The sequence below is a fragment of the Hevea brasiliensis genome, chromosome 10 (genome assembly GCF_030052815.1).
Source record: "Hevea brasiliensis isolate MT/VB/25A 57/8 chromosome 10, ASM3005281v1, whole genome shotgun sequence".
Taxonomy (NCBI): domain Eukaryota; kingdom Viridiplantae; phylum Streptophyta; class Magnoliopsida; order Malpighiales; family Euphorbiaceae; genus Hevea; species Hevea brasiliensis.
The window spans coordinates 93,377,234-93,449,322 of NC_079502.1; the positions used below are offsets into that span (position 1 = coordinate 93,377,234).

At 29.5% G+C, this 72,089-nt stretch overlaps 6 protein-coding genes, 1 long non-coding RNA gene and 1 other non-coding gene across 9 annotated transcripts in view; 6 read left to right on the forward strand and 2 right to left on the reverse strand.

Moving 5' to 3' along the window:
* The first annotated feature begins 14,987 nt into the window (after positions 1–14,987).
* LOC110652919 (uncharacterized) lies at positions 14,988–15,817 on the forward strand. The gene has a single exon (XM_021808538.2). The coding sequence runs from the start codon at positions 15,095–15,097 to the stop codon at positions 15,587–15,589; it is 495 nt and encodes a 164-aa protein (XP_021664230.2). The 5' UTR covers positions 14,988–15,094; the 3' UTR covers positions 15,590–15,817.
* Positions 15,818–24,763: 8,946 nt separating this feature from the next.
* Positions 24,764–25,682, forward strand: LOC110650642 (uncharacterized). Its single transcript, XM_021805707.2, has 2 exons — positions 24,764–25,039; positions 25,105–25,682. Exons 1-2 carry the CDS (start codon positions 24,898–24,900, stop codon positions 25,446–25,448), a joined length of 486 nt encoding a protein of 161 aa, XP_021661399.2. The 5' UTR covers positions 24,764–24,897; the 3' UTR covers positions 25,449–25,682.
* A 1,755-nt stretch (positions 25,683–27,437) lies between these two features.
* Positions 27,438–30,954, forward strand: LOC131183804 (uncharacterized). Its single transcript, XM_058154428.1, has 2 exons — positions 27,438–28,287; positions 30,084–30,954. Exons 1-2 carry the CDS (start codon positions 27,539–27,541, stop codon positions 30,736–30,738), a joined length of 1,404 nt encoding a protein of 467 aa, XP_058010411.1. The 5' UTR covers positions 27,438–27,538; the 3' UTR covers positions 30,739–30,954.
* A 2,445-nt stretch (positions 30,955–33,399) lies between these two features.
* LOC131183805 (putative glycosyltransferase 7) lies at positions 33,400–35,184 on the reverse strand. The gene is made up of 2 exons (XM_058154429.1): positions 33,560–35,184; positions 33,400–33,487 (listed from the first exon to the last, which is right to left on the reverse strand). The coding sequence occupies exon 1, from the start codon at positions 34,967–34,969 to the stop codon at positions 33,587–33,589; it is 1,383 nt and encodes a 460-aa protein (XP_058010412.1). The 5' UTR covers positions 34,970–35,184; the 3' UTR covers positions 33,400–33,487; positions 33,560–33,586.
* Positions 35,185–35,489: 305 nt separating this feature from the next.
* TRNAT-AGU (transfer RNA threonine (anticodon AGU)) lies at positions 35,490–35,563 on the forward strand. The gene has a single exon. It is a non-coding gene; the product is annotated as a tRNA-Thr (tRNA).
* A 149-nt stretch (positions 35,564–35,712) lies between these two features.
* Positions 35,713–40,849, reverse strand: LOC110650637 (heptahelical transmembrane protein 4). 2 transcript variants are annotated; one of them, XM_058154431.1, is made up of 5 exons: positions 40,551–40,849; positions 40,353–40,428; positions 39,685–39,947; positions 38,304–38,610; positions 35,713–36,636 (listed from the first exon to the last, which is right to left on the reverse strand). In XM_058154431.1, exons 1-5 carry the CDS (start codon positions 40,817–40,819, stop codon positions 35,983–35,985), a joined length of 1,569 nt encoding a protein of 522 aa, XP_058010414.1. In that variant the 5' UTR covers positions 40,820–40,849; the 3' UTR covers positions 35,713–35,982. The 2 variants fall into 2 exon arrangements, with proteins under 2 accessions (XP_058010414.1, XP_058010413.1); XM_058154430.1 differs by having other exon boundaries at positions 40,353–40,449.
* Positions 40,850–65,482: 24,633 nt separating this feature from the next.
* On the forward strand, positions 65,483–68,274 carry LOC110650639 (uncharacterized). Its single transcript, XM_021805704.2, has 3 exons — positions 65,483–66,280; positions 66,398–66,579; positions 67,843–68,274. Exons 1-3 carry the CDS (start codon positions 66,031–66,033, stop codon positions 67,981–67,983), a joined length of 573 nt encoding a protein of 190 aa, XP_021661396.2. The 5' UTR covers positions 65,483–66,030; the 3' UTR covers positions 67,984–68,274.
* Positions 68,275–72,023: 3,749 nt separating this feature from the next.
* Positions 72,024–72,089, forward strand: part of LOC110652678 (uncharacterized) — a 2,489-nt gene continuing 2,423 nt past the window's right edge. Inside the window, exon 1 of the long non-coding RNA XR_009151814.1 lies at positions 72,024–72,089. This exon is cut by the window's right edge and continues 303 nt beyond it. This is a non-coding gene — a long non-coding RNA (uncharacterized LOC110652678).

Here is a 72,089-nt window from a genome sequence, read left to right on the forward strand (position 1 = left end):
ACATAAAAAAAAAATTATAGTACACAAAATACATAATATAACTGATGTAAGCCATATCTACATACATTGCTGAGGAGGTGATAAGTTTAAATACTTCTGACACTTTTGCAGATCTGAACTCTAAAATCCCAATCAAATATCTACTGAATTTTATCTTCAGTACCTGCAAACAGAACTTGAAATGATAGAAGTTCTCCACCTCGCTCTAAATTTCCAATCCTACCTCGTTTCGTCCCGATTAATTTTTTATAGTTCCACTCTAATTCTAATATTATGCAAAATAAAAATACATTCTCTCTACCTCGAATCCCCATAATTCACCTTGAAAATTATATGTTATTATTTTTTATTAAAAAATTATTTTTATATATTTAAATATTATAATTTTAATAAAAAATAATGAAAAATATTAAAATCATGCTTCTAATTTATTTTTTAATGAATAATTTTATATTTTATATTGATCTATTCAAATAAAATAATAATAAAAAATCCCATAAGGAAGTTCTCACCTTGACTTCGACCTCAATCTCGATCTTTTGTGGTGTAGAGACAAAAAAGTTGTCCCATTGCCATTCCTATCAATATGAGTATTTTTTTTATTAAAATAAAATAGTACCTTTCTCTCATGAATTCGATTGAATTAATATTTTTGTAAAAGAAAAGGATTGTATTAATATTTAAATACATTTTGGTTGCTATAATACATAATTATATACTTATAATATTGACCATCAAAATAATTCTAAATCATTGCATAAGCAGCCGAGTTTTCAATGAAAATAAATTAGAAAAAAAAAATTATTCAGAAGGTGGCCCTGTAAACATCATGATCTCATCTTCTAAATCAGGTGGATAAAGCATTTCATTTACCCTTATGCAAAATGAATACTATCAATTTAATGATACAATAAAGAGATGGTAGAATGATTTAATTTTTATGCGGATATTATTAAAATCTGCTTTGAAACATTCCTTGTTGATGATTTGATGGATATATTAAATAAAATTACATATGATTTTTTATATATTTAATTAAATTTATATATTTATGAATTGGGTTTTTATTTAATTGATCTTGGTATATTAGTCATCAATCATCATCTTAAGAGACTAATTCATTGTTCAGAATGGGTTGACTATGTAGTATAGATTTAATATTCACCGACTATTTTTGGTTTGATTGAGATTGGTAAATGGTAAATGATGCCTAGCTACATGGGGTCCAAATTTCATCCTTGAAATAATCAATAGTAAGCAAATTTGTATTAATATTTGGTCATTTTCTTCAAATTAAGGAAATTTGTTACAAATTAATAGGATATTATATTTAGTAAATTTAAGGTCTATTCAGCAATATTAACTATTTTAATAGTTATTAAATGTTAAATATTAACTGTTAATGATTGATTATTTATATAATAATTTAAAATAAAAGCATTTGATAAAAATAGTTTTTTTCTTAGTTATTAAATATAAAAATATTGATATTATCTTTTTAATCTGTTAAAATACTCTCTCAATCTCACTAAAAAGAATAATTTTTTATAAATTATTTTTTAATTTTTAAATATTAATATAAATAATATGTCACTAAATAATATAAATAAGCGATAATATTTTCATACCCCTTAAAAGCTGTTAAGGAATAAATTCTTAAAATATCATGGGATGTCTTTCAATTTTACAAGACCCTTTAGGTGGATTAATTATCTTACCATTTCAAGGAAGAATTGAACAGAAAAGATATATAATAATGGTAATAAACTAATTGGCTTTTTGCAGTCAATGATAGGTAGCCAAGAATTGCGTTTCTTTTTTAAGATAACGGAGACTTGTTTGGTTTAGGTATTCCGCATAGAAATAATACAAAAATGAAAAAGTTGTTAGTAGTATGCCCTAGAACATATCATTTAGTATGTATTTTGTACATATTTTATTAATAAAAGGCATTTCCACTTTTTCGTTTACATAATATATTTATGTGTAATAGAAAAGGTCCATTGATATTTTGTTAGAAATATTATTCTTAAGTTGTTAAGAATATGAGTGACAATATTTCTAGCACGAAGTATCATAAATAGGTTCACAATCGAGGATACTTCATAATAAGGACATGACTTATCCAGAAAGATTGTATTCATGTTTGTTCCCAAGTTATTTATATGAGATATAAATAAGATGGAATGGTGAGTCTCATGCCATATAACAAACATGATAGGCACTTATAAATGATAAGTAGGCCGAACCAGTGACACTTATGACAAGCACATGGAGTTTACTCTTGTCAATGTTTTGTCATAAATCATATCAGTGCATATAATCTTTAGACCTGAGATAGCACAGTTATCTTGTATATAGGTAGTTTGAGTTTGATACTGCTTTCATACTTGTACTGTGTATGGGTATATGGGCATGTGTTGGCTCCTACTAGTTATATATGGAGGTAGGTGTTGATCAAGATGGAATCTGTTCCTCTAAGTAAATAGAGATAAAATCCTATGTTCATTTAATTGTTCTTGATGTTTTAAGTTCTCGGCTAGGACAGATAGATTTATTCATAAAAGAGTTTCTGATGAGAAAATCTTTTTAATCAAGAACTGGAATTAAAAGAGAACATAATATTCATAGCAAATGGAGTTTGACATAAACCATGACTCTAGCTTGAGTTGGGATTTTGTAACAGAGAGATTCTAGTGCATGGTAACATATGATTATAGGTTCATTTAAGGTAAACTTTATTACTAATTGGGTGGCCATGGCATGCTATGCTAGGTGTTAACCATGGTCTATGAGGTTCATAAAATGATTTAGAGAAATCATTTATGGTAAGAAAGAGTTCTGATGATATTAAGAGTTGATATCATGTCTCATTGCCAATTAGTGATGAGCCTAGTAAGTCACACACATACACAAGTTATCACCTAATTAAATATGATTTAATTAATTAATTAAAGAGTTTAATTGATTAATTAAGTAGGTTTGGTTTGCAATTAGATTGCAAAGTCCCTAGCATGACTTGAAACCAAATCTAGATTATTGGATGTATAATATAAGTTAAATTTATTTTTAAAGTGTTTAAATATGAATTTAATTAATGAGAAATTAATTAATAGAGATTAATTAATTAATTTATATTTGATATAAATTAATTAGAAGAAGAAAATAATTATTTTGGGTTAAGAACTCAAAATTAAGACACAGGGGCATTTTGGTTATTTTGCAGTGTGACACGTGGCACCATGAGATGGTGACACATGGCATAATACATAAGCTTGCCAAATGTTTTTTAATCATGTAAGATGATTAAAATCAAGATTAAATATAGGTTTGACACTTGGCACAATGTGATTGGGTCACTTAAACCTAGAGCTAATCAAAGGGTGACATGTGGCAAGGGTTTAATGTGTTAACCTAGCTATTTAAGTGTTGTTATGAGAAAATAAAATACAACCAGCAGCCACACTCCTTTGTCACGCCATTTTGCAGCCCTCCCTCTATTCTTCTTCATCTCTCATCAATTCAAAGAGATTAGCCATCAATCTCTTGAATTAAGAACGCTAGAAATTGTTTCTAGTGTCCTGTTTACATCTCTAATCTCTTAAAAGGCAGAACTTGAATTTCTAATTAATAGAAAAAGCTTTAGAAGCTGTTCAAGGGCTGCCATAGGTGTTCTTGGTGTGGACAAGCTAGAGGGACAACATCTGGTGTCCTGAAGACGAATCTCAAAGGCGCAGACACGCTGCAATACATCAAGAGGTTAATGTAATCGTTCTTGATTTAATCTAGGGTTCTAAAATTAATCTGATTAATTTTAAAATCTTAAATGGCAAATACAGATCCAAAAACATTTTAAAAGAGTTTTAATATGTTGTTTATCATTGAAATCAAATAGATAAAAATAAATCTTGCATGATGCATGTGACCCTAGGTGAAAATTTTTGAATTCAATGGTATAAACTTGTGTTTTTCACGCTTCCTTTCCTTCAATTGGTATCAGAGCCACTATATTTGCCATTTAGATTTTTTATTATATGATTTAATTGTGTGATTTGATCATGAGATGATTGATCCATTGCTGATTGGATCAAGAGGTGTGGCGGCATGCTTGATGAACTCCAACATGGTGCGCATGGCTTTGGAAGATCATGGTGCGCATGGTTATTATTAAATTCTGCAATTGTTGCATGATGAAAGGTTCATCATATGACTAATTAAAATGTTTAATTATGATTTTTAATCACACAATTAAATTATGATTCAAATCAGAATTTTAAAAATTGTTTGAATGTGATTCAAATCTGAATTTTAAAAGTTGTTTGAATGTGATTCAAATCTGAATTTTTAAAGTTGTTTGAATCATATTTAAATCTGATTTTTTAAAATTGATTGAATAAAATTCAGATTTGATTTTTTAAAAAATGTTTGAATGTGATTCAAATCTGATTTTTTTAAAAATGTTTGAATGTGATTCAAATCTGAATTTTTAAAGTTGTTTGAATGTGATTCAAATCTGAATTTTTAAATTTGTTTGAATGAGATTCAAATCTGAATTTTTAAATTTATTTGAATCATATTCAAATCTGGATTTTTAAGTTGAATATGAGATATTCAATTTAATTTAAGTGTGTATGTTTTATTTAATTGTTAAATAGTGATATGCATGATGGATGATCATGGACTATAAAAGACCAATATGATTGGATTTATTTCTTTTATGTTTCTTTGGGATTGTAAATTAATTAATTTATTTTAATTTATTTTTGGCATGTATTATTAAGTTTGTAATAATTTTGGGGTTGTAATTTCATTTATTTAAGTTCTTGTAAATTCGCCTTGGTATGCCAAGGATTACTATGTAATATTGGATTGCAAGAAGTTCAAGGAGGTCAAGAGCATTGGTGGGACCAAAGGGGAGGAATTCAAGATCAAGTGTTGATTATGTACTCCTTCAGCAATTCTTGTAAAATGAATGAATGAAATGCACCTAGGAATGCCCTGATTCAATTCTTGGTGGCTCAGAATTGAATCCCTTAGAAAGTCCATGATCATACCATATTTACTGCTTATCCATGAATGCATGAGATGTATGGGAATGTATGTAATTATATGATATATGCATGCTAAATGGATAATGTGCAAAGTGAGACCTTAATAGTAATTAGAATGACCATAAAATCTTCCAAACAAATGATTAAGTTGGAAATGCTATAATTAAAGTAATTATAACATAGGCCCTCCTTTGAGGCAATTATTTTAAGAAATTTTAAATAGTTGCATGAGATGCAATTAATTTAAGAGATTTTCTTAAGAATAATTGTTAAGCATGAGATGTTGTAAATATGTAAATGGTTTGGTGGCCAATATTGGATGTACCTGAGGACATTAAAATTATTTGCATAATTACTGGCTCAATGGGATCAACTTAACTAATGTAAGATAAGTCAATAATGGATGTACCTGAGATTTTGAGCATTAGGGGCTAGGTAAAGGATTGAACCTCACATGAGATGTGATGGGCAAGGATTTGCTCACTTATAGTTTATTGTAATTCCAATAATGGATGTACTTGAGGATGATCAATAGAATTATAAGAATTCAATCACCCACTAGAAATCCATCCAACTAGGATTTCCGTTTCCTACTTTGGAAGTGTAGGATTCGCTAAGTTAGTGGGAGGACCAATTTGATTAAAAGACCATAATCATTTGGTTAATTACATGATACATTTACTAATTAATCTGGTTATTTTCTGCAGTTAATTTTTTGATAAAAATGAGCACAAAACAACCACCACCATCCAATATCCTTTCAAGCATACTTGATCACAATAGGTTGACAGGACCTAATCTGTCTGATTGGCTAAGAAATTTGAAACTTGTCCTGAACCTTGAACATATAGGATATGTTCTAGATTCAAATGTTCCTGGTCCCTTACCTCCAGAGGCCACACATGAGGAACATGATACTTTGGACAAGTGGAAGGAGCATGATATGAGAGCTAAGTGTTACATGCTTGCTTCCATGAGTAATGAGTTACAGAAGCAACATGAGAACATGCAGAGTGCGAGTGAGATCGTCCTTCACCTGCAAGAGTTGTATGGTGAGCACAGCAGGAATGCTAGGTATGAGATATCTAGACAGCTATTCCGTATGAGGGTGTCTGAGGGATAGAATGTTGGGGATCATGTCCACAAGATGATTCGGCTAATTGAGCAGTTGGACCATCTTGACTTCAACATAGATTTCCAACTACAGACGGATTTGATCCTTCAGTCCCTTCCTGAGTCTTTTGGGAATTTTGTGAAAAATTTCCATATGACTAAACAGGAATGCACCTTAGCTGGTTTACTCAACATGCTGGTTATTGCCCAAAAGAATATGCCAGGCAATAAAGGAAAAGAGGTAGCTTTGGTTGCATCTTCTTCTGCTGGAAAGTCCAACAAGAAGAAGGGTAATAGGAAAAAGAAACCTCAGATTCCTGGTCCTTCCAAGAAAATAGCTAAACAGAAAAGGAAGACTAAAGCTGATGGAGGCAAAGGAAAGTGTTTCCACTGCCAAAAGGATGGGCACTGGAAAAGGAACTGCCCAGAGTATCTTGCTTCTCTGAAGGACAAGAAGGATACACCTTCGAAAGGTATGTCCATATCTTGTTATTTAGATTCTGATGATACTCATAGTTCATCTACAGCAGCTTGTGTTCTCAAGATATTAGAGTCCGAATTGGCAATAGCTCAACTATTGAAGCTTTAGCCATAGGATCTAAATCTTTTTACATGTTTGGACATATTTTGTGTTTGGATAATATTTTATATGTACCTGATGCTTTTAAGAACATCATTTCTATATCTAGTTTGACTAGAAATGGCTATGAATTTCAACATCGATGATGTTTGCAATATTTATTTTGGAAATAAATATGTTGGTTCGGGTTATATGAATGATGGTCTTTATTATTTGGATAATAATGACAAACACAAATTGAATGCAAGTGATCTAAAAGAATGCAATGCCATGGTGAAAACCAACTCAAGTTCAAAATATATTTGGCACTTAAGGTTATGTCATATTGCAGAAGATAGGATTGCAAAATTGGAGAAAATGGGGATTCTCTCCTCATTGGGCTCGAGCCTACTCCAACTTGTGAATCTTGCCTTCGTGGTAAAATGACTAGATCTCCCTTTGTTGGACAAGGGCTAAGATCTGAAAATATTTTGTAGCTAATACATAGTGATGTATGTGGTCCATTTAAAGAAATGGCTAGAGGGGGTTTTCATTATTTTATTACCTTTACTGATGATAAATCAAGGTTTAGGTATTTGTATTTGATGAAATACAAACATGAATCTTTTGAAAAGTTCAAAGAATTTAAATCTGAAGTAGAAAATCAAACAGGAAAGAATATTAAAGCTCTTCGATCAGATCGTGGAGGTGAATATTTGAGTAATCGAATTTGATGAATACTTGAGAGAGCATGGCATTGTTTCTCAGCTGACTCCTTCAGGAACGCCACAGTTGAATGGTGTATCTGAAAGGAGAAATCGTACCCTTTGGATATGGTACGTAGTATGATGAGCTATACTGATATGCCAATCTTCTTTTGGGAATTTGCATTAGAATCACTTTGTATATTCGAATAGTATTCCATCAAAATCGCTTCTTCCACACCTTATGAGATATGGCATGGAAGAAAACCAAGTCTTAAGCATGTTAAGATTTGGGGTTGTCCAAATTTATATCAAAAGTCAACACCGATAAATTGGAGACCAGATCGTAAAAGGTCGATTTGTTGGATATCCAAAAGATAATTTTGGATATTATTTTTATTTGCCTACTTCAAAAAGGTTGTGATAAGTAGAGATGCCACATTTCTTGAACAACGGTTTGTTCAAGAAGGAGGCAAAGGAAGGCAAATAGAGTTAGAATTGGAGAATTTCGACCAACCAATGCATCGATGGATATAGATCCATCTAGTCAACCAATACCCGCTGATGAAACATCTACACTGTTCCTCGTAGAACAACCAGGGTATCTCACCCACAAGTGAGATATGGTTTTCTTCATGAAGAAGAACAAGAGTTGTCTACTCATGAAGAAGTAGATCATGGAGATGATCCACTTACCTATGAAGTAGCTATATCAGATATAGACTCTTCAAAATGGATTGAAGCTATGAAATCCGAGATTGATTCCATGTATAAGAATCAAGTTTGGGATCTTGTTGACCCACCTGAAGGTATTATACCTATAGGGAACAAATGGGTTTTCAAAAAGAAAATTGGTTCTGATGGAAAGGTAGAGACCTATAAGGCAAGGCTAGTAGCGAAAGGGTTTCGCCAAAGGCAAGGAATCGACTATGAGGAGACTTTCTAGCCTGTTGCCATACTTAAATCAATTAGGATTTTATTAGCAATAGCTGCATACTATGATTATGAGATTTGGCAGATGGATGTCAAAACAGCTTTTTTCAATGGATACATTGAAGAAAACATTTTCACGGAACAACCTAGGGGATTTGAATCCCAAGATGGTTCCAAAGTATGCAAGCTAAAGCGATCCATTTATGAGTTGAAATAAGCTTCGAGGAGTTGGAACATCCGTTTTGATGAAGCCATTAAATCCTTTGGTTTTATCAAAAATGAGGATGAGCCATGTGTATATAAGAAGGTTAGTGACAGTGCTATCACTTTCCTTGTCTTATATGTGGATGACATCGTTGATGGGTAATGACACGTATGTATGTTGACTATAAAGGTATGGTTGTCAAATACATTCTCCATGAAAGACTTAGGGGAGGCAACCTATATTCTTGGGATTCGCATCTATAGAGATAGAGCGAAAAGAATAATTGGTTTATCCCAAAGTCTATACTTGGAAAAGGTGTTAAAGAGGTTTAACATGCTTGATTCCAAGAGAGGATTGTTACCAGTGAGACATGGTATCCATCTTTCTAAAGAGATGTCTCCAAAGACACCAAGAAAGAGATAAGATGGCTGTGATTCCATAGCTTGGCTATTGGAAGTTTAATGTATGCAATGTTGTGTACTAGGCCTGATATCGCATATGTCGTTAGTTTGACTAGCAGGTATCAATCCAATCCAGTTTGGAACATCGATAGTCCGTCAAGAATATTCTTAAGTACTTGAGAAGAACTAAGGATTTATTCTTGATTTATGGAGGTGGAGACTTGCAATTGGATGGTTATACCGATTCGATTTCCAATCGATATCGATGATAGAAAGTCTACCTCTGGATATGTGTTCATTTGTAATGGAGGTGCAAATCTTGGAAGAGTTCTAAACAGAGCACGATCGCAGATTCCACTACAGAGGTCGAGTATATTGTCGCATCGATGTCGCAAAGGAAGTCGCTTTGAATAAAGAAGTTCATGACGTAACTTACAGAGTTCCTTCCATTGAGTCGCAGCCCACTACACCGTGACAATAATGGAGCGATCATACTGAGCTAAGGAACCAAGGTCTCACCGTAAATCCAAACACATAGAAAGGCGCTACCACATTATCAGAGAAATAGTTGGGCGAGGCGATGTAGCCATGCAGAAAATAGCATCAGCTGAAAATCCAGCTGATCCATTCACTAAGCCTATGTCACAGACTCAGTTAGATCGACATCTTGAGAAGATAGGTCTAAGATATTGTAATGAATGGCTCTAGTGCTAGTGGGAGATTGTTAGTAGTATGCCCTAGAGCATATCATTTAGTATGTATCTTGTACATATTTTATTAATAAAAGGCATTTCCACTTTTCATTTACATAATATATTTATGTGTAATAGAAAAGGTCCATTGATATTTTGTTAGAAATATTATTCTTAAGTTGTTAAGAATATGAGTGACAATATTTCTAGCATGAAGTATCATAAATAAGTTCACAATCGAGGATACTTCATAATAAGGACATTACTTATCCAGAAAGATTGTATTCATGTTTGTTCCCAAGTTATTTATATGAGATATAAATAAGATGGAATGGTGAGTCTCATGCCATATAACAAACATGATAGGCACTTATAAATGATAAGTAGACCGAACCAGTGACACTTATGACAAGCACATGGAGTTTACTCTTGTCAATGTTTTGTCATAAATCATATCAGTGCATATAATCTTTAGACCTGAGATAGCACAGTTATCTTGTATATAGGTAGTTTGAGTTTGATACTGCTTTCATACTTGTACTGTGTATGGGTATATGGGCATGTGTTGGCTCCTACTAGTTATATATGGAGGTAGGTGTTGATCAAGATGGAATCTGTTCCTCTAAGTAAATAGAGATAAAATCCTATGTTCATTTAATTGTTCTTGATGTTTCAAGTTCCTGGCCAGGACAGATAGATTTATTCATAAAAGAGTTTCTGATGAGAAAATCTTTTTAATCAAGAACTGGAATTAAAAGAGAACATAATATTCATAGCAAATGGAGTTTGACATAAACCATGACTCCAGCTTGAGTTGGGATTTTGTAACAGAGAGATTCTAGTGCATGGTAACATATGATTATAGGTTCATTTAAGGTAAACCTTATTACTAATTGGGTGACCATGGCATGCTATGCTAGGTGTTAACCATGGTCTATGAGGTTCATAAAATGATTTAGAGAAATCATTTATGGTAAGAAAGAGTTCTGATGATATTAAGAGTTGATATCATGTCTCATTGCCAATTAGTGATGAGCCTAGTAAGTTATACACATACACAAGTTATCACCTAATTAAATATGATTTAATTAATTAATTAAAGAGTTTAATTGATTAATTAAATAGGTTTGGTTTGCAATTAGATTGCAAAGTCCCTAGCATGACTTGAAACCAAATCTAGATTATTGGACGTATAATATAAGTTAAATTTATTTTTAAAGTGTTTAAATATGAATTTAATTAATGAGAAATTAATTAATAGAGATTAATTAATTAATTTATATTTGATATAAATTAATTAGAAGAAGAAAATAATTATTTTGGATTAAGAACTCAAAATTAAGACACAGGGGCATTTTGGTTATTTTGCAGTGTGACACGTGGCACCATGAGATGGTGACACATGGCATAACACATAAGCTTGCCAAATGTTTTTTAATCATGTAAGATGATTAAAATCAAGATTAAATATAGATTTGACACTTGGCACAATGTGATTGGGTCACTTAAACCTAGAGCTAATCAAAGGGTGACATGTGGCAAGGGTTTAATGTGTTAACCTAGCTATTTAAGTGTTGTTATGAGAAAATAAAATACAATCAGCAGCCACACTCCTTTATCACGCCATTTTGCAGCCCTCCCTCTATTCTTCTTCATCTCTCATCAATTCAAAGAGATTAGCCATCAATCTCTTGAATTAAGAACGCTAGAAATTGTTTCTAGTGTCCTGTTTACATCTCTAATCTCTTAAAAGGCAGAACTTGAATTTCTAATTAATAGAAAAAGCTTTAGAAGCTGTTCAAGGGCTGCCATAGGTGTTCTTGGTGTGAACAAGCTAGAGGGACAACATCTGGTGTCCTGAAGACGAATCTCAAAGGCGCAGACACGCAAAGACATCAAGAGGTTAGTGTAATCGTTCTTGATTTAATCTAGGGTTCTAAAATTAATCTGATTAATTTTAAAATCTTAAATGGCAAATACAGATCCAAAAACATATTAAAAGAGTTTTAATATGTTGTTTATCATTGAAATCAAATAGATAAAAATAAATCTTGCATGATGCATGTGACCCTAGGTGAAAATTTTTTAATTCAATGGTATAAACTTGTGTTTTTCACGCTTCCGTTCCTTCAAAAGTAATATAAATGATTGAATTGTAATATTAAAAATTAATTATTTTATTGTATAAAGTAATTTAATTAATTAATAAATTTATATTAAAATAAATTAAAATATAATTTATTTAGCACTCTAAATTTAATATAATATTAGTTTTTTTATCAAAAATAAATTAAAATTTGATTTGCTTAGTAATCTGAATTCAACATAGTACCAGAATTTGGATAGGCTATATAATTGGACCCTTGGATTGAATTTTGTATTTAATTACCCATAAGAATGTATAAATGGATTCAAGATTGGACAAGTTGTATAATTGAGCCCTTGAATTGGGTTATAGGTTTCGACTTGCCATAAAGCTAGTTGTAGATTTTAGCAGACTGTATAATTAAGTTTGTATTAAATTAATAATGATTAATTTTTTAACTATAAACATGTAATTTTACTCGAGATTGAGCCCTTAAATTGAGTTTTGTTATGGTTTTAGTTACCTCAAAGGCTTATAAATAAGCACATATTGAATTAGTACTAACTAATTATCTAGTGATAACTATATAATCACACTTAAGGGGAGTGTTGAGATTACGCATACCATATAAAAAATGAAACAATATTGATCTCCTTAATAAATGTATATGTATGCATATATATTTTGAAACAATATTGGCAAGTGTGGATAAAAGCCATTGAAATAATAAGCTAATATATAATTATCACGAATTTAGTAAAGATTTTAAATATCTTAAATCAGAAAACTTTCAAAATTATTGAATTCATACAAGGGATATAATAATGTTAAATGTTGGCAAAGAATGATGGAGGATTGATTTGATGTTGCGGTGTTAATTATTTTAAAGAGACATTAGTACAATTCAAGGAAGGGTTAATTGATGTGATGAATCATTTAAAAAATTTACCATATTAGTGAAATTACATGGTATGATTGAATAAGTTAAATTTCAGTCACTTTCTTGTTTAAAATTCATATGATTTATACTTCATTTGTCATTTTCTTACCTACATTGTGTAAGATGATTATTGATCCAAATTTTAATTATAACATAATATTTAACTTATTTTAATTAAAATATTTTTACTTAATTGCAAGTTTAAAATATTATTTATGAAGGTCAAAATAATAATCTTATTTCAAAAAAAAAATCAAAACAAAACAACTTCAATGAATTACCAACTTAAGGTCTATTTAACATTGTCATTGAAATTATTATTGAGAAAAATATATTTTTTAAATATACTAAATAGAACGCATTAAAAAATAATTTAAAATTATATTTGATAAGTTTTAATTATAAAAACACTAAAATAATAAAATAATTTTTTTGAATAGCATTTAAAACAATATTTTTTTGCTGAAAAGCAGTTTTGGTTCTTCAACTTCAATGCTAAATAGGCACTTATAATAAATATAAGTAATGTTATTCTCCTCTCTAGTGGGTTATGACTGTTGGATATAGGGATTGGATTTGCAAGGAAGACGAGCTGATGGGTTAAATGATCACCGCTCCAATGCTTAAGTTAAAAATGAGAACTAAATAATAGAATGAATGAAAAACTATATATTATACATACCCAATGACCCTTATATAAGCCTTTCAAATGACCTCCAATTAAGATTAGGAATTATGTGGTTGAGTGGAGTTAAAAGTCTTTAATTGAGTCCTTAAACGAATGTGATTTTGATCATAGTGGATATCTCGAGATTCTTATCATTGAAAGTAATCCAATATCGCTAATATAATTAGACGAATAACTTTGTTCTCTGAGTGTTCGAGTATTAGGATTGCCACCGTTACTTGGTTATCCATTACTCGACTCTTATTATTATTATTTTAATTATTGTAGTATCAGTAAGTAAGTAATCTTGGAAGCAGAAAAGTACTATTTGTTACTCTTTAATCACTTTCTATCAATTTTTTATTTTAATATTTTTTATATATAGTTATTTTTCAATTAATTTATACATTTTAAAAAATAATTTTAATCCTCAAACTTTAATCTGAAAAAGGCATTTATAATAAATATAAATAATCTCTAAAGGAGATAAGTATTATTTATTACCCTTTAATCACTTTCCATGAGCTTTTATCTTTTAATATTTTTGATATATAGTTATTTATATCGGAAAATATTGCATTATTATATAATTTGCCCAACCATACTGCTTTAGAAATAGAAATTCAAATGTTTGCTTGTAGCAACCCAGTTGATGTCATTCATTTCAAATACAATGGATGATAACACAGACAGATTTCTATTGTCAAATCAGTTCTAAGGGCTAGCTGATTAACTAATTAAAAAAAATAAAAAATAAAATTAAAATATTATTATTAGAATTCGGCAATGCTCTGTCACTTGCATAGATATATAATTTACTCTTCATAATTCATAACATCACTTATATAAATACAAAAAATATTAAAATTTAATATTTAAAATAATTGAAAAGTGGGAGAAAGCATTGAAAACTTATTTGGGTCTTATTATAATCGATAGTTTTGGAGTATAAAGAAGAGGCTGGTTCAAAATCGAGCCGACTAGACTGTTATTTGAGTAATTTTTTTTAAAATTAAATTAATGAAAATATATTTTATTCTTGGTAATCTTATAATTAAGAAAAATAAATTGGATTTTCTTCTGTCTTCTTCTTAATTTAATGTCCGGCCTTTACTTTGAAAAAGTCACCCACGCGGCCACGCCCATCCAATAACTCAGTCTCTATATGGTCCATTAGCCTCAATACAAAAGCAAATCTCATAGTCTCTTTTTATCTTTGCCTATCACTATCAAAAATACAATACCAAACCTTCCAAAAGCATACCAATCAACTTAAACATTTTATATATATATATATATATATATATATATATATATATATATATATATATATATATATATATATATATATATAATGAAATTGTTAATTGTGATGGTTCTTGCATAAATTTTATTATAATTAATAATTATAATAAAATCATTATATATACATCAATTTTACTTAATAAAAATTCATTTTATAGAGGTACTTGAGAGAGTGCGAATTCGAAATTGACATATATCTGATGAGTATTATATTTTAGACGAAACTGGGTATTTAATTTTATCTCAATTTTTTTAAAATTTTTTAAGTATTGTTAAATATGCCCACCTATTCCTATCATGATTATATGATATCCATATTACTCACAAGTTTCATTATCTAAATTTCTTCTAAAGCATCTTCTCCAATCTTCTGAGTCATTTTCCTGGTTTGACATTAGTATATCAAATAGGCAAAGTAAGAAAACTATAGAATTTCTTATGGCCACCAAGAAGCCTAGCAAGCAAAGCAAACTACGCAAGTTCATTAAGGCTCCCATTAGGATATTGATCAAGGCCAGGGACATTTACATCAAGAGCATGACTGAATGCTCCGATCGCCTTGGCTATGGTACTGTCATGGGTTGTCCTACAGGCCAAGTAGTGAATCACCTGCCAAAGAGTTTTAGTGTCAATTCAACAAAATCAAGCAACCATGATGATGACTATAGACAGCTTTTAAGGGCTGCTTCCACCAGGGGTTTAAGCAATAGGGTTCAGTTGGATGTTCTTCAAAGACAGCAATCTCAATCTCCAAAATCTCCAAATACTTGCAGAGAAGCAAACCATATGCCTAGGAGTCATAGTGTTGGTATTGGAAGAATCGACGAAGAAAAGCCTTGTGATTTTGATGAAGATGATATCAAGGTCATAACTGATGTCTTTCCAAGAAGCAGAAGCTACGCTGTTTCTAAAACAAGGGCTGGAGTCTTCTGATTAAGCCAAGAAAAGATTTACAAGGGCAAGTAATTAATTTCCTCTGTTTTCTTCATCCATTTCTCTTCTTCTCTTGTTTTCTGTGTATCATTCTTCAAGGTTTTGTTCAATCTTTTTGACAAGTTGTGTTCTTGTTGATATCATGTATGCTACTTGGTTTCTTTGGCATATGATGAAGAACATGTAGAACAAAGAATTCAGAGTATGATTTCTTGTTTTAATCAAGAATTTCTTGAGTTCTAATTGCATTGAATACTTCTGTTAAAACATTTATTTTATAATAAATAAGATTAAAAATTTTGTTTAGAGGCTCTAAAATTTGAAAGAACTGGTGAATTTGATTCAAATTTTTCTGATTTGAATCCATTCATAATTTATTTTAATTTATATAAAATTTAAAGTAATTTAACTTCAAATGATTAATCAAACGATTCATATCATTATGCTTTAGAATGCAATAATTTAAAAAAAAAAAGTGTTATCTTAAAATTTAAAATTATTCATTAATAATTATTATGTTTATAATATCATATATTTGATAAATATAAAGTTAATGGCAAAAAAATATTTTCAATGAATATAATAAATATATATTACATATATAAATTATTTAAATTTTTAAATAAATAATTTAAATATTCTTAATAAAAAAATATTTTTTTATATTTTTATGCGAGTTCTTGGGTCTGGGGACCGCCAATAACTCAAAGCAAAAGGCTCACTGATAACATTTTTTTTGGTAATTTTTATAACTCAGTCCCCCAACTTTGCTCCGTATTTCTCTTATATCCCTTAATTTTAATTTATTGTTAAAAAATTTTTAAATTTTAATTTTATTTCATAAAAATTCTTCTAACATATTATAACAAGATTTTAGATTAAAAAAAAATTACCTTTATACCTTATTTACTCTTACACTAAAAAAATAGACATTCCAACTACCATATAAATCTATCACAAAAATACTGATGCCATTATAATAATTTACTTTTTAAAAAGAGTAAAATTTACCCTTTATCAAAAATATTAAAGCTATATTTATAGATGTCACAGTAATTTAAAGGAAGTTTTTAATTTAAAAACATGTTATTGTAGCTTAAAGAGATTTTTTTGCAAGTAAAATTAAAGTTTAGAAATTTTTTTTGTAATAAATGAAAGTTGAGGGATTGAAGTGAAACACGTAGCAAAATTTAGAGATGAGTTATAAAAATTGCATTTTTACAGTAAAAGAATATAATTTAAAAATTGAGTTAATTATTACTATTAATTATATGAAATTTTAATTTTATTAAAAAAATAATCTTATTATAAATATCATATAAGCGATCATTTAAAAGCTTTTTAAAAAATATTAGAGTGCTTTCAGTATAATTGAATCTGATCCACAAGAAAGAAGAACTCCTATCATAATCAAAGGAATTAACTTTGTTCATTAAAATTTTAATTAGCAAAAAAGGTTTTAATTATAAGCACATAATCAATGTTTATCTTCTAATAAATAAAAGGTAAATGCATAAAAGGGACCATAGGAAAAAAAAGGAAGGAAAAAAATATACTTTAGCTTTTTTTAAATAATTTTTAATTACATGATATAATATATAAAATTATTAATAAATATTAATTTTATGGGTTAATGACAAATTAAAAAAATATTAAAGTTGAGACAAAAGCCATTTCTTTGTTTAATATTAGCTGAATGATAATCTGTTCCATCAAGTATCAAATTATGATGATAGATTAGATCATTAGAATAATCTTATAAATTAAGTTGTAATCATCAAAATGGGGATTCAGAGGATTGCTTTCCAGTTATGTAATATCTTTTAATAATTATTTGAAAATCAAAATGGCATAAAATAGATGGTAAACATCTAATTATGGGTACTTGAGTGCTGGTGGTTAATTGGCAAAATATAATTGTGGGGTGGGGGGATAAGCATTATTGAGTTTAAATTAAATAAATTGAATTAAATTTTTTTAATCTTATTTAATTTTTAAAATAATTTATTTTGATTTAATTTAATTTTATATTATAAAAATTTTGATTATTTTTGTTCAGTTTGGTTTTGAAGAAAAAAAATTAATTAAATGAATCGAATTGAATAGTTTTATTGATTTTTGAATTGATTTATTTTCATGAAAAATTTATGGGGGTTGAACATTATTGAGTTTAAATCAAATAAATCGAATCAAATTTTTTTAATTTTATTTGATTTTTAAAATAATTTATTTCGATTTAGTTTGATTTTATATTATAAAAATTTTGATTTTTTTTCGATTTGATTTTGAAAAAAAAAATCAATTAAACGAACCGAATTGAATAATTATATTAATTTTTCAATTAATTTATTTTTACGGAGAATTTATGAATTATATGTACTTTTATATATATAAATTATTTAATTTTATTAATTAATGGTTATTAAATTCAAATCAAAATTAAAATTAAATCAAATAATTTGAAAATAAAATTTAAATTAAAAAATAATTAAAAATTAAAATCAATTTATTTAAACCGAATCAAATCGAAATAAAATGATTCAGTTCAATTTTTAAAATATATAATTAAATTTTTATGATTTAATTCGATTCGATTCGATTTTAATTGAATACTCATTCTCAATTAGCATAAATCTAAATTTTAATGTGAATGAAATTAATATCTTTTAAATTAAATATTTATATTTAAATTTATATTTTTATATAAATTTAAATATAAATATTTAATTTAATAATTATAAATATTATTTTTATATTATTAAATATATTTAAAAAAAAAGAAAGAATTTAAACATATCTATCCTGATTAGGTGGTGTAATCCTCCAATTGGGTGATGTTAATGGTGATGTGATTGGGGGAATAGGCAATAGCAACTAATGATTCTCTTAGTCACATCAATGAATAATTACGCGATATAGGAGCGATTCCATTCTAAATGAAATGAGAAATAAATAAAAAATAAATATATATAGATAAATAGGCTCTTTAAAATAATAATTATTAAATAGTTTTTTAAAATTTAATAACTAAATTTATATATATATATTGAAAACTTATCATTTCACATAAGCCCACATAAAATAACAGTTTTATACAGGGCAGTTATTACTCATTTTATTTTTCAAGAGCTTTAGAAAAATTTGTTGATATTAGAGGTGAGCATTAGGTTCGAATCGAATTGAATTAAATTATAAAAATTAAATCATAAATTTTAAAAATCGAATCGAACTAAAATAGATGAAAAATCAAATCGAATCGAATCGCTCTATTTTGATTTGATTCAGTTTAAACCCATTGGTTTGATTTTTGATTGATTTTTTAATTTAAACTTGATTTTAAGTTATTTGATCTAATTTTAACATTGGTTTGAACCTAATAACCATTAATCAATGAAATTAAACAATTAATATATATAAAATTAAATATAATTCATAAATTTTTTATAAAAATAAATCAATTCAAAAATCGATTCGGTTTGATTTAGTTCGATTTGACTATATAAATTACTATTCGGTTCGGTTCAGTTTAATCGATTTTTTTCTCTTCAAAACCGAACTGAACCGAAATAATCGAAATTTTTATAATGTAAAACTGAACCGAACCGAACCGATTAAATTTTAAAATCGAATCGATTGAACCAAATTGACTTGATTCGATTCTATTTTTCGGTTTGAACCAAATTCTGCTCAGCCCTAGTTGTGATGAAAGTTAGCAACATCAAAAAAAGATTTTGAAAATTAAGTATTACTTGATTAAGTGATTATGGTCAATTATGGGTTATCATGTATCGTTATTTTTTAAAATAATTGATTATGGACTTAAATTTAAGACTTATAATTTTGAAAATAATTTTAAAATTATAAAATTAAAATTATTGATTAATTATGTACCATTATTAAATATTTAAAAAATATTCAAAATATTGAGTTGGCCTTATAAATATGAGTTGATAATTATTAGATGAATTGTATTCTGCTTGATCGGATTGAAAAATTCATACACATGTACACATTAAGCGTTTGTTTAATTGAGTAGTTAAAATTTTATTTTTAGCTTTAAAACTTTTAATTAAATCACCTTATTCGAATTTAATTAATATTATTAAAATTTAAATTTATTTCAAATTTAATTAAAAATTATTCTTAACTATCCGAATTCATTTTAAATCCGATTATTATTAAAAAAAACTCATTTAATTTTATATATTTTAATTAATAATTTATATAAAAAATTATTTATTAATAATCTATATTTTAAATTTAATAATTTCATAAAATATTTAAATTCATTTTATTTAAATAAAATATAAAAAATTTATAAATATTATATAAAAAATATATATTTTTTATATAATATTTATAATTTTTTTATATAAACGGTTAGGATAATGAATACCTAACTTGTAAAATCTGAACCCGATATAGGTATTATTCTTCAAATCTGAACCCATCCCAAACTTGATTATATACTACCTAAACTCGTCATATTAAGATTCAATTAGATCGAACACTCATAAAAATTCAACCCATTGTCATCCCTATTAATCACAAATACGGGATGTTTAGTAAATAGTCTATTGAATTAAATATTTTAAAAATTACCAATAAATGATTTAAATTATAATTGTGGGGAATTTATAATTTAGTTTATGAGTTTTATCTTACATTATATTTTAATCTTTAAATTTTAAAAAATTAATTATTTAATTCTTAAATTTTATACTATATTATATTTTATTCAATAATAAAAGTATTTAATTCTTAAATTTTATACTATATCATACTTTATTCAATAATAAAAGTATTAAAGTATTTAATATATTAAAATTATAAGGATTAAAGTATGATATAGTATAAAATTTAGAGACTATATAATTAATTTTTTAAAATTTAAGAATTAATATATAATATAGTGTAAAATTAAAAAAAATAAATAATTATTAAATTTAAAAAATTAAAATATAATATAAGATAAAATTTAAAGATAATAAATTTTTATCGTTGTGTTTATAAAAGTTAAAATTTATTTATTTATTTATTTTTTCATTATGATCGTCATCTCAACGTTAAGCATTGATTGCCAAATGCCAATAGCTAATCACAAAGCCAAAAGCATTTAGGTACAGAAGAAGGACAAAATAATACTTTATATTCATTATCATAATTAGTCTATCGTAAATAAAACTCAACTCAACTCAACTCAATTAAGTCTTTATCCCAAAAATTTGGGGTCGGCTATATGGATTCGCTTTTTTCACTCTGAATGATTTTGGGTTAAATTCTCAGAAATGTGTAATACTTTTAAGTCATGTTGTACTACTCTCCTCCAAGTCAATTTAGGTCTACCTCTTTTTTTCTTTCTATCTTCTAACCTAATGTGCTCTACTTGTCTAACTGGAGCCTCTGTATGTCTACGCTTCACATGACCAAACCACCTTAATCTCCCTTCTCTCAACTTATCTTCAATTGGCACCACTCCTACCTTTTCTCTAATACTTTCATTACGGACTTTATCTAGTCTAGTATGGCCACTCATCCACCTTAACATTCTCATCTCTGCAACTCTTAACTTAGATGCATACGACTCTTTCAGTGCCCAACACTCACTATCATATAACATAGCCGGTCGTATGGCTGTACGGTAAAATTTGCCTTTTAATTTGTTGGGAATCTTACGATCACATAAAACTCCCATGGCACGTCTCCACTTCAACCATCCGGCTTTAATCCTATGACTAACATCCTCCTCACATCCCCCATCTGCTTGAAGGACTAAGCCTAGATATTTAAAGTGATTACTTTGGAACAGTACCACTCCATTCAAACTAACTCCTTCCCTATCACCAGTTTGGCCTTCACTGAACTTGCAATGCATGTATTCTGTCTTCGTTCTACTTAACTTAAAACCCTTTGACTCTAGAGTACTTCTCCAAAGTTCTAGCTTCCTATTGACTCCTTCTCGTGTCTCATCTATCAGAACAATATCATCCGCAAACATCATGCACCAAGGAATACTCTCTTGTATATGTTTCGTCAGTTCATCTAAAACTAATGTAAAAAGGTAAGGGCTTATGGCTGATCCTTGGTGTAATCCAATTGAGATCGGAAAATCTCTTGTGTCCCCTTTCACTGTGCGCACAATAGTAGTTGCTCCTTCATACATATCTTTCAATACTTGTATGTATCTAATAGATACCCTCTTTTGTTCTAACACATTCCATAAGACCTCTCTTGGAACACTATCATAAGCCTTCTCCAAATCAATAAAAACCATGTGTAGATCTTTTTTCACATCTCTATATTTCTCCATCAAGCTTCTAATAAGAAAGATCGCTTCCATAGTTGAACGACCGGGCATGAAACCAAATTGATTGAGAGAGATAGAAGTATCATGACGTAGTCGATGCTCCACAACTCTCTCCCACAACTTCATAGTATGGCTCATGAGTTTAATTCCCCTATAGTTTGAGCAACTCTGTATGTCTCCCTTATTTTTAAAAATAGGTACTAAAATACTCTTCCTCCATTCATCAGGCATTTTCTTTGAGTTTAGAATCTTATTAAATAATTTAGTTAACCATGCCACTCCCATATCTCCCAAATACTTCCACACTTCAATTGGTATTTCATCGGGTCCACAGGCTTTACCAACTTTCATTCTCTTAAGTGCTTCCTTTACTTCTAAAGATCTAATCCTTCTAGTATAATTTACATTCTTTTCTATTGTTCTAAAATCTATATTCACGCTATTTTCATTTTGACTATTATTAAAGAGATCATTAAAATAATTTCTCCATCTTTCTTTAATGTCATCATCTTTCACCAACACTTTTCCTTCTTTATCCTTAATGCAACTAACTTGATTGAGATCTTGACATTTCCTTTCTCTACTCCTTGCTAATCTATAAATATATTTCTCCCCTTCTTTAGTTCCAAGTTTCTCATATAACTTTTCAAAGGCCTGTGCTCTTGCTTGACTAACTGCCTTTTTTGCCTCTTTCTTTGCTATCTTGTACTGTTTATATGCCTCATTATTATCACATTTAGGTAATTTCTTATACCATTCCCTTTTTCTCTTCACTGCCTTTTGTACTTCCTCATTCCACCACCATCTCTCTTTTGAGGGTGGTCCATGTCCTTTAGACCTCCAAGTACTTTTCTAGCTACTTCTCTAATCTTTGATGCCATCTGTATCCACATATCATTGGCCTCTATATCTAGCTTCCATACTTCGGACTCGAGAAGCTCATTTTTAAACTTCACTTGCTTTACTCCTTTGAACTCCCACCACTTTGTTCGAGCTACACTATTTCTTCTGACCTTACTTGAATTATTCCTAAACTTGACATCCAAGACCACCAATCGATGTTGACTTGTTAAAGCCTCTCCTGGAATGACCTTGCAATCCTTGCATAGAGCTCTATTTGTCTTCCTGGTTAAGAGGAAGTCGATTTGGCTTCTATGTTGCCCACTTTTGAAAGTCACTAAATGTGACTCTCTTTTTATAAAGTAGGTATTTGCTAGTATTAGGTCGTATGCCATAGCAAAATCCAGGATGCTTTTTCCCTCCTCATTTCGACTGCCAAAACCAAAACCTCCATGAATATTCTCATAACCTTGCCTATCACTTCCTACATGTCCATTGAAATCTCCACCAATGAAAACATTCTCTTCATTCAATAAGCTTTGCATTAAATCATCCATATCTTCCCAAAATATTTGTTTACTCTCACTGTCTGGTCCTATTTGTGGGGCATAAGCACTAACTATATTTATTGTTTCTCCTTCTAGTACTAGCTTTACTAGTATAATTCTATCTCCTACTCTTTTCACAGCTACTACTGCGTCTTTCAATGTTCTGTCTATGATTATACCCACTCCGTTCTTGTTTCTCTCCTTTCCGGTAAACCACAGTTTGTACCATGAATTACCCACTTCCTTACTTTTCTCTCCTACCCATTTAGTCTCCTGAATGCAAGCAATATTCACCATTCTCCTTTCCAAGGTATCCACAAGCTCCATTAATTTTCCTGTAAGTGATCCAACATTCCAAGTACCAACCCTAATCCTCCTCCTATCCTGCTCCTTCCTAATTGGTCTCTTTCTATGATATCTTCTATTGTTTTCTATATCTATCTTGTGTTCTGTTTCACTATTTGTTCTACTATCTGTCCTATGGACTAACTTCTTTACCCACACCCGTCCATGATGTGGGAACCCTTGCTCACTTAACACCACACGGGCACGACATGGCGTCGCTTCGGTGAACGCCCTACACCCTTGCATATTTATCACTACACCTGGGCTTCGATGTAGCGCGTCGTTAGTAGAGGACGCCCCAACGTTTATATCTTTTGAATCCATATCATAGGGCGCGACGAAATTTTTACGCTGGTTGTCACCTACCGCAACCCTCCTCCTTTATCCGGGCTTGGGACCGGCTAAGTGCAAACTACTTAGGCGGAGTTCTATCGTAAATAAATTAATGTGAATTATAAAATAAAATAAATTAATATAAATTTTATTAAAATTATTATAATTTTATTAGATATATTTTTATCAATGATTTGTATACTTGTGTCCTATCTGTTGAAAGAAAAAAAAAAGGGCCAATAGCTTATATTACATGTACGTGTATGATGCCCAGAGTTCTACAGGGTATCACCTGAATCTCAACTCCAGATGTTATCAAGCTCTGACATACAGGTCTTGCAACCGTAATTACCTGTGTGTGTTGTATACTTGCATAGATTGCCTGCTAAGACATCATAATTAGGCCTGGTTTTGCAGTGCGGATGGAAACTGAAAATACTTCATTTTTCAAGTGTATTTAAAGAGTAATATATATTAGCAATGGCGATCATAACGTGATTGTTCCCTGCATATCAAGAATCTGAATCTCTCCATTGTTGAACGCTGGCTGCCATGGCTGGTTGATGGTCAAGTTGCAAGGTACATGCTTATGACTAGATATATCAACTTCAGTTTGTTCTTGTGTTCAATTATGCCATTGTTCATGCAAATACTCGATGGAATTTTCCAACCAACTGACATTTGAAACAGTGAAGGCAAGAGTTCTATGTAGTTCTTTTAGTGATTTGATAAAATTTTACAGGACCAAAATTCCCTGATACATAATAATTAGAATGCTGAAACGACAAGTCGTTGCTTTTGAAGAATAGTTTTCAGTGATGGACAACAAAACCAGCAAGATGGGTTGATCTATAGAGAGCTCAAGGAGTCAAAACCATTCATCTAAGTGGCAATTATCACAATCCACAAGCCATAGTATATGCCCTTTCTCGCTAATGCGCCGCGAAGAGAAACGTCGTAAGTTCCATGAAGCCCTGCTCAACACTCTTTATCCACCAAAGCCAGAGCCCCAGGCGGAAGATGAAAAAGAGCCTTTGAGCACTCCTGGGGAAGACTTTGATGTGAATCTGATTCCAGGTATATCATTTATCAATTGATCCTACCCAATATATATTCATTTTTACTTTAGATTTTAAACGCAGATGATTATGGGCTGCGGCAATGTAGTTCCTCAACTAGTGAGGATGATGGTGAGAGTGACTGCGGGCAACAGAAGTTAACCAGGGCTCAGAGGAAGAGGCTTCGTAAGAAGAAGCTTAAGGAAGAAAATTCCCGTCGAAGAGAAATTATTGGGCCATTGTTACCTCCATCAAACAACGATAGCGGTGGGGATGGTAGTGGAGCAGTCGATGAAGACACTCCAGGTGCTCGAGAAAATGCTGATGACAGTCATGGTAACCAAAGCAGCGGAAGCAAGGTAAAGCAGAGGAGGATGGCGAAGAGGTTGGGAAGGGAAAGGTTGAAATCTCAACGTGGTGATGTGTAGAGGGATTTTAGGATCATCAAATGCTGGAGAAAGCGATTGAATCTTATGTAACTCAACTGCTGGGAGATTCATTGGGTCCATGAAAGGAAAAGCTACATTGAGAGGGTGCTTAGTTTTTGTAAGTGCAGCAGAAGGTCGGTAAACATTTGATTGTTGATTTGATTTGATTTTTTATTTTAATTAAATTATTATTTTTTAGTTAATTTAAAATTTAATATTATTAATATTTTTATATTTTTATTTATAATTTTAATATCTTTAATTAGTATATTTTAATTTTTTTAAAATAATTTTTATTAATAATATAAAGTATAAAATATTTATTTATATTTAAAAATTTAAAATTAATTATAATTTTTTTCTTTATTAATATTAATAATTATTTTATTTATATTTTTAATATTATTTAATTAATTTTAAAGAATTTAATTATATATTTATTTTAATAATATAATAAAATAACAGCTAAATATAATTTTATCAAATACTTAATGTAAATCAATTATTATCAGTCAGCAATTCAATAATTAATTTAAATAAATCCTCAACAAATTTATCTTTTGTATTTAAATATCTCATTCTAATATCTAATCATTCATTTTGCCTGCATATTAAGTTACTTATTTTTTTATTTTAATATTTATTTTTATAAAATTTTATATTTTAAAATCATACTATAAAATTTTATTTTTAATTAATTATATTTTATGCAATTAAAATTTTAAATAATTATATTTCTATTAAAATTCATAAAACTGTAACAATGCAATATTTTTACAATATAATTATATTAAAAAAAGAAATAGTTTATAAAATAAATATATTAAAAATAAAATCTTAAATACTATGATAATATTTAAATAATAATAATAAAATTATATCAAATAATTTCAGAATTTATGATTTATATATATATATATATTTTTAAGTATTAAATTTATTCTTCTAAATTTAAATTTTTTTATACTTCTAAACAATTGTAAATTTTTATTATTTTAATTTTCTTATGAAATATTTTATATATTTTTTTAAGATTACATTTATTTTTTATATAAATCACTTAAAAGTTGGATATCTCTTTATCCTAGTCATTTAATTTTTAAACTCTATAGCTTTTATAAGAATATTTATTTTTTAAAGTATAGTCTATAATCATGCACACAATAAAAAAAATTAAAAAACAATTTATTATTGTAAACACAATAAATTTAAAAAATAAAATATAATAAATAATTAAAAAATAATTATATAAATTAAAAAATATAAAATAATTAAATTATTACTATAAATAAGTAAAAGGTGAGTATTTTAATAAGTTATATACTTAATATTCTAGATAAATAAGAAATAATTTATTTTTTAATATTAATAAATAAAATATTTAACAGAAATCGATATAAATATGATTTAATTTTAAATTTTGATAAATAATTTATATTATATTTTAAATTAATTCATAAATATCAATTAAAGGATAAAAAAGTAAAAATAAAAATATTATAACTTTAAAAGAAGTAAAAAAGAAAATAAAGATTTAAATTTTAAAATTAAAGAGGATAAATTAAATTTTAGAGTAATTAATATTTATATAAAGTGAATATTCTTGATAAATTATTAAGTCTAGTAGTTATAAAATGTGACATATGATAATTTTATGAATTTATTTTTATGTTTTGACTTTAATATATATATATATATATATATATATATATATATATATATATATATATATTTTAATAATAAATTTATAATTTTTTTTACTAACTTACCGTTTCTAATATAAATTATATTATCTTCTAAAAATTTATATTAAATTATATATAATTAAATTTACAAAATAAAAAAACATCTCACAGATACAAGAGATTTTAGATGACATGCATTATAATAAATTACCAAATGGTAATTCCGAACGATGACCGAATATCCTTAATAAAAATGATACTTTTTTTCCCTTAAAAAACAATTTTTTTTGCCTTCTCACAAAAGTTTTCAATCCTTAAGCCGCGCTCTAGCTTGTAGGAACCCTGACAAAACCTTAAACCCTAATTATCTCCGACTCGAAGGTCCCCTCCCCGATAACCATTAACATGGCGGAACTCAAGCTCTCCGAAAGCCGAGACTTGACCCGAATTGAGCGTATAGGCGCCCACTCCCACATCCGTGGACTTGGTCTGGACTCCGCTCTGGAACCCCGCGCCGTCTCTGAGGGCATGGTAGGCCAGACTGCAGCCCGAAAGGCCGCCGGCGTCATCCTCCAAATGATAAAGGATGGGAAAATCGCTGGTCGAGCCGTACTTCTGGCTGGACAGCCGGGTACTGGAAAAACCGCAATTGCAATGGGCATGGCGAAATCGCTAGGACTCGAAACCCCATTTGCTATGGTCTCTGGCAGCGAAATCTTCTCGCTGGAGATGTCTAAAACCGAAGCCCTAATGCAAGCTTTTCGAAAAGCAATCGGCGTAAGAATTAAAGAAGAAACCGAGATAATCGAAGGTGAAGTCGTTGAAGTTCAAATCGATAGGCCAGCGGTAAGTGGTGCGGCCTCGAAGACAGGGAAATTGACACTAAAAACGACAGAAATGGAGACGGTTTATGATTTGGGGGCGAAGATGATAGAAGCACTGGGAAAGGAAAAAGTGCAAAGTGGGGATGTAATTGCGATAGATAAGGCGTCCGGAAAAATTACAAAGCTCGGGAGGTCATTTTCACGGTCAAGGGACTACGATGCCATGGGGCCACAGGTGAAGTTTGTTCAATGCCCCGACGGTGAGCTGCAGAAGAGGAAAGAGGTGGTGCATTGTGTGACGCTTCACGAGATTGATGTCATTAATAGCAGGTAATTTTGTGTTTGTTTGATGCTATTTTGATGATTTTGAAATGTAGTATGTAGATTATGAAGAATTAGACTTTAGAACCGTTTCAAGTTCACCAGAAAGAACAATCTGCATTTTGCACTGTTTATAGCTTTATACACATGATAATGTGATTCCTACAGCCGTATTCCATATGGTTGCTAATATTGATCGGTCATATCAAATGAAGCAACATATCACTATTCTGACCCCTTCTTAAAAGAAATTTGTATGACAGAATAATAGACCCTTTTGGTGTTTTTAAAGTAGAGATGGCAATTTTAGATACCATCCGCGAACACGACACGAACACCTACACGAAAATAAATATAGGGTTTGTGTTAGGCTTATTGGTGTTCGTTGCAAATTCTTGTTGACCCATCTATGACATTATTATAACTGTGTCATGTCATGTGTTAACCCGCTAACCCGACTTTACATGTGCCCATGAACTCACTTATATAGCATGTTAAATGGGATGTTAAAATGTTAAATATGTTATTTCGTGTTAAATTGGTTCTGTAGTGTTCGTGTTTAAATTTTTTACACGATTTGTTAATCGTATCGTGTTCGTGTAAATCTTAATTGTATTTGTGTCGCTTGTTTACACGACACGAACACGACCTGTTAACCCGAATTGTCACTTCTACGTTAAAATGCGAATATTGTTGAATTTCATCTTGATTACAATGCAATAATTAAACCAATAAAAAAAAATTCAAAGAATGAAAGCGATTCAACCTAGCAGTAGTACCAAATTGTTTATTGAGGCGTTTTCATTATGTCATAGGATTAGATTTAACTCAAGAATTTCCTCTATTGCGAGTTAATAAGATATTGACAGAAGTGCTGGCTGCTATTGAAAGTTCTGCACAAGAACAACTTATGCTTGCAATTGGTTTGGCCTTTGTCTTTTTGATATTCTTTCCTGTCAGTCTAAGCTTGTGTTGCTCAGGCTCTGCAATTTCCCCTGGAGTACTTATGTAAAACGACAACATGGGTGTGAGTATGGAATCTGGGTCTGAGACAGCAAAAGAAATTGGGTACAAGATATTTTTGGAAGACACCATTTTTCTTTCAATATGAAGGTTTGGGGTAATGGGTGGGTGAGGGACAGAGAGGTTCCAGACGGACAGAGGATTTCACTCGGCTGGATAGAGAAGCTGGTGGGAGAAGGTGTGAGAAGGGGTGAGAAGGGGCTTGCTTCTCGTCTTTTCTGCTTATAGACTCATCCATGTTTGCTGGCTCTTGTTTTGTCACCCCCAACCTTCAATTGAACTCTGCCAATGGAAATAATGTTTATATTGTTAGCATTGACTAGAGACAGAAAGCTAATGTGTTTGGTTCTCTCTTTATAATCAATCATCTTGAATGACTAGATCTTACCATTCTTCAAATTTCAAAGCTTAAGGAGATAATCATCACATTTTCATTATTTACAATTTCACACCTAACTGCAAATCAAGAATCACACATTCACACTCAGGTTATGTCTTGAAGATTTCAAAATTAATTTTCACCCTTGAGACTCTAAGGCTAAACATCTTATGCCAGTCAACTTTTGAAGTATGTATTCAGTCAGTACATTTGCTATGTTATTTAACACATCGTACACTAGTTTAATATATGATGTTTCAGTGATCCCATGTTCAATTTTTGGACATGTTTTTGTTAAGTCTCCATAGATAACGTAGCAAATAGATTTGAGCTTGTAACAGCTGTTATAACTATAATTTTTTTTTTCCTGTTTTTTGTACCAACTTTATCTTTCATTTTCTAGAACACAAGGGTTTCTGGCTCTCTTCACTGGTGATACTGGTGAAATCCGTGCAGAAGTGAGGGAACAAATTGACACCAAGGTGGCAGAATGGAGGGAGGAAGGCAAGGCAGATATTGTGCCAGGTGTTCTCTTCATTGATGAGGTGCACATGCTTGACATTGAATGCTTCTCTTTCCTGAATCGTGCTCTTGAGAATGAAATGGCTCCAATATTAGTTGTTGCAACCAACAGAGGGATCACCACAATTCGAGGCACAAATTACAAATCTCCACATGGGATTCCTATAGATCTGCTTGATCGCCTACTAATTATCACAACTCAGCCTTATACGAAGGATGAAATTCGCAAGATTGTGGACATTCGGTGTCAAGAAGAAGAGGTGGAAACGTCTGAAGAGGCAAAGGCTTTATTGACGCACATTGGGGTAGAAACATCCTTGAGATATGCCATTAATCTCATTACTGCTGCTGCATTGGCATGCCAGAGGCGCAAGGGAAAACTTGTAGAGAGCGAGGACATCACTCGAGCTTATAATCTGTTTTTGGATGTGAAGAGATCAACACAGTACTTGATCGAGTATCAGAACCAGTACATGTTTAATGAAGCACCATTAGGGGACGGTGACGAAGATGATGCCAGTGCTATGCTTTCTTGAAGGTAACTTTAGGAGATTGTGTTATTGTACTTGTTACCTTAGCGTCAACACATTGATCATGTTACCATGATTTCAGGTTTATTAAGAAGTGTGTCGATTGTTATTAGCTCTGTGATTTCATTGTGCAGTAACGAATTTTTGTATCTTTTCTTATCTGCTGTATCAATCATATATTTGTATGACAATTCTGCCAAAGTAGGAATCGTGTTATCGGCATTTTGGTTTCTAAGAACAAAGATGAACACTGACAAATCAAGTGCTCGTGCAAATGAAAGCATATCGCTCGTTTAACATGTCCATGTTTAAGTCTTCACTCCTCTAATCTTCCACTTAAAAAAAAAATGTTATCATTTCCAATCAACAAATTAACTAGGTAAACCCAAAGGAAATTTCTATGTAGGAATAGTGGAAATCACTCTTTTTAAATCCAATTAATATTACTCAAAACATACTCAAATTTATTTAATTTTATATATTATAATTAATAATTTACATAAAAATTAATTTTTATTAATATTTTATATTTTAAAATTTAATAATTTTAAAAAATATTTAAATTTTATTTTATTTAAAATAAAATATATAAAATTTATAAATATTATTATAAAAAAATAAATATTTTACATTTAATTGAGTATTTATAAAAATAAATTTAAGTAATAAATATCTAATATACAAAATTCAAATTCAATTTGTATCTATTACGACTATTATTATCTAAACCTAAATCCATCTGAATTTCAATTATATATTATTTAAATTCATCCTATTAGAATTTAGTCAGATTAGATACTCATAGAAACCTGACTCATTGCCACCTTAGGTCGTGGTATAATATAGAATAGTCATAAGCTTAGTCAAATGTGAATCACAAGTAGAAAACATAGTAATATGGAGTTGATATAAAAATATGGAATTCATCACGGAGTCATACGGTACATATAAAATGTCAAGGATACGATATGAAAATTTAATAATATAAATAAACAGTAAATTCATCAAATTATCTTCAATTGATTTTTTTATTATTATTCTTACAAAATAAATTTTAAGTCCATAGCAGTTATTAAATAGTAACATTTTTTTACCTCTTTAATTATTAATTTAACATTTTGCAATTTTTCTTATTTAGAATATGGGTTGAAGAATTTAGGAAACCATAGGTTTAAAAGAATCAATCAATAAATTAATTTTTTTTTCTTTTAAGAACTAAACAATTTCTTTTACTGCATAATAATCGGATTTTTTTTTTCATCAAAGCATTCATTAGCCTATAAAACAAAACACTATTTTTTTATTTGCTTATGAAAATTTTCTAATTTGCCATTTTAAAGAAAATTTCAATTTTCGTTTTTCATGAAAAATAAGAAAAAAATATATATATGAAAAACGCGCTTATCTATTAACAATAAACATTTTTAATGTGTTATTTATTTTATAATAATATTATTATTTTAAATAAAATTATTCATAAATAATTATTCAATTTTATTATGAAACTTTCACGGTATAATTATGATTATAAAGAAAAATAATGAAAAATAATTTTAATTTGTTTTTTAAATTTTAGTTGAATTTTAAAAATTTTAAAAATTAATATTGAAAAATTGATACATATAAATATAAAATTCGTTTTTATTTGTTTTTCAAAAATTATTTTTTTCATAAGTAAAATTATCTTTTTCAAGACTTATATTTCTATTAAGACATATTCTATATCGAGTTTTTTTTTTATTCATTTAAAAACAGTTTCCATATTATTACTTATTATAAAAATTTGAGTTGGAGACATTCTAAATAGACTATATATCTAATAATTTTTTTTTCATTTCTATTTAAACTTTGCAAAATTATGCACTAGCATTTTTCTTTCACTAGTTTTTTTGTGAACATTCGTTATACGATGTTTATATTTATTATACATATTCGTGATTTAATTTTTTTATAAATAATTTTTTATTATATATAATATAATAATATTATTGATATATTAATTTTTAATAACTAATTAAACTTATTTATTTATTGTCATAATACCAAATTATATTATCGTATTTTATTATTAATAAAATTTATTTGTATTTTAAATTTTTTTATTTATTTAGTTTATTAGTCCTAAATATATTAGACTGTATATATATTTTTAAACTATCCTCTTTAGTTCTATTATTTATATAGTTTATGATTTATTTGGATCTATTATTTATATATATTTATATAGTAATTTAGGGTTAAACATTTTTTTATACTATTATTAGCAACACACGTACTATGTTATTTTTATAAATAGCATTAATAATATATTATTCATAGCAAATTAACTATAATAAAACTCTAACAACTTTATATATTTTCATATTTAAAAAAAAAACACTAACATAATTTATTAAAGGATCAATACCAATTAATTTTTAATTTAAAAAAAAAAAAAAAAAAAAACACTAACATTAACACTAACAACTGCTAAATGGTATTGGCAGTGAAAATTTTCAAACTTAAATAATTGAAAGAGTTTAGCAATTCCAAATAAGAACAGAATTGAAATCCACTGTTTTGGATACCAACAATAATGGCAGTCTCATATCTTAATGATTTTAGTAGCTATCAAAAAGCACCCGAATTTATTCAACCAATTGCCTACAATTCCAATTCTTCGTAAGCTTTACCCACCCAAGGTCATCATTTTTCCATCATAAACAATCACTGAGATGTTGAGCATTATTCTTCAATCATGCACTTGTATGAAGCCCTAAAAGCCAAAAATATCAGGGCACTTGTTCACTATCATATACATTAAGTAAAGCATCTTTACTATCTTTACCTTGAACCACTTTATACATATTGGCTTTTACCATGGTCCGTCGTCGGGGTAATCAAACGGCGTCTCCTGCACAGTTTTGGAATCGAGCAAATCAGGGTGCACAAACCCATACTTCCTCAGCACCTGATTATCAGCGAAATTCAAGGCTCTCACCATTCCCTTCCAGCAACTGTCTCCTTCGTACATCTTATTGTGGTCTCCATTGCAGGGCTGGCACCCTGTGAAATGAGTGATAAATGGTCTCCTCCAGCTCCCTTTCCCGTTCCCTGCTTCTTTCAAGTGAACGTCCCTAAACGCACCGTATTGCTCGCTCACTTTCTCCGCATGTCTCCTCCTCAATTTCTTGTCCTCTCTCTCTATCCCTGTGTACCTCTCGGTAATGTTATCATATGTCGGCACTATCTCTAACCAATACCCTTCGAAGTAATACCCCCCTTCTAGATAAATCTTCTTCATTAAACTCTTATCTTCGTACAGCAGATAAATCAGAGCCGATTGATCGTCCGATTCTGGGAACAACTTGTCTTTGAATAAGGAACTTTGAATCTGGCCCCATCTCTCGTACTCTGGGCTCATGGGACCCATCTTGGCCCACTTATCTATGAAGTCCATGGACCACTGACAGTTTCTGATCAGGAAAACACCGGCGTTTAGCGCAGTCCAGCTCTTCTCCTCGTATATCAACTTCGGCCAGCCGTGGACAACTAGGTTGTGGTTCTTGTAATCGTAACGGCGTAATGGAAGTTTGTATTCCATGTCGGTGAACATCGCGTCTGAGTCCACCCACCAGATCCACTCCGCCTCTGGGTGAGCAAGCATCGCCGCCCTCACCATCGGCAGTTTCGCCCAGAAAGTGTGCATTTTGGGGTGGAGCAGCACGTTGTTGTAGAAGATATCGTAGCCGTGGATTCTGCAGTAGTCCACTTTATTCTTAAAGAATCTCAAGAGAAAATGGTCGCCAATTGGGTTCTTACACGGAGTCGACTGCGATCCAGTGACCATCACCACTCGATCACGAGCGCCGGGTGCGAAAGACGGGTGATGCCTCAGCCACTGATTTCTCTTCTGATCCCAATCTTTGACAGGCTGCTCGATGGAATATCTGAGCTCCGGATGGTCGTAGAAGGTTGTATCAGGAGGGTCATAGAGGAGGTTAACCGCCGGGTCTTCCTTTACGCAAGTTTTTGAATTGGAACCAACCTTGAGGTTGGAATCAGTGACCTTGGGTTCCGAAGTACCGGATATGTCAGGACCGGCATAAGACCAAAGAGACCATACGAGTAAAAAAGCAAACAAAGCACCACCAAGATAGAGAAAGACATCACTGAAACAGGAAGAAGCTTTATTATTTCTAAAAGTGGATTTGGCCATTGTAGAGTAGTGAGAATTGGAGAGCTCAGCAGCGAGCATTTTAAGGAAGAGGATACAGGTAAGAGAGATATTTATATAAATTCGTTAATTTCAGTGATTTTATTGACTAAATTTAACCATGGAGATTGGAGTGTCGACTGGGCAAGAAAAATGTAGTTCAGTCGCAAGAAATTTGGTGTTTTATTACAGAGCTCGCTCTGACAGGAGAGTGTTGTGGTGGTGTTTAATTTCTAGAACGACGAGAGTGAGGCCATGAGTAAATATTCTTTTTAGATGTCGTTTTAGGAGATTGACACGTTGACTGTTCATTTGAGAGAGTGTACCGACACAGACCCTTTTCAATAAAAACTCGGTTATTTACGTTAATTATGTGGGATTTACTTGAAATTAACTTAAACTCCATGAGACTCTGTGAGTAGTCAATTTTTAATCATAGGACGAAAGCCAACTGTAGACGCTGTAATGGCTCAGAACAACGTTGGGCCCATCTCACGTGATGGTCTGACATTTCTCTGGGAAAGTCCATGATACTTCTTTTCATTTGACATTTACTATCGAAGCTTTCATAGCTCAGTTGGTTAGAGCACCCGTTTAGTAAGCGGGAGGTCTTGAGTTCAACTCTCAATGAAAGCAAATGTATATTTTTAATCTTGTTCACAGATTTCTGGGTACCATTTTGACCCTTTTAGAAGTTGAAAAGCTTCATCGATGAACCATTCTCATGATTCATGGGTTTTTCCTTTTCATTTTTCATAGGCTAGTCAAATTTACAACTGAGAATGTAGCACAACCAAACAAAAAGTTATCACCATAGACATGAAAAGACAATCTGAAAATGAATACAGCCCTTTTCCATGCTATGGAATCATACTGTGTTGCTCCAAATTTATCAGTGCAATCGTACTCATACAAAGAATTGAGGAAATGGCATACTGCTTTCCCACAGCGTTCTTACATCTAGATTCTAGATTTGCTTGACCTATTTATTTATACAGTGCAATTGCCTAGGATTTCATTCACTAAATTATTTTAAGATTCAGAGTATATTCTCTCTAGCAGCCTTCCAGGTCTCTCCACTTGAGGTAAACCAGCCCCGCATGATAATGAGTGTAAGCCCCAGCCACTACAAATATATGGAAAAGTTGGTGGCTGTGCCCTGCAATGTCAAATTTTCCAGGCATCCATCGTTCTGGAATCCTTGTAGCATAAACCAACGCTCCAATTCCATACAGAACACCCATCAAAACTTCATAGCCTGTTGTATGGAGTGCCTCAGGCTGGTTCCAGAACAAGATAAGCTTGTGCAGGATTGGTGCTATTCCAGACAAGCCCATGCCAGAGAAGAGAGCTGCTCGTATGGTGCGAAACTCTGGCGTTTGAAACATTGGCAGGAGAGAAACCAAGATTGTGGCAATTCCCAATATGGTTATGAATCCCAAATAGAGGTTGCAGAAGAAAGGGTTACACATGAAGGAGTAATAAACAGGAGGGTAAAAGGAGGTACATATAAGGGCTGCAATTCCAGCATAGTCAAGTCTAAGCATAATGTATGACAAGCGTTCAGAATGGCAGGAGAGAAGGTGGCATGTGCTGCTAGCTAGCAAGCAAAACATGGCCCCGCCGAGGAAAGCAAAAAATGGCCATCGTGTGATTGGCCTCACCATCAGGGGGGCTATCATGTTTGCCACATCCTCCTTCACGCTAAGCTGCATTTAATAAGAGAACAGATCATTAGCTGCAAAAAATTTAAAGATGAAAGAAATTAGCCAACTGTTAACTACAAAATCAGAAAATAGACCATCACGGCTAGGGGAGAGCAGTTTTCGGTTTAAACCAAAAAACTGAATTGAACCGATTCAATTCGGTTCAATCGGTTCGGTTTTAAAATTTAATTGGTTCGATTCGGTTTATAATTTTGATAATTTCGGTTAAATGGTTCGGTTTGGTTATTTTCATAAAAAATAAAATAAAATAAAATAAAAACGAACCGAAATTATTAATATATATAGGAAATCAAAGAAAATCAAACCAAACCAAATCGAACCGAATCGACCTGAACCGAAATCAAAGAAAACCGAACCTAACCTTAAGATTTTTTAGTTTTGATTTCTAATTTTTTTTTTTGTTTTTATGTTTTATTATTTAGATTTAATGTTAAAAATATGAAATTTTATAAATTTCTGTTTGATCGGTTTAAAACTGAACCGAACCGATATTTATCGGTTCGATTCGGTTCGATTTTCTCTTATTAATTGATTTGGTTTGGTTTTTAAAATTTTTATTTTTGATTTTCGATTTTATCGGTTCGATTCAGTTCGAAACCGAACCGACCGTTTGCACACCCCTAATCACGGCATCACCCCACCAAGGCACCACTCTCACACAGAAGTAATCAACTCAAATTTTTGTAGTTACAGAATCATTAGAAATATTTTTCTCGCAGAATGTTCAAGAAGGGTAAAAATTTTCTGTACTGACACATCACAGCCATACATACATGAATCATGAACTATAGGATGCAGCAAATTAACATCAGCAAATAGCAGCCACAATAGATAATAACCATCTCACACCTTTATATTCAAACAAGTTTTCTTTCGCATTCTCGTCCTTTGAATCTACCTCATTAGAAAAAATCTATTATAAATACCAGATAACCATATCAAATTTAAAACCTTTCATTTTGAATCCCTATATATTCAAATGCAATTTCAGTGCTTTTCTCAACATTCAAATCTGCCATCTATTTTCAACTAGTATCAAATCAAATTATATGCATAACCAAATAACCCAAATATAAGCTCTCTAATTCTGACCATTAATTAACTCATGCATCTTAGCATCCCCATAATATCTGCATTCCAATAAATTTAGGTGCAAATGACTTGAATGCCCACCATCTTCCTTGAAAATGAAGATCTGACTTGAATGCACATTTATTTTCAACATGTCATTTTTCTCATTACTACATGTTTTATTCAACCCCCCACCAGAAAGACACAGACACGTGCATGCAACATAAGAATTGTTTTGAAAACTAATTAATCTTAATGGATAATGAATTTAGGATAAAGAGATAAACAGTAAGAAAAGGGTCAAGGGAAACAGGTAACAAACAAGAATATAAACAATAATTCAGTAGAAAATACACATTAGCATTAGAAAATACAACCCTACAAAAGTTGAGCTAAAATATCTGTGGCATAGACAAATTTGGAAGTCATCCACAAGATAGCACCACCAACCACTTTGAACTTTTAAAATAATGAGTGAAATGACATACTAACAAAAATAAGGAATAGAAATTTCATAATCATATGGTAAGATACAAAATTACCAACAGCTCAAAAGCATTAAAGAAAAAGAGCATTACCAGAACACAGACATCTGTGTGGTTGCCACTGAAGAATCTCTCAGGCAAGCAATTGTATAGAAGTTCCATAATGTGCCATCCTGAGAGAGATGGGAGCAAATCCATTGAGGGCAATGTAGTCTTTATTTCCTCCCTAAGTTTGTGAATATTAGGCATGGTGGGTAAAGAAGGAAGGCATTCATGCAATTTGTGCAAATCAGCTTTCAACACATCTGGAAGTTGTAGAGAGTGAAGATCAACAACCTTTGGAACCTTCATGGCAGTGTATATGGTCAGGGAAAGGAAAAGGAAGAACCCAATCAAATGCCTGCAACGAACAACATTTTGCCATTAAAGATAGGTCATATGGGAGCAGAATGTTTATTTTTTGAAACAAGAATAAGGAAAAAAATTTCAAAAAATTGCATTACCAAATTGTAACCACTTTATACCTATGCATGGAATTGATAGCCAAAATAAGGCAAATTTTCTAAAGAAATAACAGCTTGGAGGGGCTATGTAACATATTCTTACATGATTAGTCAGCAAAGACCCATACAAAAAGGTTAAGAAGGGAGAGCAAACAAATAAGCCATTAAATCTGCCAAAAAAGCTAGGGAAGGAGGGGAGGGGGGAAGGGGGGATGCTAGGTTCAGTGATTGGGAGCAGCAATAAACTGCTCAAGCCCTGATAATTAAACAAGAGTATTTGGTTATAAAATGTAATCAATAGCTACTAATTTCAGAAGTTCTTTTTAAAGCTTTTTCTTACAAGCTAATAGCTGCATAGAATTTTTAAATAGTTAAACTAAATTGTTCCAGCCGATATTTACTAATTACAAGCTTACCATAAATATATTAAATTATCAAATTATTTATAACTGATGGAAACAATATATTATTATCAAAACATTAGGTATAATATAACACTTGATTTAACAATCCCATTTACTTTTTCATATAAAAATAACAATGAAGATCTATAGACAACTAATTTTGATTTCATTAATCAATACACACAAATGGTCAAATTTACTATGTGTAAGTTCAATAGTTTTTGCATGGTCCCATAACTTTTAATGGTTGGATGTACAACCCTGGCAATACAGATCAGAGCATGCAAAATTTCAAGTAAATCAAATAAATAAATATTGTCACAATGCATCTTAAAAATGTTAAATATAATTATAATTCAAAACCAAATTGTTGTATCATAGAAAAAATAATTTTCACATTTGATTGACTAGAAACTTGACATAAATGATCTACATGTGTAAAATACTAAATCCAACCATCAGTTTGTAAATCAGACAACAAGCAATGGAGCCATCATATAAAAACACTGTTTAAATCAAATTGTGTTGCATAAAATAAAAATTAAAAAAAAAAAAAAAAAAACTTACGTCCAAACATTTAAAGTCTCATTGTGGATGCTGAAGATGCTTAGCAGAACCTGCTTCATAGGCCATTCAGATCGATAATGGCCCACGATGTATTCATTGTCCCTTAAATAACCAGGCAAAGAATGATATTCTACTAGCTGGTACTTCACTTTCTTCCACAATCTCTTCCCTTTCCCTTCCACTGAAGAGCTCACTTGGTGCTTCTCCATTGTTTCAGATATAACCTTTGAGACCTCACTGCTTTGCTTTCCAATATCCATTATCTAAAAAAATATCAACACAAGTAACAAAGCAATTAGCAACAAGCAGAATATAAGTCTCTTCAATAGCTTCAAAAAAAAAAGGCCAAAGAAATGAAAACCCAAATTGTAGAATCATCCAAGGAATTCTAGAATTCAATTAGAAAATTAAAAAAAAAAAAAAAAAGGTTCTGCACTTGACATGATACTGCCTTTTTTAACCTTGACATTTCCAATTGTTCTTGAATTTTCTTGTCCTTTCTTTTTTCCCCCAATTTTAGCCAACCAACAACTTCAATAAATGTTAGCACTTAGCTGTAATTTTCCACGTATTCTAATCTCATGATTTGTAATAATGGGTCGACAAGAAAGAAAAAGAAGGAAAGGCAAGGGATAGACATCCAGAAGAGAAGAACAGAGAAACAATACCTGAAATTGAAGAAGCACCCACTGAGAGAGAAAACCCAGATGGGGGTTCTTCGGAGAGAGATTTATATATAATATTCTGAGGCGGGTATAAACAGAGCTGATGTCAAACGCGACAAAAGGGCACCAAGTGAAACCAAGGCGATTAAATTATATAAGAAACCAAGAAATGGGAAAAAAAGAAAGGAGCATAAATCTAACCGCCAGACGATAAGAGATTCAATGTTTGAAATTCTTGTAGATTGCAAGAAAAAGAAGACAGAAACACACGAGAAAAATTTGGACCTCAACGTGAGACATGAGACATCATCTTCTCGTTTTAAAGAAAGAGATAGAGATGCTTTGGGCTTTGAGGAGATGCGGAGAGAGAGAGGAGCAGGAGCAAGAGATGCTCTGACGATGCGGAGATGCCGAAGATGGATTCGGCGAGCACTAAACTCTAATGGTTGCGGATTTGGCACGACTTTCATGAAGACAAAGTCCTTTATGTATGATATTATGGGCGATATTTTATGTTGTAGTTAGGCATATTTTTCCCTTGTATTATATTTTTATTTTTATATATAAATATACAAATCTAAAAATGTACTATTTAGTTTATTTTCAGTTTAGAAACTATTTAATATTTATTATTATTTTTTTTATTAATCAAATTAATTAAAATAGAAAATAATGATAGATAGAGATTGAATATTTGATAAATTTAAAAAAATTATATAATTATATTTTTTAAATTATAAATATTAAATAATTAAATTGAAAAAAAATTATTTTAAAATAATGAAAAAATATTAAATAATTTATATATTAAATATTTTTTTCAAAATGAAATTTAAGTAATTGATTACGTTAAAATGCATTGATTACATAATAATATTTTTTAAATAAATAACTATGATAATAATTTATTAAAAATTTATGTATTTTTATATTACATATATTATTCTTTCATTTATTAAAAAAAAAAAATCTCTAGTCTAACAATAAAGTGAAACCACTTCAAGAATTTACTTTAAAATTCAAAATCTCATCAATATATCTCATTTTCACAGTTAAAAAAAATCCATGATTATTAATACAAAGAAAAGTTTGTATTTAAGCATAACAAAGGAGTGATCTTAGTAACATTCTTCATTTCTTAGGATTTTTATGATTTTGTTTCTTAAGATTTTAATGCAAAATATGCATGAGATTCAATCCACAAATTAGTAATTTTATTATAAATAAATATAATTTTTATTTTATTTATATCAATGAAATGTAATTTAGGATGGAAAAAGTTAATTTTATGTATGAATGATTGACCCTTTTTTGAGAATTAAACAAGGTAAATAAAGAGAAAAGAAAAGAAAAAGAAGCAAGTTGAATTTACTTTATATTGTTGGGATAAATTATTAGAATATAATAAGAATATAATTTATCATTTTAAAGAAAAAAGGAAAAATAATTATTATATATATATATATTCTTTATATCTACTATATAATAGGATATTTAAGTATTTAAATACCCATTTCTTTCTGTTTTCACCAATTTTAGGAAAAGATTTTGAGTTAAATATAATTTCTTCTTTTTTCCTCTCATTTCTCTTTCTCTCCTCTATTGATGTCCAAATAAGAAAATTAAAAATATATATATAAATTTATTTTCTTTTCTCTTCTTTCCATTTCCTTTAATCCAAACAAAAGGTAAGGGTGTCAATTTTTTTAAATATTCCATATATGTATTATATTAATTACTCCTATAATTTCACTAAAATAATTTATTTTATTTCATGAAAACCTTTAAAATATTATTATATTTAATAATTTTTTATTTGATTTTAAAGAATATTATACCTATATAATTGGTATTTATATTAATAACTTATTGTTTGATCATTGACATGTAATATATGAAAAAATGATTGTACCCTTTAGTTTGTTTGCTTGTGATTATTTATTATAATTGCAAGTGTTGAAATAATATTTTCTGCAATAAAAATTATGAAGACTCAATTTTGGAGTCAAATTAGAGATCAGTTCAATAACTATTTAATTGCATACATTAAACATATCTTTGATAACATTGATAATGAAGTGATAAAAACAAATGCTTTCACAAAATCAAAATTCATCAAGAAAAATTGTAAATTTAAGATTATATGGAGAATTTATTATCTTATGAAATTATTTTCTTTTTCTATTAAATTTTCCTTATATGTTAAAAATGTACATGTATTATTATTTTTGCTCTTATTAAATAGTTTTTTATTGTATATAATATTTTCTTTCTCTATAAATAAAATAAAATAATTTTTTAATCTCACTAACTCAATTTTTTGGCTCAGTCTCTGATAAAGGCTTAATGTGTTTTTTTTATATATATAATTAATTCTGATTGAAATTCGAATTTAAAATCTCCTAATTCTTAAGATTACTCAATATTAATTTAATTCTCAATGATTAAAAGAGTAATAACTAGTTTGGCTAGCCAATCTAAAGTCATATTGCCCATGTTTAATGCACATGCCTATTAAAAACATCATGAGATATAGCAATCATATAATGAGTCAAAAATGAAAATGAAACACAAAGACAAAAAGGAAAACAAGCATCGTTGCCTCTAAATAATAGGCTACAATTATTTCAAAACGCTTAATCATGCCTATATTGTTAAGAAATATTAATTTTTTTAGCAGATCACATATGGGCAAGTGATTGTAATAGGCCATTGTTAAAATCACGATAATTTTAATAAAATTTTTATTCTCGTATAACCCATTTATATTCAGTTCCAAAGGAAGAAGAAAATCACGTCAAAGATGTCAAAGAAGCAGATAAGAGTTTAAGAAGTGAACTGAAAAGGGAAAAAAAATTAAGTGCCAGGGAGGACTAATTTATAGGCAATTATGCTATGAGATTAAAATCAATCAATGGGCAAATTAATTTAAGTACTTATGAAAACGCACATTTCCAACCCAAAATAATTAAGATCATGTTTCATATGGCGTAATAAATGTTATAATGTAACCATAATTATATTACATATTTGATTACCTTATTTATTAAAATAAAAAAATTAATGTAATAAAATAATAATCACATAATATAATTAATTATATTTAAAATAAGATAACGGTAATTATATATAAAAATAAATGTAATCTTCATTACTTGTTTTCAAATTTTTTTTATTTATGGTTAATATTACTACCACCATTACTTAGCCACTATTGATACTATTACTGCTATTCCTATCTTGTCACCACCACCACCACCACTACCATCCTGTTACAACTATCGATATTATTACCGCTTAACTAACACTATCACCACTAAATCATTGTCACCTCTTATACTACCCTGCTGCTATCGACACCATTATCTCACATGGCCACCGCCATCACCATTTAACTATCTATGTCACTACCACCACCACTACTTTGCTGTCATTACTTTTCAACAACAAATCACCGTAACTGTTACTATTTATTATTAACACTATAAATAAATTAAATATTAAAATAAAAATTATTATTATATTATACTACTCATATTTTTATTTTGTAATCGAGTATAGAAATATAATAATAATAATTATATTATAATTTTGATTACATTTTATAATCACGATTACATTACAATTTTAATTACACCATATCAAACATGACAGAAAGTAATAAGATTAATAATTATTTATTTTAATAAAAATAATTTTTTATTTATAAATGAGGAGAAAAAGCTCATATTTAAACTTTTATTATTAAATTAAAAGATACACTTATTATCAGATTATATAAAGGGTTAGGGTGCTATTTGAAATTTTTTGAAATATTAAAACAAATAAAGAATATACTTATTATCAAATTATGCTATGGGCGTATGCAGCCTCCAAAAAACTGGAAGTCCAGAGTAACAATTATGGGAAAGAGTTGAATTGAGATATTGGAAATAATATAATTACTTAATAAGCAATTGAAAATAATATAATTTCTTAATAAGTAAAGATGAAGATGTAACGTGGCAGTTAGCACTTAGCGGATAAAAAATCAAAAAGGAAAAAGTCTAATAGCTTGTTTAGTTTAGTCGTTGGATATAATTGATAATTGATAGTTGATAGTTGTTAGTTAATAGTTGATAGCTGGTAGCTGATGATAACTGATTTATGTTAAGTATTTGATAAAATTATATTTAGTTGTTGTTATTGATATATGAAATGATCAATAAAGATATGTATTATATAATGTATTTTATTATTAAAATAAATATAAAATTTTAATTTTAGTATATTATATTATTTATTTTATTATTAAAATAAGAAAATAATTAAATTTTTTAAAAAATAATTAAATAATTTAAAAAATATTAATTATATAATTATCAAATTAATATATTATATCATTTATTATATTATTAAAATAAAAAAATAATTATTAATCTATTATGTTATATTATTTATTTTATTATTGAAATAAGAAAATAATTAAATTTTTTAAAAAATATAGATAAAATAATAAATTATTATTATTATTAATAAAGAAAAAATATATAATTAATTTTAAGTTTTTAGATATAAATAAATATTTTACATTTTATGTTATTAATAAAAAATATTTTAATATAGTTAAAATGTGTTAATTAAAATGTTAAAATTATAAATGAAAAATATAAAAGTATTAATAATATTAATTTTTCAATTAAATAAAAAAAGATAATATGGTCAAAATAAAAAATAAAATAAAATCAGCTATCAGTTGATGAGAAATAACTCTAAAAATAGAGCTGATACAAATTGCAGCTGATGGGTACCATATCAGTTACCCATTAGTTATCAGATTTTTTTTTTTTAACTTAAATAAGTGAACCAAATACTCTCTAAACAAATCCTTTAACTTTTAATAGAGTTAAATAAATTTAAAATTAAATTTTTAGTTAAATAAATTTATATATTTTTTTAATAAGATCAAATAAGGTCACATCTAATAAAATATTTTTTAATAATAAAAAATATATATTTTTAATTTTAAATATTAAAAATTTAATTATTAATTTTAATTATAAAAAAAAATAAAAAAAAAAAAAAAAAAAAAATAAAAAAAAAAAAAATTTTTCATATTTAATTTATTATTTTAAATATATTATTATGTATATTATTAGAAAATATTTTTTAATATTAAAAAAAATTTTATTATTATATAAAATATATTTAATCTATATTAAAAAAAAATTAATTTTTTATTTGAGAATTAAATTTAATTTAAATTTTATTTTTTGGATTATTTATTTCTTTTTTTCCAAAAAAAAAAAATTAAAAAATTAAAAAATAAGATCTATATATCTTTTGAATCAAGCCCCATAATAAAAATAAATTTTTTTTTTTTTTTAATAATTGATTTAGATTAAAATCAGCTATTAGCTGCACTCAACAGATGAACTAAACACCCTCTAAATAAATCATTTTACTTTTAGTAGAGTTAAATAAATTTAAAATTAAATTTTTAGTTAAATAAATTTATTTTTTTTTTAATAAGATCAAATAAGTTCACATCAAATAAAATATTTTTTAATAAAAAATATATATTTTTAATTTTAAATATTAAAAATTATTTATTAATTTTAATTATAATAAAATTTAAAAAATGAAAAAATTGAAAAACATGGTGAATAAAAATTTTTCATATTAAAATTATTATTTTAAATATATTATTATGTAATATATTAGAAAAATAATATTTTATCATTAAAAAAATATTTTATTAGATATAAACTTATTTAATCTTAATTAGAAAATACAGAAATTTATTTGACATGAAAGTTAAATTTTAATTTATTTGAAATATTGGGACTTATTTGATCTTTTATCCAAAAATTGAAGCCTACAAAAATTATCCAAGACCTAACAATATCTTTGAACAAAGCCCCATAGAGAAATAAGTGAACTATTTTTTTTTTTAATAATTGATTTAGATTAAAATCCAAATTCGAGACATAAGATGATTTTAATACAATTGAATTAAAGCTCATAATAAGATTTTTATTACTAGTTAATAATTTTTCAATAATTAAATTATATTATAGTCAAAGATCATTTTTTTTAAATGATTGATGATCAAGTTAAAATATATTTCTAAAAAAGTAAAATAATAATTTAATAAATAATTAAAATATATTTTACTTCACGAATCGTTTTGTTTAATATTGGAATAGTATTTCTTACGTAGTTGAATACTTATCTTATACTGCAAGAAATGAAGATTATATATAATCTTCATTTTCTTTAACATTTTTATGAAGGAATTGAAAAATGGAGGCAGGTTATGCATATCTGTAAACAAGGACATTGACAGCTGCATTACATGATCTACTTGTACAACTTACATTAAATTCTCATGAATGCAAGTTATTGCGAGCCCCAGAGGATAATTAATCTAGTTAGCTAATAGTTGATAAAAAAAATAATTTTTTTAATCTTCTCTTTTTCATCCAATATCTCTTCACTGGTGGATATCATAGCATGATGACAGAGGGCTGGTAATTATATGCAATATGTCATTATAGTTAACTATAATTACAATTTATTAAAGATAATTTAAAAATAAATTTGATATATTTTAATTAAAAAATCTTTAAAAATACTTAAATAGAGTTTAAATTATTTTTTCAATAATATTTAGAATAATATTTAATACTTTTCATGAATTATATATTTATTATTAGGTTGACAAACTACACGTTATTTTAGAGTGACATTGTATCAATATTTTTTAAAAAAATTGAAGAAATTAGAAAGAAAAATGAGATTATTTTCGTTGCCTTAAAAAATAAGAAAAAGGAAAAGATTATGTATAGAGAATATAAGAAAATTGTTTTTCAATAAAAATATAAAAATAATGCATAGAGAATTAAATAAAAATATTTAAATAATTTAAAATTAGAAATCAAAATCCACTTGGCCTTTTTCTGTTATTGTATAATCCAGGCTGCGCGTGAAAAACAATTTGGAGTTGGATGGTCCGCAACGTCACGTGTTCTATATTTTCTATGGTTCTAATGTCATGATCGGGGATTAATTATTAAGATAATTTTATTTAAAAAATTATTTATAAATATAATGTAATTTTGAAATTATTTATTAAAATAATATTTATTTAAAAAATATTATTTAAAAAATAATTTTAAATAACGTCATATCAATACTTAAGGAAATATTACATTATATTAAAAAATATAAAAATTATTTAAGAAAATTTCATTTGAAATAGCGTTTGTAAAATTATTAAAAAAATATCATTTTCAAATAGCTTTTGTTGAAATATTTAGGTAAGTTTATTTAGAATTTTGAAAATCGATGAAGATCAAAGAATTTATTTACTATCTATTATATTATTTACTTTATAATTTAATTTAATTTTTTTATTATTTGAGAAAAAATTTTAATTAGAATTTATTGTGTTATATTTATTAATTTAATAATTATTTATCATATTAAATAAACATAAAAATATTTTTTATGTTGTTATTCCTTAAAATGGAAATTAAAAAATAAAAGGAATAAATCCAAATAAATTTGTTTTATGTAAATTTTAGTTATGTTAAATTATATTTTAATAATAAAAATACTAATTATGTTAAAAGAAATACCATGCAGTATTTTTGAAAGAAATCCACCACATAAAAATTATATATAAAAAATATTAGGTATATGTAAAATACATATATTAAAGTCCAAATTTTAACCTAACTAAAATTTACATAAAATGAATTTATTTAGAATTATTCCTTTATTTTTAATTTTCATTATAAGGAATAAAAAAATATTTTCAAGCTTATTTAACACGATATATAATTATTAAATTAATAAATATAAAGTTATAATAAAAATATTTTCTTAAATAATTAAAAAAATATTTTATATTAGCAATAAAATAAAAATTATTATTTTTATTTATATTATTAACATTTTTATCAAATACTAAAGAGATTATTACCTATAGTAAGTTTATTACAAAAATTAAATTGAATTGTAAAGTAGACAACACAATGAGTAGACAATAAATTCTTTGAATTTCACTCATTTCAAAAGCTATTTTCTTAGTTTTTTTTATATTATTTAATGTGATGTGATACCGCTTCAGAAAATACCATTTCAAATAGCATTATCGTTTTTTAAAGTAATTTATGCATTCTCTGATATAATATTACACTGCTTTAGAAAATATCATTTGAAATGATATTTTTTTAACATGATATGACACCGCTTTAGAAAGAGAAGAGGTATAGCATGAGTGCATTATACGTATGATAAGGGGCTCCCAGCTTATCTTAGGTGATATAATTTAAAAATAATTATTTAAGTGACATTTTATTAAGAAAATATTATTTTAGTAAATAGTTTCATAATTACATTATGTTTGTAAATAATTTTTAAATTATATTATTTTAAAAATTAATCCCATTATCGGACTAGAATGGGTGGGTGAGTAAAAAAAAACAGAGTAATTTTTACATATGATAAAATATATTCGCTCAATCAATTAATAATTTTATGTTAATTAAAATTGCTTTAAATTTTATATGATATGTAATTTTTTATTAATTGAATAGTATTACACCTCATTATAAATAATTTTTTTTTAAATAAATACAAATAGAATACAAAGAAATTGATATAATTAAGCTAGTATTTATTCAATGCATAAAGTCACATCACTCAATCCGTAGGCGTTAGGTTTCAGTTTTCACTCAGTCTAATAAAAGCTTGCAAGAAGCAAATATTTTGGTCATGACCAAATTAAGCTGTAAGCAAATAGGTAATTACCATTAATTGTGAACACCATTTAATCCAAAGAAAATCTAGGCAAACGAGCCAAAGAGAAAGTTCATTTTTCACATCAATCCTTGTGAACTGATAATGCACTAGACCTTTGCACGATTGACTTTAATCAATCTGACAATAACAAAAGTGGCTTTTTGGTAGCTTTTTTGTGAGATTGATGGCCCCCCTTGCTAGCATTTCCAATCCTTCTTTATTTATTTCTGTCTTCTATGCATGTATGCAAAAGCATTTGTTTAAGTCAAACAATTCTGGAATCCCATTTCGAATTAGTCATTGGACGTATCTGACTACACTTGTAGGAAATTATTTTCAGAGAAAACAGCACAACATGGAAATCCCTTGCAATGGCCACAAATACACTCACGCACACGCACACACGCATAAAACCCTATATTACAAATTTTTGAGGAAAGAATTGGCCAATGTAAAAGCAAACTTTACCTTCTGATAGATATTGCAGCTAACAATTTCTAGCACTTGTTTGGAGGCGAGCTGTGGCTTGACTTAAATCTCTTGTTACAGAACTTCCTTGCATGGCATCTTGCAGGGATTGTTCCATTAAGCATTCCAATGTGTGACAATTTAGACATGTTCTTCTTAATAAGGTTGTAGCATCTTTTCACCAGATCCTGCACCCAATTTTTATTATTAAAAGGGCAGTCTTGTTATTTCTTATAGACTTTGCAAGAGCAATTCATTTTAGGTTCTTATTTGGAGCTAGCTCACATTGTTATTAACAAGCCCCATTGCTTCATATAGACTGAAGAACTTGGCACATTCTGAGTCAGACCTACAATAAAGAATTAAAAAGTCTATTCAAGTTTCCTTTTTTGCCATGAGAAGACAAAAGTAGTGCTTTATGATGCTTCCATTTTTCTGTCCTTTATCTCCACAATAAAATAGCAAAGAAGTGACAAGCATTGGAAGATAGCTAGCTGGTTTTTTCTTATTAGAACATAACAGTAATGACAAAACATCAGTTTGCTTAGGTTTCTATTAGTACAGTTCATTGTCTTGCATACATTGTTGGATGAAGATATAAATTTAAACAGGAAGCACTTGAGAAGACTTACTTTGTTCACCCTCTTGTGAAAGCACCCCAATTTTGGGTCATCAATAGTTTGATTAGTCACCCATAGCATCACAGCTGCTGCTATTGCAGATGGGGTATAATCCAAGAAATTGATCATTGTTGAAGAAGTCACAAAAGCTTTAAATTTTCCAGTCATGAAATGTAGATAATTAAAGAGAGTTATTCTGGGAATTATTACCTCTAGCTATGCTGATAATAAGATAAGAGGAGAGTGAAAGAACAGAATTGATACTATTATTACAATTAGGACTGACACATGAAAGTTTCTTGATGAAATAATGCAGAAAATGGAAAGGTGTTATGATGTGTAATCGCCACTTGAGTCTGGCCATGACCAAGATTTCCATCTTTTGAACTGTGCTTGGCTTGAATAAAAATCTGGGTTCTAATATTTATAAGTCTAAAAGGAGCGGGACACTCGTTTCTTCTAATTTTGCTGCTACTGATAGGCATGCTACTGCTAACAGTTGCAGGGGCCATCCTTTCTCTTCCTGCATAAAGCAACATTAGAATTAAATTCTGTGTATGGACATCATAAGATACTTTAAACATTACAAGGCAATAGCAAATTAAGAAAACAGTACTGGAAGAATATGAAATGAGAGGAAACGATCCATATAGTTGACAGAGAGATATGCAGTTTCAGGTCTAAACTGGTAGTGAGCCTGCACCTGCAAGATAGATACTAGCATTAACCAAGAAAGAAACCAAAAAAATTGACATTAGAAACTATAGTTACCACCTTCAACATCCAATACACTGCATCTTCAGTACCAGTGACAATCTCTGGAAGCTCAAGAAATCGTGTGACTAAATGGGTTTCCGGCATCTGATCAATCTCAGAATAAAAAATATTATCAATGAAGCTCTTGTTAGTAGTATGCCCTAGAGCATTTCATTTAGTATGTATCATGTACATCTTTTATTAATAAAAGGCATTTTCACTTTTCCGTTTACATAATATATTTATGTATAATAGAAAAAGTACATTGATATTTTGTTAGAAATTCTATTCTTAAGTTGTTAAGAATATGAGTGACAGTATTTCTAGTACAAAGTATCATAAATAGGTTCACAATCGAGAATACTTCACAACAAGGACATGACTTATCCAGAAAGATTGTATTCATGTTTGTTCCCAAGTTATTTATATGAGATATAAATAAGATAGAATGGTGAGTCTCATGCTATATGACAAACATGATAGGCACTTATACATGATAAGTGGGACGAATCAGTGACACTTATGACAAGCACATGGAGTTTACTCTTGTCAATGTATTGTCATAAATCATATAAGTGCATATAATCTTCAGACCTGAGATCGTACAGTTATCTTGTATATAAGTGGTTTGAGATTGATCGCTTTCATACTTATCTTGTGTATGGGTATATGGGCATGTGTTGGCTCCTACTGGTTATATATGGAGGTAGGTGTTGATCAAGATGGAATCTGTTCCTCTAAGTAAATAGGGATAAAATCCTATGTTCATTTAATTGTTCTTGATGTTTCAAGTTCTGGTCAGGACAGATAGATTTAATCGAGAAAAAGAGTTTCTGATGAGAAAATCTTTTAATAAAAAGCTGGAATTAAAAGAGAACATAATATTCATAGCAAATGGGGTTTGACATAAACCATGACTCCAGCTTGAATTGAGATTTGTAACAGAGAGATTCTAGTGCATGGTAACATATGATTATAGATTCATTTAAGGTAAATCTTATTCGATTGGGTGGCCATGGCATGCTATGCTAGGTGTTAACCATAGTCTCTGAGGTGCATATAATGGTTTAGAGAAATCATTTATGGTAAGAAAGAGTTCTGATGATATTAAGAGTTGATATCATGTCTCATTGCCAATTAGTGATGAGCCTAGTAAGTCACACACATACACAAGTAATCACCAAAATTAAATATGATTTAATTGATTAATTAAAGAGTTTAATTGATTAATTAAATAGGTTTGGTTTGTAATTAGATTGCAAAATCCCTAGCATGGCTTAAAACCAAATCTAGGTTATTGGATGTATAGTATAAGTTAAATTTATATTTAAAGTGTTTAAATATGAATTTAATTAATGAGAAATTAATTAATAGAGATTAATTAATTAATTTATATTTAATATAAATTGATTAGAAGAAGAGAAATAATTATTTTGGGTTGAGAACTCAAAATTAAGACACAGGGACATTTTAGTCATTTCACAGAGTGACATGTGGCACCATGAGATGGTGACACATAACACTACATATAAACTTGCCAAATGTCTTTTAATCATGTAAGATGATTAAAATTAAGATTAAATATAGGTTTGACACTTGGCACAATGTGATTGGGTCGATTAAACCTAGAGCCAATCAGAAGGTGACATGTGGCAAGGGTTTTAAGTGGTGACCTAGCTATATAAGTATAAGGATGAAAGAACAAAATACAACCAGCTGCTGCCTCCCTTTGTGCCGCCACCCTTGAGGCTGCCATTCTCTCTTTTTCTTCGTCTCTCATCAATTCCAAAAGATTAGCAAACAATCTGTTGAATTAAAAATACTAGAAATTGTTTCTAGTATCCTGTTTACATCTTTAATCTCTTAAAAGGAAAAACTTGATTTTCTAATTAATAGAAAAAGCTTTAGAAGATCTTGGTGTGGACAAGTTAGAGGGACAACATCTGGTATCCTAAAGACGCATCCCAAAGGCGCCAAACACACTGCAGTGCATCAAGAGGTTAGTGCACTTGTTCTTGATCTAATCTAGGGTTTTAAAATTAATCTGATTAATTCTAAAATCTTAAATAGAAAATACAGATCCAAAAACATATTAAAAGAGTTTTAATATGTTGTTTATCATTGAAATCAAATAGATAAAAATAAATCTTGCATGATGCATGTGACCCTAGGTGAAAATTTTTTGAATTCAATGAATGATGCATGTGACCCTAGGTGAAAAATTTTTGAATTCAATGATATAAACTTGTGTTTTTCATGCTTCCGCTCCTTCAATTGGTATCAGAGCCACTATATTTGCTATTTAGATTATTCAATATGAGATTTGATTGTGTGATTTGATCAAAAGTTGATCATTCATTGCTGGTTGGAATGAACAAGGTGGAGGCACGGTGGAGTGCACCATGGGTGCGCATGGTTTGACTCCTCCTGTGGTGTGCACAAGGTTTGACTTTTTAATTTGCAATTGTTGTATGATCTAAAAGTTCATCCTATGTCTAATTAAATTATTTAATTAGAGTTTTAATCATACAATTAAATTTTGATTCAAACCATAATTTTAAAAATTATTTGAATGTGATTCAAATTCGAATTTTAAAAGTTGTTTGAATGTGTTTCAAATATGAATTTTTAAAGTTGTTTGAATCATATTCAAATCTGAATTTTTAAAAATTATTTGAATGTGATTCAAATCTGATTTTTAAAAATTGTTTGAATATGATTCAAATCTGAATTTTTAAATTTGTTTGAATGTGATTCAAATCTGAATTTTTAAATTTGTTTGAATCATATTCAAATCTGAATTTTTAAATTTGTTTGAATCATATTCAAATCTGGATTTTTAAGTTGAATATGAGATATTCAATTTAATTTAAGTATGTATGTTTTATTTAATTGTTAAATAGTAATATGCATGATGGATGATCATGGACTATAAAAGACCAATGTAATTGGATTTATTTCTTTTATGTTTCTTTGAGATTGTAAATTAATTAATTTATTTTAATTTATTTTGGGCATGTATTATTAAGGTTGTAATAATTTTGGGTTGTAATTTCATTTATTTAAGTTCTTGTAAATTCGTCTTGGTATGCCAAGGATTACTATGTAATTGGATTGCATGAAGATCAAGGAGGTCAAGAGCATTGGTGGGACCAGTAGGAGGAATTCAAGATCAAGTGTTGATTATGTACTCCTTCAGCTACTCTTGTAAAATGAATGAATGAAATGTACCTAGTAATGCCCTGATTCAATTCTTGGTGGCTCAGAATTGAATCCCTTAGAAAATCCATGATCATACCATATTTACTGTTTATCCATGAATGCATGAGATGTATGTGAATGTATGCAAGTATATGGTATATGCATGCTAAATGGATAATGTACAAAGTGAGACATTAATAGTAATTAGGATGATCATAAAATCTTTCAAACAAATGATTAAGTTGGAAATGCTATAATTAAAGTAATTATAACATGGGCCCTCCATTGAGGCAATTATTTTAAGAAATTTTAAATACTTGCATAAGATGCAATTAATTTAAGAGATTTTCTTAAGAATAATTGTTAAGCATGAGATGTTGTAAATATTTAAATGGTTTGGTGGCCAATATTAGATGTACCTGAGGACATTAAAATTATTTGCATAATTACTGACTCAATGGGATCAACTAAATTAATGCAAGATAAGTCAATAATGGATGTACTTGAGATTTTGAGCATTAGGGGCTAGGTAAATGTTTGAACCTCACACGAGATGTGATGGGCAAGGAGTTGCTTGCTTATAGTTTATTGTAATTCCAATAATGGATGTACCTGAGGATGATCAATAGAATTATAAAAATTGAATCACCCACTAGAAATCCATCCAACTAGGATTTCCATTTTCTACTTTGGAAGTATAGGATTCGCCAAGTTAATGGGAGGACCACTTTGATTAAAAGACCATAATCATTTTGGTTAATTACATGATACATTTACTAATTAATCTGGTTGTTTTCTGCAGTTAATTTTCTGATAATAATGAGCACAGAAGAACCACCACCATCCAATATTCTTGCAAGCATACTTGATCGCAATAGGTTGACAGGACCTAATTTATCTGATTGGCTAAGAAATTTGAAACTTGTCCTAAACCTTGAATATATTGGATATGTTCTAGACTCAAATGTTCCTAGTCCCTTGCCTCCAGAGGCCACTCAAGAGGAACATGAAACTTTGGACAAGTGGAAGGAGCATGATATGAGAGCTAAGTGTTACATGCTTGCTTCCATGAGTAATAAGTTATAGAAGCAGCATGAGAACATGCAGAGTGCGAGTGAGATCCTCCTTCACCTATAAGAGTTGTATGATGAGCACAGCAGGAATGCTAGGTATGAGATATCTAGGCAGCTGTTCCGCATGAGGATGTCTGAGGGACAGAATGTTGGGGATTATGTCCACAAGATGATTCGGCTAATTGAGCAGATGGAACATCTTAACTTTAACATGGATTTCCAACTGCAGACGGATTTAATCCTTCAGTCCCTTCCTGAGTCTATTGGAAATTTTGTAACAAATTTTCATATGACTAAACAGGAATGCACCTTGGCTAGTTTACTCAACATGCTAGTTATTGCTCAAAAGAATATGTCGGGCAATAAAAGAAAAGAGGTAGCTTCGATTGTATCTTCTTCTGCTGGAAAGTCCAACAAAAAAAAGGGCAATAAGAAAAAGAAACCTCAAATTCCTGGTCCTTCCAAGAAAATAGCTACACAGAAAGGGAAGACTAAAGCTGATGGAGGCAAAGGAAAGTGTTTCCACTGCCAGAAGGATGGGCACTGGAAAAGGAACTGCCTAGAGTATCTTGCTTCTCTGAAGGACAAGAAGGATAGACCTTCGGAAGGTATGTCCATATCTTGTTATTTAGATTCTGATGATACTCATAGTTCATCTACAGCTTGGGTTTTAGATACTGGTGCCAGGTCTCACATTTCTTATGATATGCAGGAACTAGCTAATAGTAGCAGCTTGCGTTCTCGAGATGTTAGAGTCCGGATTGGCAATGGCTCAACTGTTGAAGCTTTAGCCATAGGATTTAAATCTTTTTACATGTTTGGACATATTTTGTGTTTGGATAATATTTTATTTGTACTTGATGCTTTTAAGAACATCATTTCTATATCTAGTTTGACTAGAAATGGCTATGAATTTCAGTTTACAGATGATGTTTACAATATTTATTTTGAAAATAAATATGTTGGTTCGGGTTATATGAATGATGGTCTTTATTATTTGGATAATAATGACAAACACAAAATAAATGCAAGTAATCTAAATGAATGCAATGCCATGGTGAAAATCAATTCAAGTTCAAAATATATTTGGCACTTAAGGTTATGCCATGTTGCAGAAGATAGGATTGCAAAACTGGAGAAAATGGGGATTCTATCCTCATTGGGCTCTGAGCTTACTCCAACTTGTGAATCTTGCCTTCAGGGAAAAATGACTAGATCACCCTTTATTGGACAAGGGCTAAGGGCTGAAAATATTTTGGAACTAATACATAGTGATGTATGTGGTCCATTTAAGGAAATGGCTAGAGGCAGTTTTCATTACTTTATTACCTTTACTGATGATAAATTAAGGTTTGGGTATTTGTATTTGATGAAATACAAACATGAATCCTTTGAAAAGTTCAAAGAATTTAAATCTGAATTAGAAAATCAAACAGGAAAGAGTATTAAAGCTCTTCGATCAGATCGTAGAGGTGAATATTTGAGTACTGAATTTGATGAATACTTGAGAGAGCACAACATTGTTTCCCAGCTGACTCCTCCAGGAACACCACAGCTGAATGGTGTATCTGAAAGGAGAAATCGTACCCTATTAGATATGGTACGTAGTATGATGAGCTATACTGATATGTCAATCTCCTTTTGGGGATTTGCATTAGAATCAGCTTTGTATATTCTGAATAGGATTCCATCAAAATCAGTTTCTTCCATACCTTATGAGATATGGCATGGAAGAAAACTAAGTCTTAAGCATGTTAAGATTTGGGGTTGTCCAGCTTATATTAAAAAGCTGAACACTGATAAATTGGAAATCAGATCAGAAAAGGGTTGATTTGTTGGATATCCAAAAGATAGTTTTGGATATTATTTTTATTTGCCTACTTCACAAAAGGTTGTGATAAGTAGAGATGCCACATTTCTTGAACAACAGTTTGTTCAAGAAGGAGGCAAAGGAAGGCAAATAGAGTTAGAATTGGAGAATTCTGACCAACCAATAGATCAGATGGATATAGATCCATCTAGTCAACCTACACCCATTGATAAAACATCTACAGCTGTTCCTCGTAGAATAATCAGGGTATCTCACCCACCAGTGAGATATAGTTTCCTTCATAAAGAAGAATAAGAGTTGTCTACTCATGAAGAAGTAGATCATGGAGATGATCCACTTACCTATGAAGAAGCTATATCAGATATAGACTCTTCAAAATAGATTGATGCTATGAAATCCGAGATTGATTCCATGTATAAGAATCAAGTTTGAGATCTTGTTGACCCACCTGAAGGTATTGTACCTATAGGGAACAAATGGGTTTTTAAGAAGAAAATTGATTCTGATAGAAAGGTAGAGACCTATAAGGCAAGGCTAGTAGCGAAAGGATTTTACCAAAGGCAAGGAATCGACTATGAGGAGACTTTCTCACCTGTTGCCATGCTTAAATCAATTAGGATTCTATTAGTAATAACTGCATACTATGATTATGAGATTTGGCAGATGGATGTCAAAACAGCTTTTCTCAATGGATACATTGAAGAAAACATTTTCATGGAACAACCTAGGAGTTTTGAATCCCAAGATGGTTCCAAGGTATGCAAGTTAAAACGATCCATTTATGGGTTAAACAAGCTTCGAGGAGTTAGAATATCTGTTTTGATGAAGCCATTAAATCATTTGGTTTTATCAAAAATGAGGATAAGCCATGTGTATATAAGAAGGTTAGTGACAGTGCTATCACTTTCCTTGTCTTATATGTGGATGACATACTATTGATGGGTAATGACACAGGTATGTTGACAACTGTAAAGGTATGGTTGTCAAATACATTCTCCATGAAAGACTTAGGGGAGGCAACCTATATTCTTGGGATTCGCATCTATAGAGATAGAGCGAAAAGAATAATTGGTTTATCCCAAAGTCTATACTTGGAAAATGTGTTAAAGAGGTTTAACATGCTTGATTCCAAGAGAGGATTGTTGCCAGTGAGACATGGTATCCACCTTTCTAAAGAGATGTCTCCAAAGACACCTGAAGAAAGAGATAAAATGGTCAGGATTCCATATGCTTTGGCTATTGAAAGTTTAATGTATGTAATATTGTGTACTAGGCCGGATATCGCATATGCTATTAGTTTGACTAGCAGGTGTCAATCCAATCCAGGTTTGGAACACTGGATAGCTATCAAGAATATCTTTAAGTACTTGAGAAGAACTAAGGATTTATTCTTGATCTATGGAGGTGGAGACTTGCAATTGGATGGTTATACTGATTCTGATTTCCAATCAGATATTGATGATAGAAAGTCTACCTCTGGGTATGTGTTCATTTGTAATGGAGGTGCAATCAGTTGGAAGAGTTTCAAACAGAGCACGACTGTAGATTCCACTATCAAGGCTGAGTATAATGCTGCATCAGATGTTGCAAAGGAAGTTGTTTGGATAAAGAAGTTCGTGACAGAACTTGCAATAGTTCCTTCCATTGAGTCAGCAGTTCCACTTCACTGTGACAACAATGGAGCAGTCATACAGGCTAAGGAACCCCGGTCTCACTAGAAATCTAAATACATAGAAAGACGCTACCACATTATCAGAGAAATAGTTGGACGAGGCGATGTAGCCATGCAGAAAATAGCATCAGCTAAAAATCCAGCTGATCCATTCACTAAGCTTATGTCACAGACTCAGCTAGACCAACATCTTGAGAAGGTGGGTCTAAGATATTGTAATGAATGGCTCTAGTGCTAGTGGGAGATTGTTAGTAGTATGCTCTAGAGCATATCATTTAGTATGTATCTTGTACATCTTTTATTAATAAAAGGCATTTTCACTTTTCTGTTTACATAATATATTTATGTGTAATAGAAAAGGTCCATTGATATTTTGTTAGAAATTCTATTCTTAAGTTATTAAGAATATGAGTGACAGTATTTCTAGTACAAAGTATCATAAATAGGTTCACAATCGAGGATACTTCACAATAAGGACATGACTTATCCAGAAAGATTGTATTCATGTTTGTTCTCAAGTTATTTATATGAGATATAAATAAGATGGAATGGTGAATCTCATGCCATATGACAAACATGATAGGCACTTATACATGATAAGTTGGTCGAACCAGTGACACTTATGACAAGCACATGGAGTTTACCCTTGTCAATGTATTATCATAAATCATATCAGTGCATATAATCTTTAGACCTAAGATAGCACAGTTATCTTGTATATAGGTTGTTTGAGTTTGATACTGCTTTCATACTTGTACTGTGTATGGGTATATGGGCATGTGTTGGCTCCTACTAGTTATATATGGAGGTAGGTGTTGATCAAGATGGAATCTGTTCCTCTAAGTAAATAGGGATAAAATCCTATGTTCATTTAATTGTTCTTGATGTTTCAAGTTCCTGACCAGGACAGATAGATTTAATCAGAAAAGAGTTTCTGATGAGAAAATCTTTTAATCAAGAACTGAAATTAAAAGAGAACATAATATTCATAGCAAATGGGGTTTGACATAAACCATGACTCCAGCTTAAATTGGGATTTTGTAACAGAGAAATTCTATTGCATTGTAACATATGATTATAGGTTCATTTAAGGTAAACCTTATTACTGATTGGGTGGCCATGGTATGCTATGCTAGGTGTTAACCATGGTCTATAAGGTGCATAAAATGGTTTAGAGAAATCATTTATGGTAAAAAAGAGTTCTGATAATATTAAGAGTTGATATCATGTCTCATTGCCAATTAGTGATGAGTTTAGTAAGTCACACACATACACAAGTAATCACCAAATTAAATATGATTTAATTAATTAATTAAAGAGTTTAATTGATTAATTAAATAGGTTTGGTTTGCAATTAGATTACAAAGTCCCTAGCATGGCTTAAAACCAAATCTAGTTTATTGGATGTATAGCATAAGTTAAATTTATATTTAAAGTATTTAAATATGAATTTAATTAATGAGAAATTAATTAATAGAGATTAATTAATTAATTTATATTTGATATAAATTGATTAGAAGAAGAAAAATAATTATTTTGGGTTGAGAACTCAAAATTAAAACATAGGAGCATTTTGGTCATTTCACAGGGTGACATATGATACCATGAGATAGTGACATATGGCACTACACATAAGCTTGCCAAATGTCTTTTAATCATATAAGATGATTAAAATTAAGATTAAATATAGGTTTGACACTTGGCACAATGTGATTGGGTCAATTAAACCTAGAGCCAATCAGAAGATGACATGTGGTAAGGGTTTTAAGTGGTGACCTAGCTATATAAGTGTAAGGATGAAAGAACAAAATACAACCAGCTGTTGCCTCCCTTTGTGCCGCCACCCTTAAGACTGCCATTCTCTCTTCTTCTTCATCTCTCAGCAATTCCAAGAGATTAGCAAACAATCTCTTGAATTAAAAATACTAGAAATTATTTCTAGTGTCCTGTTTACATCTTTAATCTCTTAAAAGGTAAAACTTGATTTTCTAATTAATAGAAAAAGCTTTAGAAGCTGTTCAAGGGCTGTCATAGGTGATCTTGGTGTGGACCAGCTAGAGAGACAATATCTGGTGTCCTAAAGACGTATCCCAAAGGCGCCAAACACGCTGCAGTGCATCAAGAGGTTAGTGCACTTGTTCTTGATCTAATATAGGGTTCTAAAATTAATCTGATTAATTCTAAAATCTTAAATGGCAAACACAGATCCAAAAACATATTAAAAGAGTTTTAATATATTGTTTATCATTGAAATCAAATAGATAAAAATAAATCTTGCATGATGCATGTGACCCTAGGTGAAAAATTTTTGAATTCAATAATATAAACTTGTGCTTTTCATGCTTTTGCTCCTTCAGCTCTCGTCATCAATTTGGAAACTAGAAGAAAGGGTTTCAACTGGGCTAATGTCAGCTCCCGAGGAAACAAATTCACTGGCTGCTTCATTGCAGAACAAGTTAGGACAACCAGAATAGTTCTTAGACATAGACATTGTAGATGACTATTTACAATGGAAATGAAAAAATCATGGTTAAATCTATTCAGTTTTAACATTAGCAAATTCCTAGTTGCTAGGTCTAAATATACTTTGATACTGACATAACATTACTGTTATGCATGCCTCTTACCTTAGCTGAAAGTGCATGAAACTTCCTTAGGGACAAGCCAACTTTTCTGTAGGATCGTTCTCAGGATAGATTTAATGACTAAAACATCTGTTTTCTGATCAAAATTAGTTCCTTCCCTGCAAGATCCTTGTGCTTCCAATATACCTAAGTTGTTTACCTCAATTATTGTACGTCTCCTAGCTATAGTCCTCTTTAAAAATATTTTCATGCTTATAAAAAAAAATTATTGTACTTCTTCTGTCTGAAAGTCCTTTGAGGATATTCTTGCTTTTCTGAGACACACACATATGTGATTTTAGATTACATTAAGAATTTCCCTTAGGGGAAATTACCTATTACAAGAAGCACAACATGTGCTCCCTCAAGGCAGCCCTTCTTCAATAGAAATGAAAGGAGTGATTGAAGACATTCTTCTCTTAGCAGTCGGATTACAAGAGTGCAATTCATTTTTTGTCAAGCGGGCATGCAATGACACAGCCCACAATTTAGCTGCCATAACATTGCATGATCTTTCCTTTTATTGTAATCCCATGTCTCAAATCAACTTTAGAAATGGCAACAGAGCGGGTCGAGCAGGGATCGCTCCTTCCGTCCCCACTCCACAGGAGTTCGGGGTTGAGTCATTTCCTCTAGGGGTCAGGTCATTTCCTCTACGGGTGCTAGGCGAGATAGGTTTTCTCATGGGAATTTTTTTTTATTTTAATTTATTAGCATATAATATAAATTTATTTATTAAAAAATAAAACATAATTAGAAGTATAAGTTTTATACATTATTTTAATAATATATTTATATATTTTGTTAAAATTATAATATATAAATATATAAAAATAAATTATTTTTTAATAAAAAAAATATATTATTATGTGGGGGCACGGATAAAGTTTTCCTATCCCCCCTACATAATCAGAGTCAAAAAAATTAATCAAATTCGGAATGAGACAAGTCGAGATTGGGAACTTTTGTCATCTCTAATCAACTTTGTATTGAGCTTCTTAGCCATTATTCTTCTCATCAATTTTTAGTTTACTGCTAATGGACCAAAACAATTTAGCTTTTTATTGTATGGGATAATTGTCAAAAAAAATTATGTACTTTTTAAATTTTTATAATTCTATGTATATTATGAAATGACCAATAAAATTCTAAATTTTTTAACCCTTACTAATTCTATTGCACTTATCTCACTAACAAAAATACTGTGTAAAGCGTCATGTAAGTATAACTTAATTGTGATCAATATAAAAGAGGATGCCATAAATGAAATGAAAAAAACATGTTTAATTCAATGTAAGTATGTACCTTGTATTAATGTATATAAGTTGCACTTAAATAGTTCTTTAGAGTTGACAGATGAAACAAAAATATAAGATTAGTATACTTGAAAATATTATAAACGTGTATTTTTTTATAAGAACATATTATTTCAGTATATTAATATAAAAAGTATTGTATATTATAAAAGTTATATTTTTACGTGGCGTTTATACATTGTCTCTGTCAATAAAATAATAATTTTTTATGGTGAAGTAGCACTAATAAGAGTTAAAATTTTAAAATTTAATTGATAATTTTCATAATATAAAGTAGAATTATAAAAATTTAAAAAGTATATGATTCTTTAGACAATTATCTTTATTGACATAGATTTATAAGTGAATAGTAATTTTGACTTTTTTTTAAGTCAAAGTGTGGCAAGCTTTCATAATGAATTATTTGTAAATGCATAAACAGTGTTTGTTGGATTATGAAAAGTTTAAACTTGTATGGGGTTGAGTTTAAACGATTATTAGATTAAGTATTTATATTTAAATTTATATTTTTATTATATATATTTTTATTAGTTTTATACAAATTTTAATATAAATATTTCATCTAATATTTATTAAATTTATTTTTATATAAACTCTTTTTTTTTAACTTTTTTTTTATGTAAACTCTGAATTTATAATAAATACATTCAACAATAAATATTATGGAATTCCATCTAAAATTTGAAAATGAAAGTGGAAACATTAAATTGGAACCAAAAGCAAATCCCTTGACTTAAAATGTTAAAAACAGGCAGTTAAAGATGGACAACATAAGAATTCCGAATAAAGCTCATATCCACTTATACACTTTCGATTAAGTTTATTTATTTATTTATTTATTTAAATTAATTCAGTTCTTTTTATCAAAAATAGAAAATAATAAATTTATTTTTTTTCAAAAATAAAATATTAATTTTGTGTAATTAAAGTTTTAGTCATTTTAAAAAATTAAAATAATTAAAGCAAAAACGTTATTTCGTTTTTCATCCTCTTAAAAAAAAACTTTTGTTTTCATTTTTATGAAAAATAAAGGAAAAAAAGAAATGCGTTCACCCAGTAATAATAGAAAACAGTTTTTTAAATAAACTAAAAAAATTATTTTAATATACCTTGATTAAAAAATAAATTATTACAAAATATATTTAAAATTTTATTTTACTATTAAATTTTTTAGTATTTTTTATTCATTAAAACAGCAGAAAACATTTAAAATCTTATTTAAATTTTGAAAAATAAAAAAAATTAATTTCTCAGTTTTCAATATGAAAATTGTTTAAATATGAATTTTTTTTTCAATATTTTTAGAAAATTATTCTAATTTTTCTCAAGTGAACAAACTAATCCTAGAAATTAATTTTTCAATTTTTTTTTCTTTTCCCTCACATAGATGAGAGGGAATCCTTTTCTCAATTGGATTTTGAAGTCCTAAATTAATCCAACATAATTAAACTTTCATAAACCTCATTGCCAACAGAGGATTTTGGGGTTTTTCTTTTTCTCCCTCACAAAATCAGAAATATCAAAAAAAAAAAAATCTTCTACTATTTATTTCTTTGTAATGAGGACTGCCACCTTTGATGCTAAGATACTACAGAGATTCTAGATTGAAATGATAGAGAAGATAAAGAAGAAATAAATATTAATAGAAAATATAATGACTCAATATAACACAATCAAAATATAAATACTTAATAAACAATTAGTGATAAATAGTGAGACCTAATAAAAACAGCTTGGTGGGATGCTTCCAACGTTGGGAGAGGTTTGCAGGAAAGGCGATGTGGGGATTTGAGCTGGCATTTCAAAGGTGTTACTGGCTGCCCATGATTAGATGCAACCTTTCAGAAATGACAGGATCACTTGAAAAGATGAGAGGCCTTTTGGCTCTAGCTGGTATGGATCTATCTTGTGGTTTTAAAAGAAGGTCTTCCCTTCTGGACTTTCCGGTGAGGTACTTCAAGCTGGTCCCAGTGACGATGGTGAGAAAATGTTCCCTGAGTTTTCTGCTTGAGAGGAAATTTAGAGTTTGGTCTGTAAGGGGTCTGGACTTTTTTGCTGAGCCTATGTGTGGGTTGGGGATTACTTACAAGCCAGGGCCATCGTTTTTTGTGATTTGCCACTGGGCTTTCATGCAATGAAGATTTGCAATTAAAAAAAAAATTCTATATTATGATGCTAATGGATTCACGAACTGGCTAGCTAATCTTGTAATTATTCTTCTTATGATTAGCATACATCATATGTTTCCAGAATAATTTAATTGCTTATATATATATATATATATATATATATATATATATATAATAGGTGTATAAATAACTTGATTTCATATTCCACAGGTAACATTGCGCCTTTCACATTAATTAGATGTGTATATGTCACCTTATTAAAAGGCTAATAACTAATTGAAATCTGAAAATTTTCGGATTAAATGAATTTTTTTACTATCTTAATTAATCTTTTGAGAATTTATCATTGTTTACATTGATTAAATTAAAAAAAATAAAAATAACTATAATTTGGAGATTTGCCAAATTTTTTAAAAATAAGATTTGCCAAAATTTGACCAGTAAAAAATAATATTAATTAAAAAAAAAAAGCAGATTTCTATTCTGAATTATTACGATTTCTCAACTAAATGCTCAAAGTCCAAATAAAAGTGGAAACTGAATGAAAAGTTCTTCCATGGCAAAAGAAGTTTTTATTTAGATTTGATTTATTATAAATTTAATAAGATTCATATATATATATATATATATACCAACTCTTGCAACTACATACGAGTAGAAGCAACTCAGGTGGTTTTGTAGATTTAACACGTCTCCATACATTCTGAGAGAAAACTATTAAAGATTCCTACACTATCTACCTGCCATTTACGCTTCCTATACTAGCTCACTCTATGTTATAAGCACCTCCCACCTTCCTCCACCTTCAATTCTCCAAACCACCACCACCTTCATTAATGCTTTCTTTCACCTCCAACTCCATTAAGTAAAAACTATTCTCACAGTACCCATAATTATGTTCTCATACTGACTATGGCAGGCACATCAAGATCACTATCCTCTTTTCAGTTATGCTTGGTGAAGTGAGAGAAATTCTGCTGACTTGCTGTTCTTGGTTTTTCTTTCTTTTTTTTTTCCTTGATTCTCGGACAATCTCATAGTCACATCCCTGGATTCTTGCCGTGCTTCGTGAACGTGAACAAGCGTCAGCATTTTCAAATTCTCTGCCATAATTCAAAAGCTAGCTTAGTTATACAAGTTTACTACCTATAAATTTCCACTCCCAAAAAAAGTAGTTCCGTGTTTCTTGTGGTTTTGAGAAATGGGTAATTGTCAAGCTGCAGAAGCAGCAACCGTGGTGATTCAACATCCGGGAAACAAGATCGAGAGGATTTACTGGTCTGTTAGCGCTCATGAGATCATGAATTCGAATCCCGGACACTATGTGGCTCTCGTCGTTACATCTCCAACGACGAGGACAGAAAATGGGTTGTCAGTGAAGCAGCTCAAGCTTCTTCGACCTGATGATACTCTGCTTATTGGGCAGGTCTATCGACTCATCAGTTTTGAAGGTAGCATCTGGGAATTGTTTGTTACTTCTCTTCTTCTCTTTCTAAAGCAAAATGCAACTTTTTTGAGCCTTTTTTGGCCGGCCCTCTTTTACTCATTTGATTTCTTTTTATTTTCAGATGTGTTGAAAGAGTTTTCTTCAAAGAAGTGTGTTAAACTAGGAAAGCTGTTGAAAGATAGACAAGTGCTTGGAGTTGCAGCAGAAATGAAGAGGATGGACTCTGGTGGGATAAGTTTGAATCCAAACCCAAATCCGAATCCGAACCCCAGTTCTAAATCTAAGAACTGCAGCTCTGTTAAGGTAACAGAACCTGAACTCGAACCTTTTTCAACTCTAACTTTGATTATTGAAATAAATAATCATTAAAAAAATTATCTGGGTACTTTGGCCTGTCGATTTTTAGAGCATCTCAGATTCCAAGAATGGTGTAGATTAGCATAAGGCTCGGGTCTTTTTGATTCTTTGCAGAGACGAAGAGCAGGGTTATCTGCATTTTATTTTTGTCACTTCAGCTGATAAAAGCATCTTTTTCAATTAAAAAAAGGATAATAATAATAAAAATGGTCCCATAGAAAACGTTTTACTTACAAAGACTAATCTTCAATTTTTTTTTCCCTTTCTTGATGGGTGAATTCAAACTATATCAGCTTCTGATCAGGCTGAGAAGAATCTGATACTTTCTTTAAACTGCAGATCTCGAGGCACATATCATTTATAATGATGGTAGATTTATATATAAATGCTGTTCAAATTTTACTATTGAGGAATCTGCAACCTTAATTTAGGACGGTTCTTTGTCCTAGTTGAGGCAAATGAGTGAAATCTTATTCTTTATTACTTTTGTATGACTGACTCATTTTGAATACAATATCATCTTTAGTGGATCTGTAATCATCTTTTAGTGATTTCTAATCATCTTCTTTCTGCACCCACTTTACAGCTGGTTGTATAAGAGCTTCCATATCAAGTTAATTTATCAAAATAATTGCACACACATGGCCAAATACAGCCATTGGCTGGTCATAAGGTCTTTGTCTTTATTTGTCCAATTCATTATTAGACAATATCAGCATGGATATATTCAATTATTTTCATTAGGTCGCTGACTGCATTTACACTGAAAGGAACAGAAAAATTAAGGTGTCTAAACGTAACTCGATATTCACATTGTAAAGTCAATTATGTCTAACGTATTATCTCCTCGAAAAAAGAAAGAGAGACTCATGCATATGTGAATAAGGGAGTATTTGTTTCAAGAGCATTGAATAATTGGTCTCGTCTCCTCTTAGTGGGGTTTTTATTTTCACTATTGTGATATGAGTTGTGACAAAGAAAAGGGGGTGTTGTGTAATGCTGAAGGAAAGTGTACCCAAGTTATCCATACATTGTGTCGGAGTAAAAAATAATGAAGTTCTAAAGAAAGAACAGAAAGAAACTAATAATGAAATCTTTGCTTAGAGACCAAGTTGTAGATAAATGAGTTGCATAAATATGAACTGTCATTATCTCATGGTGGTGTGTCTGATGTGTTTCTTTTTTTTTTTTTTCCCCTCTCTTTTGCAGTTGGAGCAGGAGGTCCACCGACTGGGAAGCAATGGTGGCAGTACAAGCAGCAGCAGCAGCAGAGGAGGAGTGGCAAGGCATCATGGTGGTGGGGGGCAATGGAAGCCAGCCTTGCAGAGCATTTCAGAGTTTGGAACTTGAAAAACACAACAAACATTACTATCGTGACACCCCAAGGGCAAGACCCTCCTGGCCTGATCTGCTCCCTCCACTGTCATTTTCTTTCCTTGAATAAAGCAACAAATATAAAAAAACATGCCCATCTTTTCACTCTTTTCAATACATTTATATTCTCTTCTCTTTCACTTTATAGAACATCTGCACATTATTATATTAGCTTCCACTACTAGAATTAGCTAAAGCAAGGATTTCTATTAGATATGTGTAACTCATTTTGGCACGTATCAGATACTTAACTCATATGCTTAAATATGATTAATTAATTACCCGCTTGCTTTGTCTATTTATTGCTCCACTTGCTATCAAGTTTTTTTGTTCTATTTTAATTGGGTAGATTAATTTCTTCTCTGTACAACTCAAATAATGGAGACTTATCCTTCAAATTGCTTATGTGGTGTTGTAGTTAAATTCATCGTGGATTTAAGATGCAAGATATATAATAGAATTCACTATTAAATATATGAATTTCATGTAATTGTGTCTTAAATATATGGTGAACCGAATTTAAATAAAAACTTTTCATAGCAGTTTAATAAATATCAATTATGTGTTACACGACTGAAAAGAATTTATTCACTGCATCTTCTTAAATTAGAGTTGTAGTGTGGCTTAATCCACAATTCAATTTAGATCCTGAATCTTATTGAAATTAATTCAGTCAAACATAAAATTAAAATCGATTAATGATTCAATAGTTCAAAATGTATCGACTTGAAAAATCATGCTTAAATTAAAAAAAAATTGAAGGAAATTTGATATAGACGAGAAGAAAAATTTTCGATTAATTATAATTGCAATATAATAGCGAAGGAAATAAACTTTTTAAATAATAATAATATAACATAATTAATGAAATATCATCAAATTAAATATTTGAGAAAATAAAATTAAAATTATAGCATAATTTTAAAAATTATTTAAAAGATAAATTTAAAATTATTTAAAATTCTAACATATTTCTTAAAATAATTTGTATTTTATTTTAATTAAATCAAATTAAAATAAGAATAAATCAAAATCAAAATAGAATGAAACTGGAGCTATGTTTGTTTGACAAAAAATATTTTTCTACAAAACATTTTTTAGCGTGTGGAGTATTCATAAAATTTAGGGAACAGAAATTATTTTTTCTATTAAAAAGATAAAATTAAGTAACTTTTATGAAAAATAATTTTTTTATTTTTTAAAAGATGAAATTATTTTTTATTTTTTAGGTTTTAATGATTTTATCAAAATTATAAATATTTATATATATAAAATAAATATATATTATTAATTTAATATTATAATTAAATAATAAAAAATATTTTTTAAAAAAATATTTTAAAAAAAAATTATATATAAATTATTTTTCTTGAAATAAATAGAGTATAGACAACCAATTTCCTTTCTTTCTTAACCAAAAATTCCAAAATGATGGCTAGCAAGCTATATATAAAAATAACAATTTTGTATAATGTATTTTAATTATATCAATTAAAAGTATATTACAACATTTACGTCAAGGTTAGAAGCAAATAAAAAATTAATAATTTTATTATAAATTAAAATATAAAATATATAATAAAATTTATATATTAATAAATTTAATTTAAGTAAATTTCTTTTTATTTTACATATATATATATATATATATATTTTATTTATAAGCAAAATAACAAAATAATTTTATATTTTTATAGGTGAATAATAATCCAACCACAAATTTCAATACACACAAAAAAAAGGGTAGTTGAAAATATTAACTAAATAAATATTTTTGAAAACTCAATATAAATATTAATTTTAATCCTTTTAATTAAAAAATTATAATTTAATTAATCTAGCATAACTTAATTTAATGATAAAAAATATATTAATTATTTGATAATTCCAATTCAAATATTTACTTTTCAATTTCCTATTCATAAAAAGAAAAAGGAAAAAAAAAGTTGGATTTCTCCAAATTTCCTCTGTGTTAGAAATCAATTCAAAAACTCTCAAGACCTCCATTATTGATCTTCACCATTTGATTACCAAATCTGAGCAAACCTACTGTCAAATGGATGCTTTTGAGCACAGAAATATAATGAAGTTTAATCATTCATAGCCATCACTGTTTGGATGGAACCAACAAGGAAAATATTTTCTTTTTTTTTTCCTCTTTATTTTTTTTTCTTTCTTATTTCTTTCTTCTCCTCTTTGACTATTTACTTAAATAAGGATAGAGTGGGATAATATAGATAATTCTATCCTCTCTTGTGTAATAGAGCAAAAATTATTAATTGAGCAGATACACTAAATATCCAGTAGAAATCATTTTGCAAAAATTATTTTATAATTTTAAACTCATAAATCTTAGATTATACAAATGATCCCATATATTTTAATGGAAAAATATATTGATATTTTAAATTTTTCTTTCAACTTATTAAAACATTTAAATATATGCATTTTTATCTATTAAATATTTAAATTTTAATTTATTTGTTTAATGAATCATGTGGATGCACACATAAAAATAAATATAAATAATTATGAAAAGTTGACATAACCTTTTAATATCTTTATCCATGATGTATCTAGGTAAAAATTTCTCAATATATTAATAGTTTTGCCATTAAATTCATGGGCATTGAAATAATAATAAAAATTTTGAGTATCAAATTCAAGTTATCATTAGAATTAATTATAAAAAAAAAAAACCCTTTTTTTCTCCTTTCATGGAGATGATTTTAATGCCAAATCTCTCCTAATTAAGCAAGAGAAACGCAAAATCTATTTAATTGCAAGAGTGAAGCTTCATGGGTTGAAGCCAGGCACTAGTAAGAACAGCCCATGAGTCAAGACTGGAAGACTGATCTTATTATTATTTGTCGGTGTAGGCTGTAGAGAGTATTTGCTGTGTAGAAATTGGAAGAGTGGGAGGCCCAATGCTCACTATAAAGCTCTAACTGAGCCCAAGGAAAGCACTTTGAGGAAGGCAACCGGTAAATTTGTTTTCCTTTTTCAACTTGGGCCTTTTCTCTCTATCACCAAATCCAGACAGCAGTACCTCCTTCCAAAACCTGTCGGAACTGCATTTTCATTCTTCGGTTTCTCTTTCTCACCTTTTCAATTTTTTTGCTCTGTTGTCTCTGCGCATGAACGCTCTTTAGGTACTCTCGTTGTCTTTCTCTTGTTTCTTTGCTTTTTTCCCCCTTGCTTTTATATTTTATTGAATTCGCCTTGAATTTTTGTATCTAGGGTTTTATTTGCTATTTAGTAATTGAAAAAGTTTTTTGGTGAAAATTGGATGTGGGTTTTGTTTTAATTCTTTTTACTTTTGTTTGGATTCCTGGAAAACCCAGTAAAATAGAATGGGAAAAAAAAAACTGTTCTATGCTAATTATATAATGGAAATGGAATTGTTACAAGTGTCATTTTTCTTTTACCAATATTGCTTTCCTTTTTTCCTTTTTTTCTGTTTAATGTCTTAGCAATGATAACTTGATATGCAATAAGTTATCTTTTTAGAACGATTAAACGGTTTTGCTTGCTGATTGGTGATTTGCATCTATGTTCTTGGTTTATAGTGGATGGTGAGTCTAGTAAATTGCAGCTATCTCCTAGCTTGCAAGTGGTCAAGTCACCAGGTACTAAACCTGGCACTTCGGTGCTTTGTGAAAGAGTTCATATCCACGGATTGTCTAGGCTATAAAACTTGAAAAAGTTTTCCCATTCATTAAAGGTGACGGTTTCACATTCAATTTTGATCCTTTTTGGGCCAAATGTTGAAGTGTAGACGTGCCGTGAGTTTTATGTGATCGTAAGATTTCTAATAAATTGAAAGAAAAATTTTACGGTACAGCCATATGGCTATGTTATATGGTAGCCATATGGCTATGTTATATGGTAGCCATATGGCTATGTTATATGGTAGTGAGTGTTGGGCACGCATGCATGCATTTAAGATAAGAGTTGCAGAGATGAGAATGTTAAAGTGGATGAGTAGCCATACTAGACTAGATAAAGAATGTTATCTATGCTGTCGATATATATTTTCATTAACCTTATTGAATGTGGAAATAAATGCTTGGAATACTGCT

Coding starts and splice junctions, on each gene's coding strand:
- LOC110652919 (XM_021808538.2), top strand. CDS start 15,095: ATGGCCACCAAGAAGCCTAGCAAGCAAAGCAAACTACGCAAGTTCATT.
- LOC110650642 (XM_021805707.2), top strand. CDS start 24,898: ATGCGCCGCGAAGAGAAACGTCGTAAGTTCCATGAAGCCCTGCTCAAC. Junction 25,040..25,104: donor TGATGTGAATCTGATTCCAG/GTATATCATTTA, acceptor TTTTAAACGCAG/ATGATTATGGGCTGCGGCAA.
- LOC131183804 (XM_058154428.1), top strand. CDS start 27,539: ATGGCGGAACTCAAGCTCTCCGAAAGCCGAGACTTGACCCGAATTGAG. Junction 28,288..30,083: donor ATTGATGTCATTAATAGCAG/GTAATTTTGTGT, acceptor TTCATTTTCTAG/AACACAAGGGTTTCTGGCTC.
- LOC131183805 (XM_058154429.1), bottom strand. CDS start 34,969: ATGCTCGCTGCTGAGCTCTCCAATTCTCACTACTCTACAATGGCCAAA.
- LOC110650637 (XM_058154430.1), bottom strand. CDS start 40,819: ATGAAAGTCGTGCCAAATCCGCAACCATTAGAGTTTAGTGCTCGCCGA. Junction 38,611..39,684: donor GAGACTTTAAATGTTTGGAC/GTAAGTTTTTTT, acceptor TGTTCGTTGCAG/GCATTTGATTGGGTTCTTCC. Junction 36,637..38,303: donor ACACAGATGTCTGTGTTCTG/GTAATGCTCTTT, acceptor TATTAAATGCAG/CTTAGCGTGAAGGAGGATGT.
- LOC110650639 (XM_021805704.2), top strand. CDS start 66,031: ATGGGTAATTGTCAAGCTGCAGAAGCAGCAACCGTGGTGATTCAACAT. Junction 66,281..66,397: donor TCGACTCATCAGTTTTGAAG/GTAGCATCTGGG, acceptor TTTTATTTTCAG/ATGTGTTGAAAGAGTTTTCT. Junction 66,580..67,842: donor AGAACTGCAGCTCTGTTAAG/GTAACAGAACCT, acceptor TCTCTTTTGCAG/TTGGAGCAGGAGGTCCACCG.